General features: G+C 42.7%; 1 non-coding gene across 1 annotated transcript; it reads left to right on the forward strand.

Annotated features, from left to right (window-relative positions):
• Positions 1-41,896: 41,896 nt before the first annotated feature.
• On the forward strand, positions 41,897-42,003 carry LOC112725938 (small nucleolar RNA R71). The gene has a single exon (XR_003165016.1). It is a non-coding gene; the product is annotated as a small nucleolar RNA R71 (small nucleolar RNA).
• Positions 42,004-72,089: the final 30,086 nt, after the last annotated feature.

Raw genomic sequence — 72,089 nt, forward strand, 5'->3', positions numbered from 1 at the left:
CTATCTTTATGCCTCAGCGCAGTGTCCTCGGCCAATCTCACAGAAGCCGCCAGGGCAAGAGAGCTAGCCTTTTCGTTCTCTAGATCCTTCTCCAGTTTAGCTACTTTCACCTCAAGCTCCTCTTTCAAGCCCTTCATCCGGTCGAATTCCTGTTTTGCCTCCTCCATGATGGCTTTGGTGGCATGGAGAGGAAGATTTTGAGCCGTTCGGTACAAGGCAACTCCCATATGTGCCATTTTTACACTACTCCGAGTTATAAAGTCCAAATGACGAAGAAGTGATACATCATCCATCGGGAGGACACCGTATGGACTGATCTGCTGATCTACGAACTCGACCGCGTCAAAATCAGGGGCATCAAGGTTGAAAGGCTCAATGGTTTTTTGTTTCTTGTTGGGAGGAGCATCAGAAGTAGCAGCAGAAGACTGCGGAGGCTCGGCCAGGCGAACCCTAGGAGTGGGAATTACCCTCCTCGGGCCAGGAGAACTCGGCACGGGTGGCTTTACAGGAACTTGGGAAGATCCCTCTCCCGCCACCTTGGCCGAGATATTTTGAGCAGCTGCAGCCTTCTTTGCTTTCTTTAGGCCTTCATGGAATCGTTGTTTTTCGACATCTCTGAAAATACAAAATCGACCACAGCAATGGGTTACACTCACAAAAAGAAGAAGCAAAACTAAAAAGCAAGTATAGAAACAAGTCAGACAGTACCCAAAGCAGTTCGAATAAAAAATGGATCACTCAAAAATCTTTTCGTATCAAGATGGGGTGGTTCCCCCCATAAATCTTCAAGAACAATTACAAAAGCCCGCTCAACCTCGTCAAGCATCTCCCGGGTATAGCGAGACACTCTCACATTCTTTTGTCATTCTAGAGGAAAGGCAGGCTCATCATTTTCATCAAGAAAAAAGGGGCGGGCCCCCTCAACAGCACGGACTCGGAAGAAATAATTCTTAAAATCTTTAAAAGACTTATCATACATGGCAACAACTTTATGCCCCTGGGCCGACCTGAAAGAAACCCAGGAAGCTTTCTTTTTGGAAGACCCTCCGGGCTTGGCAGAAACAAAAAGATAGAGGAAAAGAGTCTGAGAAGGTGTTATGCCTAACTCTTGGCAAAGCAGCTGAAAAATCTTGATAAAACCCCAGGAATTCGGATGAAGCTGGGATGGGGCAATATTACACGACCACAACAAGTTGGTCTCGAATGCAGTAAAAGAAAAGGTAATGTTCAACTGGCTGAAGAAATATTCATAGGCGTAGAAAAAGGGACGCTCCCCCTCGACAGAAGTAGGAAAGCAAACCCTCTCGTTAGAGTCGGGTGCCACAAGCTCATAATCTCTCTCTCGGGCACCACCACCACAAACCCTATGACGTTTCCTCAGCTCTACACAAAATTCAGCATCCACAACAGAGACATACATTAAGACAAGGGAGTCCAGCCAATCGGACATCCCCTCGGAAACTTTAGAAGACATCTCTACAATATTAGGACGAGAAGACATGAGGCCAACTAATCCTACAATAAGAAAAGAAGATTGGATTACTAAAAAACATCTCGGACGAGGGGCAAAACAACTCGACTAATATGATACAGAAGAACAAACAGAAAAGGAAAACCCCAAGACTCAAACCAAAGCCCTGGGGCATCCTTTGGAGGCAATAACAAAGAAAGGATTCAGGAAAAATCTACAGTTTACGTCCATCTCTCAAACAAGGAAAGTCAAATCACAAACTTTTCAGAATGTCAAAACACAAAAAGTCATCAAAGCCACTATCTTTTTACAGTCTATCAGCAAAAAGCATCGACAACATCAAACACGCCAAGCGGAAATCGTCAAAGGCACACTTTTTTTCAGAATCAAACAAAATCATCATCAAAGGCACAAACAGAAACGGTGATAACATGCAAAAGCCTTAAGAACATCAAGCAACAGGAAAGACGAAAAGGTTCATGCAAAAGGGCGAAGAAACTCCCAGAACACATAGCAATCAGGCACAGCAAAAGTAGAAAGATCCAAACTTTCTCCAAACAAAATCAAAACCTTCTCAAAATCAGATATGAAAAAGTGACACGGAAAAGAGAAAGGAAGAAAAACCAACCTGAGCGAAGAAGCCTCGAAGGAGATTGAAGACGGAGAGACGGAATCACCCAGAAAAACTGCCAAATGATGCCGCAACTCAAGAAATACAAAAGGCAAAAACAGAAAAGCGAGAGAGTAAAAGAGAAGTTACAAAGAGAAATGAAGAAGAGAAACCATTTCTGTGAGCAAATTTCAAAATAAAAGCCAAGGGAACGGGGCAATTAAAACCAATTAATGAAGGTATTAAACCCTCGCACGTTCCCAAGAACAGAACGCTACTATAAAAGCACACGCTTTCAGAGGAAAACATTCCACATTCAAAAATTCTACAAAAAGAAAGAAGTCGACAAATGCTCGAGTTCGGCTTCACCAGAGAAGAATCGAAGTCTAAGACTCGACCTCAAAAAGAAAGACCGAGCTCGAGCAGAGGCACTGTTCACACCCTGGGTCGAGCTATCCGACCCGAGATGTTCAGTGACAAAGCGACCGACCTCTTCAGGTCAGGCTATCCGATCTCTTCTCAAAGAGGTCGGCCAAATCGACAGGAAAGCCCAATAAAGGGCCCCAATAGAGGAACACGACCCAAATCCAAAGGCAATCCAAGCCTATAGAGATAAAGGCGGTTCCCTTGAAGATAAGCTGACTTCACCCAAAATAAGATAAGATAAGATAAGATAACTAACTTATCTTATCAGAAAGGTCAGCCCATACTATTATAAATACACTGGAGCACCCAGGTATAACTCATACTCTGATTCTACAATAAACCTGCTTAATACCCGTGCTAACTTAAGCATTGGAGTGTCTTGCAGGTACTCCCCACCCTCCGGTGACCAAGGATCAGAAGTGCAGCCAGTTCAACAAGCCGGACACAACAGCTCCGGCCACCACCAGCCAGCCGGACACGTCATCTCCGACCAGTACAGAAGATCTCATCCGAGATCGGTCTACGGTTTCAGGTAACCCTCGGAACAATAGGGTTTGTAGTAGTGGTAGTGAGGAAAAAAACTATGAACTTGTACTTCCAAATTCTGAGGAGAGGGTCTATTTTTCTACCCAAATTGTTGGAGAGCGCCCCTTTTTCTACGCCTACGACTTCTTTTTTGGCCAAATAAACATCACTCTTCCTTTTACCGATTTTGAGACCAACCTGTTATGGTCCTGTAATGTAGCTCCGTCCCAACTTCACCCCAATTCCTGGGGTTTTATAAAAATCTTTCAATTGTTGTGTCATGAATTCGGTATCCCTGCTTCACAATCCCTCTTCTTTTATCTCTTTGTTTTGACAAAGCCTAGGGTAGTTAAGAAGAAAGCCGCTTGGGTTTCTTTCCGAGCTTCCCAGGGAAAAAAGGTTTTCTCCATGTTTGATGAATCTTTCCGTGACTTCAAGAATTACTTTTTTAGGGTCCGAGCTGTTGAAGGAGCTCGGCACTTTTTTCTGGATGAGAATGATGAACCCGCCTTTCCCTTGGAATGGCAAAAGGATGTAAGGGTATCTAGGTATATGTGGGAAATGTTAGATGAGGCTGAGCAAGCTTTCGTGACTATGTTAGGAGACCGACTTCTTTATGTCGATCTCTTCTAAGTTATAGCCAGACCTCTTTCCAGGGATTTGCTTATAACTTGGGTTATTGCGACCGGTCCGACTTCTCTATGTCGACCAGTCTTTAAGTTATTATTTAGCAACCCATTTTTATTAATACCTCGTCAGGTCCTTTCTATGGATCACTTTCGATAATTTCTTGCATTATTCTGTATTCGTCTTTGCCGATTTTGTAGAAATTGGGTTTAATCCCCGTTTGGTCGTCGTTTTAATGAATTTGGTTTTCATCCTTGTTGGTCTTTATCGTGATCGTGTAGTGAATTTGATTTTCACTTTTTTCCGATCTATAGCTTCGTAATCGAACGATGAATGTTTCAGATTAATGCGTCTTGAGAATTTGTAGAAGATCTAAACAGATTTTATTCAAGTCGAAAAATGCAAATATATACATGTGGGAGCTTTATCCCTATAGGTTAAGCGATTGATAGGTCTTGTCTTGGTGCCTTATTAAAAAACCTTTTCAGGAAAAAGAGTGCACCTTATCCTAAGATCCTTTATTATCCCTAACTATAATACCTTCTTAAGTTGCAGGCGTGCCATGACCTAGGAAGCTCTCGCCCATCGAGTTCGGACAGTCTGTAGTAGCCCTTTCCATGTACTCCTATGACTTGGTAGGGTCTTTTCTAGTTTGTTGCCAGCTTTCCTTCTCCGGGTCGAGTTGTTCTGATATCATTTTGGATTAAGATGAGGTCATTTTCAGCGAATCCTCACGACACCACCCTTTGGTTGTATCTTGAAGCCATTCGTCGTTTTAATGCCTCTTCCCTTATTCGAGCTCTTTCTTGGACTTCTGAGAGTAGGTCGAGTTCTTTCCTTTGAAGTTGGGAGTTGGCTTCTTCATTATAGTGGATCACTCTAGGCAACCCTTCTTCGATATCCACTGGGATCATTGCCTCTATTCCGTATGCTAATCGGAAGGGTGATTCCTTTGTGGTGGAATGCGGCGTTGTTCGATATGCCCACAGGACTTGTAGGAGTTCTTCAGCCCAGGCTCCCTTTGCGTCCTGTAATCTTCGCTTGAGCCCAACCAATATGACTTTGTTGGCAGCTTCGGCTTGTCCATTGTCTTGGGGGTGCTCTACGGAAGTGAACTAGTGTTTTATGTTTAAGTCGGCCACTAACTTTCTGAAGCTTGCATCTGTGAATTGAGTGCCATTGTCTGTAGTGATGAAGTATGGAACCTCGAACCTTGTGACAATATTCCTATATAGAAATTTTCGACTTCTTTGAGCAGTGGCATTAGCTAGGGGTTCTGCTTCGATCCACTTCGTGAAGTAGTCTACCCCTACTATGAGGAATTTAACTTGTCCCGATCCCTGAGGGAGAAGGTCGAGTCCCCATTTTGGGAATGACCAAGGTGAGGTTACGCTGATAAGTTCCTCTGGCGAGGCGATGTGGAAGTTGGCATGTTTCTGACATGGTGGACATGTCTTTACAAACTCCGTGGCTTCTTTTTGTAGAGTTGGCCAATAGAACCCTGCCCGGAGTACTTTTTTGTTGAGTGCTTGCGCTCCGAGATGATTGCCACAGATGCCACTGTGTACTTCTTCTAGAATTTCGTTTGTATTGGAAGTCGGAACACATCTTAGTAATGGTATTGAAATCCCTCTTTTGTATAGGATATCATTTATGATAGTGTAGTATTGTGCCTCCTGCTTTAACCTATTTGCTTCCTTTTCATCTGTAGGGAGTGTTTCTGTTTTGAGGTAGTTAATTATGGGGGTCATCTATCCTTGATCCAGATCTGTTATGGCTAGAACTTTTTCCTCTTCCGAGAATGATGGGTTTTGTAGCATTTGCTGGATGAGGCTTCTATTGTTGCCCCCTGGTTTGGTGCTGGCTAGCTTTGAGAGTGCGTCAGCTCGGGCATTCTGTTTGCGGGGTATGTGGCGGATCTCATATTCTCCGAATTGTCCAAGCTGTTCCCTGGTTTTATCCAAGTATTTTTTCATAGTGGGGTCCTTGGCTTGGTAGCTACCTGTTATTTGTGAAGTGACCACCTGCGAATCGCTGAAGATAATAAGTTTTTGAGCTCCAACCTCTTTAGCCAGCTTCAAACCGGCTAGTAATTCCTCATACTCAGCTTGGTTGTTTGAGGCAGGGAACCCAAATTTGAGAGAAAGCTCGATTTGGGTTCCTTGGTTGCTTTCAATTATCACACCCGCGCCGCTTTCGGTCTTATTTGAGGAGCCGTCCACGTAGAGATTCTATTCTATGGGGTTTTCCGGGGTCTCTGTGAATTCCGCGATAAAGTCGGCTAAGTATTGTGATTTGATGGTTGTCCGAGCTTCGTATTGAAGGTCGAATTCGGACAACTTGACTTCCCATTGTAAGATTCTGCCTGCTAGGTCTGTTTTCTGCAATAACCTTTTTATGGGCTGGTTAGTCCAAACCATAATGGTGTAAGCTTGGAAGTTTGGACGAAGTCGTTGAGATGTTAGTATGAGGGCATAGGCAAATTTCTCTATTTTTTAGTAGTTCAGTTCGGATCCTTGTAGCGCCTTACTGATGAAGTATACGGGTTGTTGCCCACTGTCATCTTCTCGAACCAATGCTGAGGCTGCTGCTCGACTTCCTACCGCGAGGTATAATATGAGTGGTTCTCCTTCCCGTGGCCGAGATAGGATAAGTGGTTGTCCCAGGAACCTTTTGAAATCTTGAAAGGCTTGCTCGCACTCGGTGGTCCATTCAAATTTCTTCCCCTTTTTTAGAATGGCATAGAAGAGGAGGAATCTTATTGCGGATCTGGCTAGAAATCTGGACAAGGCTGCCAACCTCCCGTTGAGTTGTTGTACCTCTTTGACGCAGGTCGGGCTCTTCATGTCAAGTATGGCCCGGTATTTATCCGGATTTGCCTCGATTCCTCCTTGTGTGAGCATAAAACCCAAGAATTTGCCAGCTTCTACTGCGAAGGTGCATTTTGCAGGATTGAGTCGCATGACATGCCTTCTTATAGTGTCGAACACTCGGGCCAAGTCAAACAATAGCGTCTCTTCACTTTGTGTCTTTATTAAAATATCGTCCACATAGACTTCCATGATTTTTCCGATATGATCCGAAAAGACCTTATTCATTTACCTTTGATAAGTAGCTCTTGCGTTTTTAAGATCAGAAGGCAAGACAATGTAGTAATAATTTGCCTTTGGAGTTAAGAATGAAGTTTTCTCTTGGTCGGGTGGATACATTGGGATTTGATTGTATCCCGAATATGTGTCCATAAACGAGAGGTATTTATATCTGGAGGAGGCATCTACCAACGCGTCGATACTTGGGAGTGGATAGGGATCTTTTGGGCAGGCTTTGTTGAGATCGGTGTAGTCGGTGCACATTCGCCACTTCCCATTTGATTTTTCCACCAAGACGACGTTAGCCAACCATAGTGGGTACTTGATGTTCATACCATGCGTTAAATTGTCCGACCTAGGATGTTTAGCGACAAGCCGACCGACCTCTTCAGGTCAGACTATCCGACCTCTTCACAAAGAGCTCGAACAAAACGGCACAGAGGCCCAAGTAGGCCCAAACGAAGGAACATAGCCCAATTTAAAGGCAGCTAAAGCCCAGAAAAGATAAAGGCGGTTCTCCAGAAGATAAATTGACCTCACTCAAAGATATGATAAGATAAGATAAGATAACTAACTTATCTTATCTAAAAAGGTCACTCTACACCATTATAAATACACTGGAGCACCCAGGTATAACTCATACTCTGATTCTACTAAAAACCTGCTTAATACCCATGATAACTTAAGCATCGGAGTCTCTTGCAGGTACCCCCCACCCTCCAGTGACGAAGGATCAGCAGTGCAGCCAGTCTAACAAGTCAGACACGACAGCTCCGGCCGCCACCCACCAGCCGGACACGTCATCTCCGACCAGTACAGAAGATCTCGTCTGAGATCGACCTACAGTTTCAGGTAACCCTCGGAACATTGGCGCCGTTGCCGGGGAACCTGGAAGTCATCCCATCACCATAGCAGATGACCATGACAACGATCACAACTCTGGTTTGGTGGACAGAACACCAAACAAAGACACGGACGCAACCTCCAAAGACACACCTCAAGACGGGGAAGATAAGCAACCCCCAAACACAGAAATTTTGGAAGCTATCCGTAAGCAACAGAATCGCCTTAAACAGCTGGAACAAGAAGCTGAGAGAAACCTCCAGAGAGAAACTAGGCGACGACGAGAGCTAGAGGACAAGCTCCTAAAGCTCAAGGCTAATCTCAAAGCCAAAACCATTCAACCCAGTCACGATGATGACTCCCACAAGGACAAAGATCCCTTCACCAAGGAGATCATGAAAGCTAAAGTCCCAAAGGACTTCAAAGCTCCCGACATGACCCCGTACTATGACACATCGAATCCAAGCCATCATCTCAGCAATACCACCAATGCCTCGGATGCCATTCGATGCAAAGCCTTCCCGACTACCCTAACGAAGACAGCAATAAAGTGGTTCGACAGTTTGCCTCCAAAATCCATCACAAGTTTTGACGACCTTGCTAAAAAAGTTCCTCGCCAGGTTCTCCATCCAGAAGGATAAAGCCGAACACGCTCCAAGCTTGCTAGGGATCAAGCAAGGAGATCGGGAAAGTCTTCGCAACTACATGGAAAGATTCAACAAAGTGTGCCTGGACATACAAAGTCTGCCAACAGAAGCAGATATCGTGGGTCTCATCAATGGCCTACGAGGAGGACCTTTTAGCCACTCAATATCCAAGAAGCATCCAACATCTCTAAACGAGGTACAGGAACGGGGTAGAGAAATACATCAACATAGAGGAGAACTCTCGACTAGGAGAGATCTCAGAAACCGAATTCTCCTAACCCACCACAGGACAAGGATAAAGAGTCCAGGAAGAAAGAAGACCAACCCACTGAGAAACCTATCTCTCGTGGATATTTAACGAGAAATACGCAACATTGAGAAGATCTCACCACCTCGCCCAATCAAAAGCAAAAAGGAGAAAGAGGTCGGACGAGTTAAAGATCCACCTCACAACAAAGACGTCAGACGAGTTGAAGGTCCACCTCACAACAAAGAGGTCGGGCGAGTTGAAGGTCCACCTCGCACCAAAGAGGTCGGACGAGTTGAAGGTCCACCTCACAACAAAGAGGTCGGACGAGTTGAAGATCCACCTCACACCGAAGAGGTCGGACGAATTGAACATCCACATCAGAGCGAAGAGGTCGGACGAGTTGAACATCCACCTCACACCCCTAAGAGACATGTTCATATGATAAATGGAGGATTCGCAGGAGGAGGGATCTCTAAATCATCTCGCAAAAGACACCTCAAAGAGGTATATTAAGGAAGGGAGAGAGGTTTGAAAAGGACAACAGAATGCAAACAAGCCTTCCGAGATTTCAAAAATTCTTGGGGTAACCACCCATTCTCACCAGAACCCGGGAAAGTGAAGAACTCATATTATACCTCGCAGTGGGAAGTCAGGCAATAGCCTCAGCACTAGTCAGAGAAGACGAAAGTGGGCAACAACCCATCTACTTCATCAACAAAGCTCTACAAGGGGCCGAACTAAACTATCAAAAGATAGAAAAAGTTTGCCTACGCCCTCGTACTCACCTCTCAACAACTCTACCCATACTTTCAAGCTCATAGTATCAGAGTTCGGACCAACCAGCCCATAAAAGGCATCCTACAGAAAACAAACTTAGCTGGAAGAATCCTACAGAGGACAGCTCGGATAATTCGGGGGACCCTGGACAAAACCAGAGAACATCTCAGACAATTCGGGGGACCCTGGATAAAAACAGAAAACAACTCGGATAAATCGGGGAAAATGAAGTCCGACACATAGAATGCCCGAGCTGATGCATTTTCAAAACTAGCCAACACCAAACCAGGGGGCAATAACAGAAGCCTCATCCAGGCTACATTACAAGACCACAACAAGTCGATCTCGAAGGCGGTATAAGGGTTTAGCGACCGGGATGTTTAGCGACAAGCCGACCGACCTCTTCAGGTCAGACTAACCGACCTCTTCACAAAGAGCTCGGACAAAACGCCACAGAGGCCCAAGTAGGCCCAAACGAAGGAACACAGCCAATCTAAAGACAGCTAAAGCCTAGAAAAGATAAAGGCGGTTCCCCAGAAGATAAGATGACCTCACTCAAAGATAAGATAAGATAAGATAAGATAACTAACTTATCTTATCTAAAAAGGTCACTCTACACCATTATAAATACACTGGAGCACCCAGGTATAACTCATACTCTGATTCTACTAAAAACCTGCTTATGATAACTTAAGCATCGGAGTCTCTTGCAGGTACCCCCACCCTCCGGTGACGAAGGATCAGCAGTGCAGCCAGTCCAACAAGTCAGACACGACAGCTCCGGCCGCCACCCACCAGCCGGACACGTCATCTCCGACCAGTACAGAAGATCTCGTCCGGGATCGACCTACAGTTTCAGGTAACCCTCGGAACACTTGACTTCCCTTATGAATCCTACCTCTAGTAGAGCTTGTACCTGCTCTTCCACAACGTGGGATCGTTCGGGTCCGAGCTTTCTACGTCTCTGTTGTATTGGCCTAGATCCTGGATAGACTGCTAATTGTGGCACATTACCTCGGGGTCTATGCCTGGCATGTCCGCAGCCTTCCATGCAAAGAGGTCGACATTGTCTTTTAAGAACTGTACGAGTGATTCTTTTATGTCTCCCTTTAGGTTTGTTCCAATATTGGTCATTTTGTCTGGGATGTCTCCGATATGTACTTTCTCTATCTCACCTTCGGGCTGTCGGTGGAGTTCTTCTCGCTTCTGAACTCCCCCGAGTTCGATTGTGTGGAACTCTTCTCCTCTGCCTCTGAGATTTAGACTTTCGTTGTAGCAGCGGCGTGCCGTCTTCTGGTCTTCTTTTATTGTGGCTATCCCTTCTGCGGTTGGGAATTTTATGCATAGATGTGGTGTCGAGACTATTGCGCCGAGCTGATTCAACGTTGTCCGACCTATTAAGGAGTTGTAGGCTGAACTCACGTCGACCACGATGTAGTCTATCTTGAGTGTTTTTGACTGTCCCCCTTTACCGAAGGTTGTGTGTAGTGAGACGTATCCAAGTGGTTGAACTGGGGTGTCTCCTAGTCCGAATAGGCTATTCGGATATCCCATGAGTTCTTTTTCTTCTAGGCCGAGCTTGTCGAAGGTAGTTTTGAATAAGATGTCGGCAGAGCTTCCTTGGTCTATCAGTGTGCGGTGGAGATTTGCGTTTGCCAATATAATGGTGACGACCATGGGATCGTCGTGTCCTGAGATGACACTAGATGCATCTTCTTTGGTGAAAGTAATCACAGGGATGTCCGGTGCTTCCTCCTTCCCCTCGACATGATATGCTTCTTTGAGATATCTTTGGCAAGATGATTTGGAGATTCCTCCTCCTGCAAACCCTCCATGTATCATGTGGACGTGTCTTTTTGGTGTACGAGGTGATCGCTCGGTTCGTCTGACATCTTCGTCCCTTTTCTTTTTCTTTGCTCATCGTCTCGGGTGGCTAGGTATCGATCTAATTTTCCTTCTCTTACTAGTTTTTCCATGATATTTTTTAATTCAAAGCATTCGTTGGTAGAATGTCCGCGGAGTCTATGGTATTCACAATATTCAGACCGATTTCCTCCTCCCTTCTTGCCTTTGAGTGGTTGAGCTGGGGGTATTTTTTCAGTATGGCAGACTTCTCTGTAAACATCCACGAGGGACACTCAAAGGGGGGTGTAATTGTGGTATTTTTTTATTTTTTTCCCATGTTGATCTTCTTTCTTTTTGGATTCTTTATCCTTGTCTCGAGAGGAGTAGGTGAATCCGGACTATGAGGTCTCTCCTAGTCGAGAGTTCTCCTCCATGTTGATGCACTTCTCTGCTCGTTCTTGAACCTCGTTCAGAGATGTGGGGTGTTTCTTTGATATAGATTGGCTAAAAGGTCCCTCTCGCAAGCCATTGATGAGGCCCATGATGGCGGCCTCTGTTGGTAGGCTTTGTATGTCGAGGCATGTTTTGTTAAATCTTTCCATGTAGTTGCGAAGACTTTCTCGTTCTCCTTGCTTGATTCCTAGTAGACTTGGGGCGTGCTTAGCCTTATCTTTTTGGATGGAGAATCTGGCTAGGAACTTCTTGGCTAAGTCATCAAAACTTGAGATGGACCAAGAAGGTAGATTGTCGAACCATCTAATTGCTGTTTTTGTTAAAGTAGTCGGAAAGGCTTTGCAGCGGACAGCATCTGAGGCGTCAGTGAGGTACATTCTACTCCTGAAATTGCTGAGATGGTGGCCGGGATCTGTAGTGCCATTGTACAGAATCATGTCGGGAAGTTTGAAGTCCTTTGGGATTTTAGTCTTCATGATTTTTTTAATGAATGGATCTTGGTCCTTGCGGGAGTCATTTTCGTGACCAAATCAAGTGGTCTTGGTTTTGAGATCGGCCTCGAGTTTTAAGAGCTTGTCTTCTATCTCACGACGTCGTCTAACTTCCCTTCGTAGATCTTTCTCAGCTTCTTGTTGATGCTCCACCTTCTTTTCGAGTTGTTTCAAGAGATCTTGAAGTGCCTCCACTGCTCCCTTATTTGGTGAATCATTATTTTTGTCAGGTTGAAGGGTATCTTTTGGTGTATTGTCCGCGTTCTTATGCAGCCTTCTATCTTCTAGATCTGACTCGTGGTCGTTGTCATGGCCATCCTCCATGGCGGTGGTATGACTTTCAGGTTCCCCGGCAACGGCGCCAATGTTCCGAGGGTTACCTGAAACTGGAGGTCGATCTCGGACGAGATCTTCTGTACTGGTCGGTGCTGACGTGTCCGGCTGGTGAGTGGCGGCCGGAGCTATCGTGTTCGACTTGTTGGACTGGCTGCACTACTGATCCTTCGTCACCAGAGGGTGGGGGTACCTGCAAGGGACTCCAATGCTTAAGTTAGCAAGGGTATTAAGTAGGTTTTTAGTAGAATCAGAGTATGAGTTATACCTGGGTTCTCCAGTGTATTTATAGTAGTGTGGAGTGACCTTTTTATATAAGATAAGTTAGTTATCTTATCTTATCTTATCTTTGGGCGAGGTCAGCTTATCCTCAAGGGAACCACCCTTCTCTCTGTAGGCTTGGGATGCCTTTGGATTTAGGTCGTATTCCTTAAGTTGGGCCCCTTTTTGGGCTTTCCTGTCGATTTGACCGAGGTCTTTGAGAAGAGGTCGGATAGCCTGACCTAAAGAGGTCGATCGCTTTGTTACTAAACATCCCGGATCGGATAGCTCGACCCAGGGTGTGAACAGTGCCCCTGCTTGAGCTCGGTCTTCTTTTTTGAGGTCGAGTCCTTGACCTCGATCCTTCTCTAGTGAAGCCGAACTCGAGCATTTGTCGATTTTTTTCCTTGTAAAATTTTTTTTGAATGTGGAACGTTTTCCTCTGAAAGCGCGCGCTTTTATATCAGCGCTCTATTCTTGGGAACGTGCGAGGGTTTAATACCTTCATTAATTGGTTTTAATTGCCCCGTTTCCCTTGGCTTTTTATTTTGAATTTTGCAATCAGAAATGGTTTCTCTTCTTCATTTTTCTTTGTAACCTCTCCCTTCACTCTCTCGCTTTCTGTTTTTGCCTATATTTTGCCTTTCTTGCGTTGCGGTGTCATTCGACGATTTTCTGGGCGATTCTGTCTTTCCATCTTCAGTCTCCTTCGAAACTTCTTCCTTCGTTCAGGTTGGTTTTTCTTTCTTTGTGCTTCTTTTATTGTTTTTTCCTTCGGTTCTTTGGTAAATTTTTGGTTTTGAATGCATGTTTTGGAAAGCTTGAATCTTTTTACATTGTCGTGCTCGCTTGTCGCTGTGCTGCATGTTTTTCTAGTTTTTTATGAACCTGTTTTACTTTTCCTGGAAGGTTGCTCCTTTTGATGACTTTCGCTCTGTTGATGATTTTACTGATGATCCTTTGTAGAAAGTAACGATTTTTTCTAGTGGCTTGTTTGTTTGGGGTGTTTATTTTCTGAAAAAGGTGGCGTCTTTGATGACTCCTTATTGATACTTTCGTTGCTTGGTAGTTCCGTCTGCGACTGTGAATTTGGGAGGTAGTTATTTTGATGACTTTATTTGATTTGTAGCTCGTGGCTTTCTTCTCAGAGTGTTATCTTCCTGTTAAGATGTGTAGAGATGTAGACTTGTAGGTTTCCCTGAGTCCTTATCATGTCAACTGCCTCCAAAGGATGCCCCTAGATCTTTTTGGTATGGGTCCTGGGGTTTCCTTTTGTTGCTTGTACTGTACTGGATTATGTTGGCCGAGTTATTCTGATTTCGTCCGAGATATTTTTTAGTAATCAAATCTTCTTTTCTTGTTTGTAGGACTAGTTTGGCCATGTCTTCTCGTAAAAATATTGTAGAGATATCTTCTAAAGTTCCTGAGGGGATGTCCGATTGGCTGGACTCCCTTGTCTTAATGTGTGTCTCTATGGTGGATGCTGAGTTTTGTGTAGAGCTGAGAAAACATCATAGGATTTGTGGTAGCGGTGCCCAGGAGAGGGATTATGAGCTTGTAGTGCCCGACTCTGACGAGAGGGTTTGTTTTCCAACCTCGGTTGCGGGGGAGCGTCCCTTCTTCTATGCCTATGAGTATTTTTTCAGCCAGTTGGACATTACTTTTCCCTTTACTGCTTTTGACACCGACTTGTTGTGGTCGTGTAACGTTACCCCATCTCAGCTTCACCCGAATTCCTGGGGTTTTGTCAAGATCTTTCAGCTGCTTTGTCAGGAGTTAGGCGTAACACCTTTTCAGACTCTTTTCCTTTATCTTTTTGTTTCGGCCAAGCCTGGGGCTTCTTCCAAAAAGAAAGATTCTTGGGTTTCTTTTAGGTCTGCTCAGGGACATAAAGTTTTTGCCATGTATTATGAGTCCTTTAAAAATTTTAAGAACTATTTCTTTAAAGCTCGAGCTGTTGAGGGGGCCCGCCCCTTTTTTCTTGATGAGAATGATGAGCCTGCTTTTCCTCTAGAATGGCAAAAGAATGTGTCAGTGTCTCGCCATACATGGGAGATGCTTGACGAGGTTGAGCAGGCTTTTGTAATTGTTCTTGAAGATATATGGAGGGAACCGCCCCATCTTGATACAAAAAGGTTTCTGGGAGACCCGTCCCTGGTTCGAACTGCTTTGAGTACTGTCTGACTTGTTTTTATACTTGTTTTTAGCTTTGCTTCCTCTTTTTGTGATTGTAACCCATTACTGTGATTGATTCTGTTTTCCAGAGATGTCTAAAAATAATGACTCTATGAAGGCCTTCAAAAAGGCAAGGAAGGCTGCTGCTGCTCAAAATATATCAGCCAAGGTGGCAGGAGAGGGATCTTCTCAAGTTCAGGTGAAGCCGCCCGTCCCAAGTTCACCTGGGCTGAGGAAGGTGATCCCTACTCCTCGGGTTCGTCTGGCCGACCCTCCACAGACTTCTATCGCTACCTCTGGTGCTCCTCCCAACAAAAAACAAAAAACAATTGAGCCTTTCAACCTTGATGCTCCTAACATTGATGCGGTGGAGTTTGTCGATCAGCAGATCGGTCCTTATGGAGGTCTTCCAATGGATGATGTGTCTATTCTTCATCACCTGGAGTTCATAACTAGAAGTAGTGTGAAGATGGCTCATATGGGTGCGGCTCTTTTTTAAACTACTCAGGGTATCCCGGTTCATGCTACAAAATCTTTCATGCTGGAGGCTAAGGCAGAGTTTGATAGAATAAAAGGTTTGAAGGAGGAGCTGGAGGTAAAGTTGACGAAGGTGGAGAAATAATTAGAGGGTGAAAAGGCTAGTTCTATGGCTTGGCGGCTTCCGTGAAGTTGGCTGAGGACACGGCATTGAGGCACAAGGACAGCTATGTCACATCCTACCATGAACTAATGCGTCTCAGGGAAGAGTTGGAGTCTGCCCAGGTTGACTATGCTGAGCTCCAGGGTCACCTTGTGGGCAGCGTAAATGCTGCTTATGAGAACATGAAGGAGCAAGTTCGAGTTCTTGCTCCCGAGGTCGACCTTACTCTTTTCAGCCTGGACAATGTCGTGAAGGAGGGCAAGATTGTTCCTGACGACCTTGATGACGACGATGTGGAACCTCTACCTGTGCTAGTTGCCAAAGCCACTATTGTGCCGACTTCTTCTGCTCCTCCTAGCGGGATTAGTCATCCCGTGCCCGAGCCTGACTGTCAGATATTGAATCGAGATGACGGGACGGTGGATGCTGTGCCCTTCCAGACTCGTCCTCCTTCGCCCCATGTTGATGCTGCTTCTAGGAAACCTCTGGATCCTCTTTAGTTATTTGTGTATGGCCCTGTCTGTGGGCTTTTGAACTGTTTATTTTTTATAAATGGTATTTTGCTGACTGTTGACACCCTCTTGGTTGCTTGTTTAGCAACTTTATTTTGAAAAACAAAGCAGTTTCCAAGCTTTTGGGGCTGATTTTGGTGGCCTCTGAAGCTTGCCATTATTATAGCTAGCAGTTTTTATATCACGTCTGTCTGCACTTGTCTTGGCACCTTTCTTTTTTTTTTTTGGGAGTGTTGGAACTTTTTGTTGTATAATGCTGAAGTCGCCAATTTCATTATGTCGGTTTTGTCCGAGCTGTTGTTGATAATCCTCTTTTTTGGACCCCCTTTTAGGTCTCTTTTAGGGATTATTTTTGTAGCTTTATGTTTTGGATCGACTTCTTCGCGTTGGGTTCTTCTAAGTTATTTTGTAATCCTCTTTCTTGGACTTTGTTCAGGTCTCTTTCAGGAATTACTTTTATAACTTTTATGTTTTGGGCCGACTTCGTCATGTCGGGCCCTTCTAAGTTATTTTTGTAATCCTCTTTCTTGGACCTTGTTCAGGTCTCTTTCAGGGATTACTTTTATAACTTTTATGTTTTGGTCCGACTTCGTCATGTCGGGCCCTTCTAAGTTATTTTTGTAATCCTCTTTCATGGACCTTGTTCAGGTCTCTTTCAGGGATTACTTTTATAACTTTTATGTTTTGGGCCGACTACGTCATGTCGAGCCCTTCTAAGTTAAAGTACTCCTCTTTTATAGCGTTCACCAGACCTCTTTCCAAGGTTTACTTATAACTTGGTTTGACTTGGTCCGACTTCTTAACGTCGGCCAGTCTTTAAGTTATTATTTAGCAATCCATTAAGACCTCGTCAGGTCTTTTCTCCGGATCACTTTCGATAACTTCTTGCATTATTCTATTTTCATCTTTGCCGATTTGTAGAAGGTGAGTTCAATCCTTGTTTAGTCGACCTTGAGATGAATTTGATTTTCATCTCTGCTGGTCTTTGTCGTGATCGTGCAGTGAATTCGATTTTCACTTTCTGCCGATCTGTTGCTTTATAATCGGACGATGAATGTTTCAGATTAATGCAGCTTGAGCATTTGTAGAATATCTAAACATATTTTATTTAAAGGAAAATGCAAATATGTACATGTGGAGTTTTTATCCTTTTGAGTCGAATAATTTGTGGATCTCAACTTGGTGGCTCATTAAAAAACCTTTTTAGGAAAAAGAGTACACCCTATGCTGAGATCCCTTACCTTCCTAGCTATAGTACACCCTATGAACTGGGAAGCTCTCGCCTCTCGAGTTCGGACAGTCTGTAGTAGCCCTTCCCAAGTACTTTTATGACTCGGTAGGGTCCTTTCCAGTTTGCTGCCAGCTTTCCTTCTCCGGGTCGAGTTGTTCCGATATCATTTCGGATTAGGATGAGATCATTCTCAGCGAAACCTCTTGGCACCACCTTTTGATTATATCTGGAAGCCATTCGACGTTTTAGTGCTTCTTCCCTAATCTGAGCTCTTTCTTGGATTTCAGGAATTAGGTCGAGCTCTTCCCTTTGAAGTTGGGAGTTGGCTTCTTCATTGTAATGAACCACTCTAGGCGACCCTTCCTCGATCTCTACTGGGATCATTGCCTCTGTTCCGTATGCTAATCGAAAGGGTGATTCCTTTATGGTGGAATGTAGAGTTGTTCGATATGCCCATAGGACTTGTGGGAGTTCTTCGGCCCAAGCTCCCTTTGCGTCTTGTAATCTCCGTTTTAGTCCAGCCAATATGACTTTGTTGGCAGCTTCGGCTTGTCCATTGGCTTGGGGATGTTCGACGGAAGTGAACTGGTGCTTTATGTTTAAGTCGGCTACTAATTTTCTGAAGCTTGCATCTGTGAATTGGGTGCCATTGTCCGTGGTGATGGAGTATGGGACCCCGAACCTTGTAACGATGTTCCTATATAGGAATTTTCGACTTATTTGAGCAGTAGCGTTAGCTAGGGGTTCTGCCTCGATCCACTTTGTGAAATAGTCTACCCCTACTATGAGGAATTTAACTTGTCCCGATCCCTGAGGAAAGGGTCCGAGAAGGTCGAGTCCCCATTTTGCAAATGGCCAAGGTGAGGTTACGCTGATGAGCTCCTCTGGCGGGGCGATGTGAAAGTTGGCATGTTTTCGATATGGTGGACATATCTTTACGAACTCTGTGGCCTCTTTTTGTAGAGTTGGCCAATGAAATCCTGCCCGGAGTACTTTTTTGGTGAGCGCTTGTGCTCCGAGATGATTGCCACAGATGCCACTGTGTATTTCTTCTAGAACTTCTTTCGTGTTGGAAGTCCGTACACATTTTAACAATGGTATTGAAATTCCTCTTTTGTATAGAGTATTGTTTATGATAGTGTAGTATTGTGCCTCCCGTTTTAACCTTTTTGCCTCCTTCTCATCTGTAGGAAGTGTTTCTGTTTTGAGGTAGCTAATTATAGGAGTCATCCATCCTTGATCTAGACCTGTTATGGCTAGGACTTTTTCCTCTTCCGAGATTGACGGGTTCTGTAGTATTTCCTGGATGAGGCTTTTATTGTTGCCTCCTGGTTTGGTGCTGGCTAGTTTTGAGAGTGCGTCAGTTCGGGAATTCTGTTCGCGGGGTGTTCCGTGGGTTACCTGAAACTGTAGGTCGATCTCGGATAAGATCTTCTGTACTGGTCGGAGATGACGTGTCCGGCTGGTTGGTGGCGGCCGGAGCTGTTGTGTCTGACTTGTTGGACTGGCTGCACTGTTGATCCTTCGTCACCGGAGGGTGGGGGATACCTGCAAGAGACTCCGATGCTTAAGTTAGCATGGGTATTAAACAGGTTTTTAGTAGAATCAGAGTATGAGTTATACCTGAGTTCTCCAGTGTATTTATAATGATGAGGAGTGACCTTTTTAGATAAGATAAGTTAGTTATCTTATCTTATCTTATCTTTGTGTGAGGTCAGCTTATCTTCCATGAAACTGCCCTTATCTCTATAGGCGTGGGCTGCCTCCAGATCTGGGTTGTATTCCTTGAGTTGGACCCTTCTTTGGGCTTTCCTGTCGATTTGGCTGAGTTCTTCGTGAAGAAGTCGGTCCGCTTGACCTAAAGAGGTCGGTCGCTTTGCAACTGAACATCCCGGTTTGGACAGCTCGACCCAGGGTATGAACAGTGCCCCTGCTTGAGCTCGGTCTTCTTTGTTTTGGGGGCGAGTCCTTGACTTCGGTCCTTCTCTAATGAAGCCGAACTCAAGCATTTCGTCGATTCCTTTGTAGCAGCTTTTGAATGTAGAACGTTTTCCTCTAAAAGCACGCGCTTAAATATCAGCGCTTTGGGAATGTGTGAGGGTTTAATACTTTCATTAATTAGTATTAATTGCCCCGTTTTCCGTTGGCTCTTTATTTTGATTTTCGGAAGCCTAGAAACGGTTTCTCTTCTTCGCTCTTTTTGTAAATTCTTCGCAATTTCTTCCTTTGTTCTCTCGCTCTCTGTCTTTCGCCCACATTTATGCTTTTCTTGCGTTGCGGCGTCGCTTGGCGATTTTCTGGGCAGCTTTCATTTTTACGTCTCCTTTTGAAGCTTCTTCCTTCTCCAGGTGAGTTCCATCCGTATTTTCTTTTTCTTTCGTTGCTTTGGCTTTGTGATGAAGTTTTGATTTTACTTTAGAGAAAATTTGGATCTTTCTATTTTTGTTGCACCTATTTGTTGTTGAAATGTGTGTTCTATGAGTTTCTTTATCTTCTGCATGATCCTTTTTGCCTTTCCTATTGCTTGATGCTTTTTAGGGTTTTTGCATGTTCTGTTGTTTCTGTCTGATACCAATACCCAGAAAATCTGCATCTTTTCCTCGCTTTGTTTGAAGATTGCTTTTTGTCTGATTCTAAAACCGGTTGCGCCTTTGATGGTTTCTACTTGGCGTGCCTTGATGTTTGGGGATGCATGCTTTTTTGCTGGTAGACCGTGAGGCAAAAGTATTTTGATGACTTTTGTGTTTTGCTTTGATGAAAAATGCCATCTGTTTGCAGTCTTCTTTTCTTGTTTGAGAGGTGCTAGGGTGCGAGCTATAGATTTTTCCTGAAAACCTTGCTTTGTTACTGCCTCCAAAGGATGCCCCGAGACTTTGTTTGAGTCTTGGGGTTTTCCTTTTCTGTTTGTTCGCCTGTATCGTTTTGATTGAGTTGTTTTATCCCTCGTCCGAGATATTTTTAGTAATCCCATCTCTTTTTCTTATTGTAGGATTAGTTGGCCTCATGTCTTCTCGCAATAACATTGTAGAGATGTCTTCCAGAGTTCCCGAGGGGATGTCCGATTGGCTGGACTCCTTTGTCTTGATGTGTATTTCTGTTGTGGATGCTGAATTTTGCATAGAGCTGAGGAAGCGTCATAGGATTTGTGGTAACAGTGCCTGGGAGAGGGATTATGAGCTTGTTGCTCCTGATTCTGATGAGAGGGTTTATTTTCTGACCTCCATCGAGGGGAAGCGTCCCTTCATCTATGCCTACGGATATTTCTTCAGTCAACTGGACATTATTTTTCCTTTTACTGCTTTTGAGACCGACCTGTTGTGGTCGTATAATATTGCCCCATCCCAGCTTAACCCGAATTCCTAGGGTTTTATCAAAATTTTTCAGCTACTTTGCCACGAGTTAGGTGTAACACCTTCTCAGGCTCTCTTCCTTTATCTGTTTGTTTCTGCCAAGCCTGGTGGCTCTTCGAAAAAGAAAGCTTCCTGGGTTTCTTTCAGGTCTGCCCAGGGCCATAAAGTGTTTGCTATGTATGATGAGTCCTTTAAGGATTTCAAGAATTACTTCTTTAAAGTTCGTGCTGTCGAGGGGGACCGCCCCTTTTTTCTTGATGAAAATGATGAGCCTTCTTTCCCTCTAGAGTTGTAGAAGGATGTGAGAGTGTCTCGCTGTTCCTGGGATATGCTTGACGATGTTGAGCGTGCCTTTGTTGTTGTTCTTGAGGATTTATGGGGAGCACCACCCCATCTTGATACAAAAAGGTTTTTGAATGACCCATCCCTGGTCTGGGCTGTTTTGGGTATTTTCCTGACTTGTTTCTATACTTGTTTCTTAGTTTGGCTTCCTCATCTTGTGATTGTAACCCTTTACTATGGCTGATTTTGTATTTGCAGAGATGTCAAAAAACAATGATTCCATGAAGGCCTTCAAAAGGGCAAAGAAGGTGACTGCTGCTCAGAACATCTCGGCCAAGGCAGCCGGGGAGGGATCTTCCCAAGTGCAAGTAAAGCCACCTGTGCCGAGTTCTCCTGGACCGAGAAAGGTGATCCCTACTCCTCGGGTTCGTCTGGCTGACCCACCATCGACTTCTGCCTCTAGTTCTGGTGCTCCTCCCAACAAGAAACAAAAAATAGATGAGCCTTTCAACCTTGATGCTCCTGACTTTAATGCAATTGAATTTGTGGATCAACAAATCGGTCCCTACGGTGCCCTTCCTATGGACGATGTGTCGCTCCTTCGCCATCTGGATTTTATAACTCGAAGTAGTGTTAGAATGGCGTATATGGGGGCTGCCCTATACCGGACTGCTCAAAATCTTCCTCTCCACGCCACCAAAGCCTTTATGGAGGAGGCTAAACAAGAGTTTGATCGGATGAAGGGCCTGAAGGAGGAGCTTGAAGTAAAGGTAGCCAAGTTGGAGAAGGATCTGGAGAACGAGAAGGCGAGTTCACTTTCTCTGGCGGCTTCTGTGAGGCTGGCCGAGGACACGGCACTGAGGCATAAAGACAGCTATGTTACATCCTATCGGGAGGGAATGCGTCTGAAGGCGGAGTTGGAGAACGCCCGAGCTGATTACTCCAAGCTCTAGGGTCATCTTGTTGGCAGCGTAACTGCTGCCTATGAGAACCTGAAAGAGCAAGTTTGGATTATTGCTCCCAAGGCCGACCTTACTCTCTTCAGCCTGGATAATGTTGTTAGGGATGGTAAGATTGTCCCTGATGACGAGGATAATGATGATGTCGATCCCCTCCCTGTGTCTTCTGCCAAGGTGTCAGCTCCTGCTGTTCCTCCTGCCGAGGTCGGCCTTCCCGCTTCTGATCCTGACTGCCAGATCTTAAACCGGGACGATGGTACTGTGGATGCTGTTCCTCTCCAGGCTCACCCTCCTTCTCCTCAGACTGATGCTGCTAAAAAGTCTTCTAATCTTTAGCTGAATTATTTTGGATATTTGTGTAGTTGGCCCGGCTTGTGGGCTTTAAAACTCTTTATTTCGTGGTTGGTTTATTTTGCTGACACTCTTTCTGGTTGCTTGTTTAGCAACCCATTATTTTGAAAAACACAACAAGTAGCTTCTGAGCTTTTGGGTCTGATCCTGAAGCTTTGTTATTTTATGTCATGCTTGCTTGCGCCTGTCTTAGCTTCTTTATATGCTTCGAGAATGTTGAAGCCTTGTTGCTCAGCCTCTTTGAATTGCTTTGTACTTGGAGGTCGTATGATCGACTTCTTTGTCCTTTTCCAAGTAGTTTTGTAGTTGACCGACGTCGGCATGTCGATCTTTTCTCAGTTATTTTGTAATCCTCTTTCTTGGATCTTTGTCAGATCTCTTTCAGGGATTACTTTTTATAACTTGTTTGTTGTAGGAGACCGACTTCGCTATGTCGATCTCTTCTAAGTTATTTTTGTAATCCTCTTTCTTGGATCTTTGTCAGATCTCTTTCAGGGATTACTTTTATAACTTGTTTGTTGTAAGAAACTGACTTCGTTATGTCGATCTCTTCTAAGTTATTTTTGTGATCCTCTTTCTTGGATCTTTGTTAGATCTCTTTCAGGGATTACTTTTATAACTTGTTTGTTGTAGGAGACCGACTTCGTTATGTCGATCTCTTCTAAGTTATTTTTGTAATCCTCTTTCTTGGATTTTTGTCAGATCTCTTTCAGGAATTTCTTTTATAACTTGTTTGTTGTAGGAGACCGACTTCGTTATGTCGATCTCTTCTAAGTTATTTTTGTAATCCTCTTTCTTGGATCTTCGTCAGATCTCTTTCAGGGATTACTTTTATAACTTGTTTGTAGGAGGTCGACTTCTTTGCGTCATCCTCTTTCTAAGTTATTTTTGTAGTCCTCTTTTTTGGACCTTTGTAAGGTCTCTTTCAGGGACTACTTTTATAACCTTTTCATTTTGGGCTGACTTTGTCATGTTGGGGCCTTCTAAGTTAAAGTAACCCTCTTTAATAGGGTTGGCCAGACCTCTTTCCAGGGTTTACTTATAACTTGGGTTGACTTGGTCCGACTTCTTAACGTCGGCTAGTCTTTAAGTTATTATTTAGCAATCCATAAGACCTCGTCAGGTTCTTTTTCCAGATCACTTTCGATAACTTCTTACATTATTCTGTGTTCATCTTTGCTAATTTGTAGAAGGTGGTTGCTATCTTTAGATCGTCTTTTAGGTGAATCGCGTTTTCACCTTTATCGGACGATTGTCTTTATCGTGATCGTGCAGTGAAATTGTTTTTCACTTTTTGCCAATCTATTGCTTTATAATCGGATGATCAATGCTTCAGATTAATGCGTCTTAAAAACTTGTAGAATATCTAAAATATGTTTTATTCAAAGGAAAGTGAAAATATATACATGTGGGAATTTTTCATCCCTTTAAGTCGGATAGTGTCTGAGTCTCAACTTAGTGCCTCATTAAAAAACCTTTTCAGGAAAAAGAGTGCATCCAATAGTGAGATCTTTTACTTTTTCTAGCTGTAGTACCTTCTTAGGTTGCAGGCATGCCATGATCTGGGAAGCTCTCGTCCATCGAGTTCGGACAGTCTGTAGTAGCCCTTCCCAAGTACTTCTACAACTTGGTAGGGTCCTTTCCAGTTTGCTGCCAACTTTCCTTTTCCTGGTCGAGTTGTTCCAATATCATTTCGGATTAGGATGAGATCATTCTCTGCGAAACTTCTCGGCACTACCCTTTGATTATATCTGGAAGCCATTCGACGTTTTAGTGCTTCTTCTCTAATTCGAGCTCTTTCTTGGATTTCAGGTAGTAGGTCGAGCTCTTCCCTCTGAAGTTGGGAGTTTGCTCCCTCATTGTAATGAACCACTCTAGGCGATCCTTCCTCAATCTCTACTGGGATCATTACCTCTATTCCGTATGCTAACCGGAAGGGGGATTCCTTTGTGGTGGAGTGTGGCGTCGTTCGATACGCCCATAGAACTTGTGGAAGCTCTTCTGCCCAAGCTCCCTTTGCGTCTTGTAATCTCCGTTTTAACCCGGCCAATATGACTTTGTTGGCAGCTTCAGCCTGTCCATTGGCTTGCAGATGTTCCACGGAGGTGTACTGGTGCTTTATGTTCAAGTCGGTTACTAATTTTCTGAAGCTTGCATCTGTGAATTGAGTGCCATTGTCTGTGGTGATGGAGTGTAGAACCCCGAACCTTGTGACAATGTTTCTATATAGGAATTTCCGGCTTCTTTGAGCAGTGGCGTTGGCTAGGGGCTCTACCTCGATCTAATTTGTGAAATAGTCTACCCCTACTATGAGGAATTTAACTTGTCCTGATCCCTGGGGGAAGGGTCCGAGAAGATCAAGTCCCCATTTTGCAAACGGCCAAGGCGAAGTTACGCTGATGAGCTCTTCTGGCAGGGCGATGTGAAAGTTGGCATGTTTCTGACATGGTGGACATGTCTTTACAAATTCTGTAGCTTCTTTCTGTAGAGTTGGCCAATAAAATCCTGCCCGGAGTACTTTTTGACGAGAGCTCGTGCTCCGAGATGATTGCCGCAAATGCCGCCGTGTACTTCTTCTAGAACTTCCTTTGTGTTGGAGGTCGGCACGCATTTTAGTAATGGTATTGAGATCCCTCTTTTGTACAGGATGTTGTTTATGATAGTGTAGTACTGTGCCTCCCTTTTTAACCTCTTTACCTCCTTTTCTTCTGTGGGGAGTGTTTCTGCTTTGAGGTAGTTAATTATGGGGGTCATCCATCCTTGGTCCTGATTTGTTATGGCTAGGACTTTTTCCTCTTTTGAGATTGACGGGTTTTGTAGCATTTCCTGGATGAGGCTTCTATTGTTGCCCCCTGGTTTGGTGTTGGCTAGTTTCGAGAGTGCGTCAGCTCGGGCATTTTATTCACGGGGTATGTGGCAGATCTTATATTCCCCGAGTTGTCCGAGCTGTTCCTTGGTTTTATCCAATACTTTTTCATGGTGGAATCTTTGGCTTAGTAGCTCCCTGTTATCTGTGAAGTGACTACTTGTGAATCGCTGTAAATGTTGAGTTTTTGAGCTCCAACCTCTTTAGCCAGCTTCAAACCAGCTAATAACGCTTCATATTCCGCCTGATTGTTTGAGGCCGGGAACCCGAACTTGAGGGAGAGCTCAACTTGGGTTCCTTGGTTGCTTTCTATTATCACACCTGCGCCGCTTCCAGTCTTATTTGAAGAATCATCCATATAGAGATTCCATTCTGTGGGGATTTCCAGGGCATCTGTGAATTCTGCGATGAAGTCGGCCAGATACTGTGATTTGATGGCCGTCCGAGCTTCATATTGGAGGTCAAACTCGGATAACTCGACTGCCCATTGTAAAATTCTACCTGCTAAATTTGTTTTCTACAATATTTCTTTTATGGGCTGGTTAGTTCGAACCTTAATTGTGTGAGCCTGGAAGTACGGGCGAAGTCGTCGAGATGTTAGAATGAGAGTATAGGCAAACTTTTATATTTTTTGGTAGTTCAACTCGGATCCCTGTAGCGCTTTACTAATGAAGTAGATGGGTTGTTGCCCACTTTCGTCTTCTCTGACTAGTGCTGAGGCTATTGCCCGGCTTCTTACTGCGAGATATAATATGAGCGGTTCTCCTTTTTGTGGCCGAGATAGGATAGGTGGCCGTCCTAAGAATTTCTTGAAGTCTTAGAAGACTTGTTCACATTCTGTTGTCCATTCGAACTGCTTTCCCTTCCTTAAAGTAGCATAGAAGGGGAGAGATCTTATCGCTGATCCTGCTAAGAACCTGGATAGGGTGGCCAATCTCCCGTTGAGTTGCTGTACTTCTTTGACACAGGTTGGGCTTTTCATGTTGAGTATGGCTTGACATTTATCCGGATTTGCTTCAATTCCTCTTTGTGTGAGCATGAAACCTAAAAATTTGCCCGCTTCTACTGCAAAGGTGCATTTTGCGGGATTGAGTCGCATGTCATGCTTCCTTATAGTGTCAAACACTTGAGCCAGGTCGGACAATAATGTCTCTTCACTTTGTGTCTTTATCAACATGTCATCCACATAGACTTCCATGATTTTCCCGATGTGATCTGAGAAGACTTTATTCATTAGCCTTTTATAAGTAGCTCCCGCATTCTTAAGACCGAAAGGCATCACAATGTAGCAGTAGTTCACTTTCGGCGTTAAAAATGAGGTCTTTTCTTGATTTGGTGGATACATGGGGATTTGGTTATATCCCGAGTATGCATCCATAAACGAGAGGTATCTATATCCGGAGGAAGCATCTACCAGAGCGTCGATACTTGGGAGTGGGTAAGGATCTTTGGGGCAGGCTTTGTTGAGATCGGTGTAATCGGTGCACATTCGCCACTTCCCATTTGATTTTCTCACCAATACGACGTTGGCTAGCCATAGTGGGTACTTGACTTCTCTTATGAATCCTGCCTCCAGTAATGCTTGTACCTGTTCTTCCACAGCTTGGGATCACTCTGGCCCAAGTTTTCTTCGTCTTTGCTGTACCGGCCGAGATCCTGGATAGACCTCCAACTTGTGGCACATTAGCTTGGTGTCTATGCCTGGCATGTCTGCGGCTTTCCATGCGAAGAGATCGACATTATCTCGTAAGAATTGTACCAGTAATTCTTTTGAGTCTCCTCTCAGGATCGTGCCGATATTAGTACTTTTGTCCGAGGTGTCTCCGATCTGAACCTTCTCTATCTCACCTTCTGGCTGCGGATGGAGTTCTTCTCGTCTCTGAACTCCGCCAAGCTCAATTGTATGAAACTCTTCTCCTCTGCCTCTGAGGTTTATACTTTCGTTATAACAGCGGCATGCCATCTTTTGATCTGCTTTTATTGTGGCTATCCCCTCTGTAGTTGGGAATTTCACACATAGATGTGGAGTCGAGACTATTGCACCGAGTTGATTTAGCGTTGTCCGACCTATTAGAGCATTGTAGGCTGAACTCACGTCGACCACAATGTAGTCTATTTTGAGTGTCCTGGATTGGTTCCCTTTTCCGAAGGTTGTATGTAGTGATACGTATCCCAGTGGTTGTACCGGGGTATCTCCCAGTCCGAACAGACTGTTCGGGTATGCCCTAAGCTCCTTGTCTTCTAGGCCGAGCTTGTCGAAGGCAGTTTTGAATAAGATGTCGGTAGAGCTCTCTTGGTCTATTAATGTGCGGTGGAGGTTGGCGTTTGCCAGTATGATGGTGATGACCATGGGATCGTCGTATCCCGAGATGATACCAGATGCGTCCTCTTTAGTGAATGTGATTGCAGGGATGTCGGGTGCTTCCTCCTTTCCCTCAACATGATATACTTCTTTGAGATATCTTTTGCGAGATGATTTGGAGATTCCTCCCCCTGCGAATCTGCCGTGTATCATGTGGACGTGTCTTTCCGGTGTACGAGGTGATCGCGCGGTTCGTCTGATATCTTCGTTCCTTCGTCTCTTTCTTTGGTCATCATCTCGGGTGGCTAGAAACCGATCTAGTTTTCCTTCCCTCACCAATTTTTCTATGATGTTCTTTAGATCGAAGCACTCGTTGGTGGAGTGCCCTCGCACTCGATGATATTCGTAATATTCATTCCGGTTTCCTCCTCCTCTTTTGCCTTTGAGTGGCCGAGCTGGGGGTATTTTCTCCGTATGGCAGACTTCTTTGTATACGTCGACTAGGGATGCCCTGAGAGGGGTGTAATTGTAGTATTTTTTTATTTTCTCCCCTTGTCGATCTTCTTTCCTTTTGGATTCCTTGTCTTTATCTCGGCAGGGGACCCCAGATTTTGAGGTTTCTCCCAACCGAGCGTTTTCTTCCATGTTGATGTATTTTTCTGCTCGCTCCTGCACTTCGTCTAAGGAGGTAGGGTACTTCTCTGATATGGATTGGCTAAAAGGTCCTTCTTGTAGGCCATTGATGAGTCCCATGATGGCGGCCTCTGTTGGCAAGCTTTGTATGTCCATGCATGTTTTGTTGAATCTTTCCATGTAGTTGCGGAGGCTCTCCCAATCTCCTTGCTTGATCCCCAGTAAACTGAGGGCGTGCTTGGCCTTATCTTTCTGGATGGAGAATCTAGCTAGGAATTTTTTGGCCAGGTCGTCAAAGTTTGAGATGGACTTTGGAGGTAGGTTGTCAAACCATCTGATTGCTGTCTTCGTGAGAGTTGTTGGAAAAGCTTTGCAGCGAACGACATCTGAGGCGTCGGTGAGGTACATTCTGCTTCTAAAATTGCTGAGATGATGGTTGGGATCTATGGTGCCATCATACAAAATCATATCCGGGAGTTTGAAGTCTTTTGGAATTTTGGTTTTCATGATTTCCCTGATGAATGTATCTTGTTCTTTGCGTGAATTTTCCTCAGGAGTGGTCCGAGGAGATTTTGATTTGAGATCGGCTTCTAATTACAGTAGTTTATCTTCCAATTCTCGACGCCGCCGTACCTCTCTTTGTAGATCCTTCCCGACCTCTCGTTGTTGTTGGGTTTCTTTTTCAAGTTACTTTAAGCGGTCTTGAAGTACTTCTATTACCCCCAGATTTGATGAGTTTTTGTCCCCGTTGGATTCCGGAGTATCCTTTCGCGTAGTGTCCGCGTTCTTGTGTGGTGTTCTGTTTTCCAGATCTGAATCGTGGTCGTTGTCATGACCGTCCGCCATGGTGTTGGGATGACTTCCAGGTTCCCCGGCAACGACGCCAATGTTCCGTGGGTTACTTGAAACTGTAGGTCGATCTCGGATGAGATCTTCTGTACTGGCCGGAGATGACGTGTCTGGCTGGTTAGTAGCGGCTAGAGCTGTTGTGTCTGACTTGTTGGACTGGCTGCACTGCTGATCCTTCGTCACCGAAGGGTGGGGGGTACCTGCAGGAGACTCCGATGCTTAAGTTAGCATGGGTATTAAACAGGTTTTTAGTAGAATCAGAGTATGAGTTATACCTGGGTGCTCCAGTGTATTTATAATGATGAGGAGTGACCTTTTTAGATAAGATAAGTTAGTTATCTTATCTTATCTTATCTTTGTGTGAGGTCAGCTTATCTTCCATAAAACCGCCCTTATCTCTATAGGCGTGGGCTGCCTCCGGATCTGGGTCGTATTCCTTGAGTTGGACCCTTCTTTGGGATTTCCTGTCGATTTGGCCGAGTTCTTTGTGAAGAAGTCGGTCCGCTTGACCTAAAGAGGTCGGTCGCTTTGCTACTGAACATCCCGGTTTGGACAACTCGACCCAGGGTATGAACACGGGGTATGTGGCGGATCTCATATTCCTGGAATTGTCCGAGCTGTTCTCTGGTTTTGCCCAGGTACTTTTTCATATTGGGGTCCTTGGCTTGGTGGCTCCCCGTTATTTGTGAAGTGATCACCTGTGAGTCACTGAAGATAATGAGTCTTTGAGCTCCGACCTCTTTAGCCAGCTTTAAACCAGCTCGTAGTGCCTCATATTCTGCCTGGTTGTTTGAGGCAGGGAACCCAAATTTGAGAGAGAGTTCGATTTAGGTTCCTTGATTACTTTTAATTATCAGACCTGCGCCGCTTCCAGTCTTATTCGAAGAACCGTCCACGTAGATATTTCATTCTGTGGGGGTTTTCGGGGTGTCTATAAATTCTGCAATGAAGTCGGCTAAGTATTGTGATTTGATGGCTGTCCGAGCTTCATATTGGAGGTCAAACTCGGATAACTCGACTGCCCATTGTGAAATTCTGTCTGCTAGATCTGTTTTCTACAATATCCCTTTTATGGGCTGGTTGGTCCGAACTTTAATGGTGTGAGCTTGGAAGTACGGGCAAAATCGTCGAGATGTTAGTATGAGAGCATAGGCAAACTTTTCTATTTTTTGGTAGTTCAGCTCGGATCCTTGTAATGCTTTACTGATGAAGTATACGGGTTATTGCCCACTGTCCCCTTCTCGAACTAGTGCTGAGGCTACTGCCCGACTCCCTACCGCGAGGTATAATATGAGTGGTTCTCCTTCTCGTGGCTGAGATAGGATAGGTGGCCGTCCTAGAAATCTTTTGAAATCTTGGAAGGCTTGTTCGCACTCTATTGTCCATTCGAACTTCTTTCCTTTCCTTAGAGTAGCATAGAAGGGAAGAGATCTTATCGCTGATCCCGCTAGGAATCTGGATAAGGCTGCCAGTCTCCCGTTGAGTTGTTGTACCTCTTTGACACAAGTTGGGCTCTTCATGTTGAGTATGGCCTGGCATTTATCCAGATTTGCCTCAATTCCTCTTTGTGTGAGCATAAAACCTAAGAACTTGCCTGCTTCTACTGCAAAGGTGCATTTTGCAGGATTGAGTCGGATGCCATGCTTCCTTATAGTGTCGAACACTTGGACCAGGTCGGACAATAATGTCTCTTCACTTTGTGTCTTTATTAACATGTCGTCCACGTAGACTTCCATGACTTTTCCGATATGATCTGAAAAGACTTTATTCATTAGCCTTTGATAAGTAGCTCCCGCGTTCTTGAGACGAAAAGGCATCACAATGTAGCAGTAATTTACTTTTGGTGTTAAAAACGAGGTTTTTTCTTGATCGGGTGGATACATGGGGATTTGATTGTATCCGGAATATGCATCCATAAACGAGAGGTATTTATATCCGGAGGAAGTATCTACCAGAGCGTCGATATTTGGGAGTGGATAAGGGTCTTTTTGGCAGGCTTTGTTGAGATCTGTATAGTTGGTGCACATTCGCCACTTCCTATTTGATTTTTTCACCAAGACGACATTAGCTAACCATAGTGGGTACTTGACTTCTCTTATGAATCCTGCCTCCAGTAGAGCTTGTACCTGCTCTTCCACGGCTTGGGATCTTTCGGGTCCGAGCTTTCTACGCCTCTGTTGTACTGGCCGAGATCCAGGATAGACTGCTAGCTTATGACACATTAACTCGGGGTCTATGCCTGGCATGTCTGCAGCCTTCCACGCAAAGAGGTCGACGTTGTCTCGTAAGAACGGTACGAGTGATTCTTTTATATCTCCTTTTAGAGTCGTGCCAATATTGGTTGTTTTGTCTGGGATGTCTCCAATCTGGACTTTCTCTATTTCGCCTTCAGGTTGTGGACGGAGTTCTTCTCGCCTCTGAACTCCATCCGAGTTCGATTGTGTGGAATTCTTCTCCTCTGCCTCTGAGGTTTAGACTTTTGTTATAACAGCGGCGCGCCATCTTTTGATCTGCTTTTATCGTAGCTATCCCTTCTGCAGTTGGGAATTTCATGCATAGATGTGGAGTTGAAATTATTGCGCCGAGTTGATTTATTGTTGTCCGACCTATTAGGGCGTTGTAGGCTGAACTCACGTTGACCACGATGTAGTCTATTTTGAGTGTTCTGGATTGGTTTCCTTTTCCGAAGGTTGTGTGTAGCGGGACGTATCCCAGTGGTTGCACTGGAGTGTCTCCCAGTCCGAACAGGCTGTTTGGATATGCTTTGAGTTCTTTATCTTCCAGGCCGAGCTTGTCGAAGGTAGTTTTGAATAAGATGTCGGCGGAGCTCCCTTGGTCTATCAGTGTGCGGTGGAGATTTGCATTTGCCAGTATAATGGTGATGACCATGGGATTGTCGTGTCCTGAGATGATGCCGGATGCATCTTCCTTGGTAAACGTAATTGCGGGGATGTCGGGTGCTTCCTCCTTTCCTCCGACATGATATACTTCTTTGAGATATTTTTTGCGAGATGATTTGGAGATTCCTCCTCCTGCGAACCCTCCGTGTATCATATGGACATGTCTTTCTGGTGTTCGAGGTGATCGCTCGGTTCGTCCAACCTCCTCGTCTCTTCTCCTTTTTCTTTACTCATCGTCCCGGGTGGCCAGATACCGATCTAGTTTTCCTTCTCTCACTAATTTTTCTATGACATTTTTTAAGTCGAAGCATTCGTTGGTGGAGTGCCCACGGACTCGATGGTATTCACAATATTCATTCTGGTTTCCTCCTCCTCTTTTGCCTTTGAGTGGTCGAGCTGGGGGTATTTTTTCTGTGTGGTAGACTTCTTTGTAAACATCCACCAGGGACACCCTAAGAGGGGTGTAATTATGATATTTTTTAATTTTTTTCCCTTGTCGATCTTCCTTCTTTTTGGACTCTTTATCTTTGTCTCGGTAGGTGAATCTGGATTTTGAGGTTTCTCCTAGTCGAGAATTTTCTTCCATGTTGATGTATTTCTCTGCTCGTTCCTGCACTTCGTCCAGAGATGTGGGGTAATTCTTTGATATAGATTGGCTAAAAGGTCCCTCTCTTAGGCCATTGATGAGGCCCATGATGGCGGCCTCTGTTGGTAGGCTTTGTATGTCTAGGCATGTTTTGTTGAATCTTTCCATGCAGTTGCGAAAGCTTTCCCGATGTCCTTGCTTGATTCCTAATAGGCTGGGGGCGTGTTTAGCCTTATTTTTTTGGATGGAGAATCTGGCCAGGAACTTTTTGGCTAAGTCATCAAAGCTTGAGATGGACTTCGGAGGTAGGTTGTCGAACCATCTGATTGCTGTCTTTGTGAGAGTTGTTGGAAAAGCTTTGCAGCAAACTACATCTGAGGCATCGGTGAGGTAGATTCTACTTCTGAAATTGCTGAAGTGATGGTTGGGATCTGTAGTTCCATCGTACAAAGTCATATCCGGAAGTTTGAAGTCCTTGCGGATTTTGGTCTTCATGATTTCCCTAGTGAATGGATCTTGATCCTTGCGAGAGTTATCCTCAGGGGTGGACCGAGTAGCTTTGGCTTTGAGATTGGTTTCGAGTTTTAAAAGTTTATCTTCTAATTCTTGGCGTCGCCTTACCTCTCTTTGTAGATCCTTCCCAACTTCTCGTTGGTGCTGGGTTTCTTTTTCAAGTTGCTTTAAACAATCTTGAAGCGCTTCTATCACTCCCGGATTTGATGAGTTTTTGTCCCCGTTAGATTCTGGGGTATCTTTCAGCGTATTGCCCGCGTTTTTGTGCGGTGTTCTATCCTCTAGATCCGAATCATGGTCATTGTCATGGTCATCCACCATGGTGATGGGATGACTTCCAGGTTCCCCGGCAACAGCACCAATGTTCCTAGGGTTACCTGAAACTGTAGGTCAATCTCAGACGAGATCTTCTATACTGGTCAGAGATGACGTGTCCGGCTGGTGGATGGTGGCTGGAGCGGTTGTGTCCGACTTGTTGGACTGCTACGCTGCTGATCCTTTATCACCGGAGGGTGGTGGTACCTGCAAGGGACTCCGATGCTTAAGTTAGCAAGGGTATTAAGCAGGTTTTTTAGTAGAATCAGAATATGAGTTATACCTGGGTGCTCCAGTGTATTTATAATAGTGTGGAGTGACCTTCTTTAGATAAGATAAGTTAGTTATTTTATCTTTATCTTATCTTATCTTTGAGTGAGGTCAGCTTATCTTCAAGGGAACTGCCCTTCTCTCTGTAGGCATGGGATGCCTTTGGATTTGGGTTGTATTCCTTAAGTTGGGCCCCTTTTTAGGCTTTCCTGTCGATTTGACCGAGCTCTTTGAGAAGAGGTCGGATAGCCTGACCTAAAGAGGTCGGTCGCTTTGTTACTGAACATCCCGAATCGGATAGCTCGACCCAGGGTGTGAACAGCAACCTTCATGGAAACAACCTCCTCCGGTCTCTTATGGTTACAATCCACCCCATAATATACACAATTTTGAACCAGCTCCTCAACATTGTTATCAACCTTACTCACAAGCCCCATACTACCATTCACCTCCATATGATCCTAACCCATATCTGTCATACCAACAACCATATGAACTATACTTAAAGCCACTACTGTTCGAACACCAATACTCCCAAGAACCACCAATTTCGTATAAACCATCTCAACACCTTTACCACGAGGAACCACATTCTAACTATGACACCTTTCCTCCAAACAATGAACCCTCTCTTCCACCACCGCCTTCATTGGATGAAGTTCTTCAACCTTTAATACATGAACAAAGAAAGCTTCTTTCCTTTGTCCAAAGGTGAAAAGAAGACCTCCAAAAGATGGCTACTATAACCGAAGTGGTGAACCTCTTAGTCTCATTGCGCTCATGCAACCAAGAAACTCCCATTGACGAATGTGGAAGACTAGCTGAGAAGTGTAATGAGAAAGAGAACTTGGAGCTTCAAGGTGAAAAAGAGGAGTTGAAGCACGAACTGCAACAAGAAGAGGTAGTTGAGATCATTGGTATTGAAGAAGTGGTTGGAGAATTGAGGGGAATTGATCAAGAAGTGAATTTTATCATTAATGATTTTTTGTCCACACTTACTGTTCATACCCTGGGTCGAGCTATCTGACCCGGGATGTTTAGCGACATGGCGACCGACTTCTTCAGGTCCGACTATCCGATCTCTTCTTAAAAAGATCGGCCAAATCAACAGGAAAGCCCAGTAAAGGGCCCAAATAGAGGAACACAACCCAAATCCAAAGGCAATCCAAGCCTATAGAGATAAAGGCGGTTCCCTTGCAGATAAGCTGACTTCACCCAAAATAAGATAAGATAAGATAAGATAACTAACTTATCTTATCAGAAAGGTCAGCCCACACTACTATAAATACACTGGAGCACCCAGGTATAACTCATACTCTGATTCTACAATAAACCTACTTAATACCCGTGCTAACTTAAGCATCGGAGTCTCTTGTAGGTACCCCCCACCCTCCGGTGACCAAGGATCAGCAGTGCAGCCAGTCCAACAAATTGGACACAATAGCTCCGGCCGCCACTAGCCAGCCGGACACGTCATCTCCGACCAGTACAGAAGATCTCATCTGAGATTGACCTACAGTTTCAGGTAACCCTCAGAACATTGGCGCCGTTGCCGGGGAACCTGGAAGTCATCCCATCACCATGGCGGATGAACAGGATAACGACCACAACTCAGATTTAGAGGACAAAATGCCGCACAAAAACACGGGTGCCACACCAAAGGACACTCCGAAATCTAACGGAGACAAAAACTCATCACATCCGGGAGTAATAGAAGCACTTCAAGATCGCCTAAAGCAACTCGAAAAAGAAATCCAGTACAAGCAAGAAGTAGGCAAGGATCTACAAAAAGAGGTAAGGCGACGTTGAGGGTTAGAAGATAAACTTCTACAACTTGAAGCCGATCTCAAAGCAAAGACTACCTGGACCAACCCTGAGGACAACTCTCGCAAAGATCAAGATCCATTCACTAGGAAAATCATGAAGACTAAAATCACTAAAGACTTCAAACTTCTGGATATGACTTTGTATGATGGCACTACAGATCTGGTATGCGAAATTGCTACTCAGGTTGTGAATTGTTGTTCGAAATTGATTCCCTAGTAATGGCACCAAAAATGGATGCACAGGACTATGATCTAAACATATCTTCACAACTACGCATAACTAACCAGCAATGCACTGGGTCGTCCAAGTAATACCTTACGTGAGTAAGGGTCGAATCCCACGGAGATTGTCAGTATGAAGCAAGCTATGGTCACCTTGTAAATCTCAGTCAGGTGGATATCAAATGGTTATGGAGTTTTCGAAATTAATTAATAAAATAGGGATAGAAATACTTATGTAATTCATTGGTGAGAATTTCAGATAAGCGAATGGAGATGCTTTCGTTCCTCTGAACCTCTGCTTTCCTGCTATCTTCATCCAGTCAGTCTTACTCCTTTCCATGGCTGGCTTTATATGATACATCACCATTGTCAATGGCTACTTTCGGTCTTCTCTCGAAAAAATGATCCAAATGCCTTGTCACGGCACGGCTAATCGTCTGGAGGCATCACCCTTGTCAATGGCTTCATGTTATCCTCTCAGTGAAAATGGTCAACGCACCCTGTCACGGCACGACTATTCATCTGTCGGTTCTCGATCATGCTGGAATAGGATTTACTATCCTTTTGTGTCTGTCACTACGCCCGGCAATCGCGAGTTTGGAGCTCGTCACAGTCATTCAGTCATTGAATCCTACTCGGAATACCACAGACAAGGTTTAGACCTTCCGGATTCTCTTGAATGCCGCCATCATTCTAGCTTACGCATTCATAGGGAATGATGATGATTGTCACGCTCATCACATTCAGATTGAAGTACGAATGAATATCTTAGAAGCGAAACAAGATGAATTGAATAGAAAACAGTAGTACTTTGCATTAATCTTTGAGGAACAGCAGAGCTCCACACCTTAATCTATGGAGTGCAGAAACTCTACCGTTGAAAATACATAAGTGAAAGGTCCAGGCATGGCCGAGAGGCCAGCCCTTCAAACGTGATCTAAGATAGCATACAACTGATCAAAGATGTCTAATACAATAGTAAAAGGTCCTATTTATAATAAACTAGCTACTAGGGTTTACAGAAGTAAGTAATTGATGCATAAATCCACTTCCGGGGCCCACTTGGTGTGTGCTTGGGCTGAGCTTGAGTGTTGCACGTGTAGAGGTCCTTCTTGGAGTTGAACGCCAATTTTTGTGCCAGTTTGGGCGTTCAACTCTGGTTTTGGCTCCTTTTCTGGCGCTGGACGCCAGATTTGGGCAGAAAGCTGGTGTTGAACGCCAGTTTATGTCGTCTATTCTTGGCCAAAGTATAGACTATTATATATTTCTGGAAAGCCCTGGATGTCTACTTTCCAACGCAATTGGAAGCGCGCCATTTCGAGTTTTGTAGCTCCAGAAAATCCACTTTGAATGCAGGGAGGTCAGAATCCAACAGCATCAGCAGTCCTTCTTCAACCTCTGAATCTGATTTCTGCTCAAGTCCCTCAATTTCAGCCAGAAAATACCTAAAATCACAGAAAAACACACAAACTCATAGTAAAGTCCGAAATGTGAATTTAACATAAAAACTAATGAAAACATCCCTAAAAGTAACTTGATCCTACTAAAAACATACTAAAAACAATGCCAAAAAGCGTATAAATTATCCGCTCATCACAACACCAAACTTAAATTGTTGCTTGTCCCCAAGCAACTGAAAATCAAATAGGATAAAAAGAAGAGAATATACTATAAATTCCAAACTATCAATGAAACATAGCTCCAATCAAATGAGCGGGACTTATAGCTTTTTGCCTCTTGAATAGTTTTGGCATCTCACTCTATCCATTGAGGTTCAGAATGATTGGCATCTATAGGAACTCAGAGTTCAGATAGTGTTATTGACTCTCCTAGTTCAGTATGATGATTCTTGAACACAGCTATTTTATGAGTCTTGGCCGTGGCCCTAAGCACTTTGTTTTCCAATATTACCACCGGATACATAAATGCCACAGACACATAATTGGGTGAACCTTTTCAGATTGTGACTCAGCTTTGCTAAAGTCCCCAATTAGAGGTGTCCAGGGTTCTTAAGCACACTCTTTTTTTTTTGCTTTGGATCTTGACTTTAATCGCTCAGTCTCAAGTTTTCACTTGACACCTACACGCCACAAGCACATGGTTAGGGACAGCTTGGTTTAGCCGCTTAGACCAGGATTTTATTCCTTTAGGCCCTCCTATCCACTGATGCTCAAAGCCTTGGGATCCTTTTTATTTGCCCTTGCCTTTTGGTTTTAAGGGTTATTGGCTTTTTCTGCTTGCTTTTTCTTTTTCTTAATATTTTTTTTTTCTTTTTTTTTTTCGCCTATTTTTTTTTTTTCTGCAAGCCTTTTTTTTTTTTTTGCTGCTTTTTCTTGCTTCAAGAATCATTTTTATGATTTTTCAGATTATCAAATAACATGTCTCCTAGTCATCATTCTTTCAAGAGCCAACATATTTAACATTCTTAAACAACAACTTCAAAAGACATATGCACTGTTCAAGCATACATTCAGAAAACAAGAAGCATTGTCACCACATCAATATAATTAAACTAAGTTCAAGGATAAATTCGAAACTCATGTACTTCTTGTTCTTTTGAATTAAAACAGTTTTTATTTAAGAGAGGTGATGGATTCATAGGACATTCATAACTTTAAGACAAAGTTACTAACTACTAATGATCATGTAATGAAGACACAAACATAGATAGGCACATAACATAAAAAACAAAAAACAGAAGAATTAAGAACAAGGAATGAATCCACCTTAGTGATGGTGGTGTTTCCTTCTTGAGGAACCAATGATGTACTTGAGCTCTTCTATGTCTCTTCCTTGTCTTTGTTGGTCCTCCCTCATTGCTTTTTGATCTTCTCTTATTTCATGAAGCATGATGGAGTGCTCTTGATGTTCCACCCTTAGTTGTCCCATATTGGAACTCAATTCTCCTGGGGAGATGTTGATTTGCTCCCAATAATTTTGTGGAGGAAAGTGCATTTGAGGCATCTCCGGGATCTCATGGTAATGAGCTTCTTGCGCCTCTTGAGCTCCATGAATGGGCTCTCTTGCTTGCTCCATCTTCTTCTTAGTGATGGGCTTGTCCTCTTTAATGAGGATATCTCCCTCTATGTCAATCCCAGCCGAATTGCATAGGTGGCAAATGAGGTGAGGAAAGGCTAACCTTGCCATAGTGGAGGACTTGTCAGCCACCTTGTAGAGTTCTTGAGGTATAATCTCATGAACTTCCACCTCTTCTCCAATCATGATGCTATGGATCATGATGGCCTGGTCTATAGTAACTTCAGACCGGTTGCTAGTGGGAATGATTGAGCATTGAATGAACTCCAACCATCCTCTAGCTACAAGCTTGAGGTCCAATCTTCTTAGTTGAACCGGCTTGCCTTTGGAGTCAATCTTCCATTGAGCTCCTTCTACATATATGTCCATAAGGACTTGGTCCAACCTATGATCAAAGTTGACTCTCCTTGTGTAGGGGCGTGCGTTCTCTTCCATGTTTGGCAAGTTGAACGCCAACCTCACATTTTCCGGACTAAAATCCAAGTATTTCCCCCGAACCATTGTAACATAGTTCTTTGGATCCGGGTTCTTACTTTGATCATGGTTCTTGGTGATCCATGCATTAGCATAGAACTCTTGAACCATTAGGATGCCGACTTGTTGGATGGGATTTGTTAAAACTTCCCAACCTCTTCTTTGAGTTTCATGTCGGATCTCCGGATACTCATTTCTTTTGAGTTTGAAAGGGACCTCAGGGATCACCTTATTCTTGGCCACAACATCATAGAAGTGGTCTTGATGGGCTTTGGAGATGAATCTTTCCATCTCCCATGACTCGGATGTGGAAGCTTTTATCTTCCCTTTCCCCTTTCTAGAGGATTCTCCGGTCTTAGGTGCCATCAATGGTAATGGAAAAACAAAAAGCTTATGCTTTTACCACACCAAACTTAGAATTTTGCTCGCCCTCGAGCAATAAAAGAAAGAATAGAAGATGAAGAAGAAGAAATGTAGGAGAGGGAGGGTGGGAAGTGTTTCGGCCAAGAAGGGTGTAGAGGGGTGTGTTGTGTGAATTTGATGAAGAATGGAGGGCTTTATATAGGGAAGGGAGGGGGGAAAGATTTCGGCCATATTGGTGGGTTTGGGTGGGAAATTGGTTTTGAATTTTGAAGGTAGGTGGAGTTTATGAGGTAGGTTTATGGGGGAGAGTGGATGGATGTGAGTGGTGAAGAGGTGATGGGGAAGAGAGATTGAGGTGATTGATGAAGGGTTTTTGGGGAAGAGTGTTTATGGGGTTGTGTGAAAGAGAGTGGTGAGAAGAAGTGAGTGGAGGTAGGTGGGGATCCTGTGGGGTCCACAGATCCTGAGATGATCCTGTGGGGTCCACAGATCCTGAGGTGTCAAGGATTTGCATCCCTGCACCAATTAGGCATGTAAAATGCCTTTGCACACAACTCTGGGCGTTCAGCGCCAGGTTGGTGCCCATTTTGGGCGTTCAACGCCCATTTGTTGCCATTTCTGGCGTTGAACGCCAGAACCATGCTTGTTCTGAGTGTTCAGCGCCAGAATGCTGCCCATTTTAGGTATTCAGCGCCAGAACCATGCTCTGTTCTGGCGTTGAACGCCAGGCAGATGCTTCCTCCAGGGTGTGATTTTTCTTCTGCTGTTTTTTTTTTTATTCTGTTTTCAATTTTTATATTTATTTTGTGACTCCTCATGATCATGAACCTATAAAGACATATAACTAAGAAAAATATAGTTAGATAAATAAAAATTGGGTTGCCTCCCAACAAGCGCTTCTTTAATGTCAATAGCTTGACAGTGGGCTCTCATGGAGCCTCACAGATGTTCAGAGCATTGTTGAGACTCTCCAACACCAAACTTAGAGTTTGGATATGGGAGTTCAACACCAAACTTAGAGTTTGACTGTGGGGGCTTTGTTTGACTCTGCTTTGAGAGAAGCTTCTTCTGCTTCCTCTCCATGGATGCAGAGAGAGATCCTTGAGTTGTAAACACAAGGTTGTCCTCATTCAATTGAAGGATCAATTCTCCTCTGTCCACATCAATCATAGCTCTTGCTGTGGCTAGGAAAGGTCTTCCTAGGATGATGGATTCATCCTCTTCCTTTCCAGTATCCAAGACTATGAAATCAGCAGGGATGTAAAGGCCTTCAACCTTTACTAATACGTCCTCTACTTGTCCATAAGCCTGTTTTCTTGAATTATCTGCCATCTCTAATGAGATTTTAGCAGCTTGCACCCCATAGATTCCCAGTTTCTCTATTACAGAGAGGGGCATGAGGTTTATTCCTGAACCAAGGTCACACAGAGCCTTAAAGATCATGGTGCCTATGGTACAAGGTATTGTGAACTTTCCAGGATCCTGTCTCTTCTGAGGCAATGTCAGTTGATCCAGATCACTTAGTTCATTGATGAACAAGGGAGGTTCAACTTCCCAAGTATCAATGCCAAATAATTTGGCATTCAGCTTCATGATTGCACCAAGAAACTTGGCTGTTTGCTCTTCAGTAACATCCTCATTCTCTTCAGAAGAGGAATACTCATCAGAGCTCATGAAGGGCATAAGGAGGTTCAATGGAATCTCTATGGTCTCTAGATGAGCCTCAGAGTCCTTTGGTTCCTCAGAGGGAAGCTCCTTATTGGTCACTGGACGTCCCAGGAGGTCTTCCTCCTTGGGATTTACGTCCTCCTCTCCTTCTTTGGGTTCTGCCATGGTGCTTATGTCAATGGCCTTGCATTCTCCTTTTGGATTTTCTTCTGTATTGCTTAGGAGAGTACTAGGAGGGATTTCAGTGATCCTCTTACTCAGCTGGCCCACTTGTGCTTCCAAATTTCTAATGGAAGACTTAGTTTCATTCATGAAACTCACAGTGGCCTTAGATAGATCAGAGACTAAATTTGCTAAGCTAGATGGATTCTGCTCAGAATTCTCTGTCTGTTGCTGAGTGGATGATGGAAAAGGGTTGCTATTGCTAAACCTGTTTCTTCCACCATTATTAAAGCCTTGTTGAGGCTTTTGATCCTTCCATGAGAAATTTGGGTGATTTCTCCATGATGAGTTATAGGTGTTTCCATAAGGTTCACCTAAGTAATTCACCTCTGCTATTGCAGGGTTTTCAGGATCATAAGCTTCTTCTGCATAAGAAGCCTCTTGAGTACTGTTGGATGCAGCTTGCATTCCATTCAGACTCTGAGAAATCATATTGACTTGCTGAGTCAATATTTTGTTCTGAGCCAATATGGCATTCAGAGTATCAACTTCAAGAACTCCCTTCTTCATAGGCGTCCCATTACTCACAGGATTCCTCTCAGAAGTGTACATGAACTGGTTATTAGCAACCATGTCAATGAGTTCTTGAGCTTCTGCAGGCGTTTTCTTTAGGTGAATGGATCCACCTGCAGAAGTATCCAATGACATTTTAGCTAAGTCAGACAGACCATCATAGAAGATATCCAGGATGGTCCATTCTGAAAGCATGTCAGTAGGACACTTTTTGGTCAGTCCTTTGTATCTCTCCCAAGCTTCATAGAGGGATTCACCATCTTTTTGTTTGAAGGTTTGAACATCCACTCTAATCTTACTAAGCTTTTGAGGAGGAAAGAACTTGGCTAAGAAAGCCTTGACCAGCTTATCCCATGAGTTCAGGCTATCCTTAGGTTGAGAATCCAACCAGAGTCTAGCTCTGTCTCTTACAGCAAAAGGGAAAAGCATGAGCCTGTAGACTTTAGCATTTACTCCATTAGTCTTAACAGTATCACAGATCTGCAAGAATTCAGTTAAGAACTGAAAAGGATCTTCAGATGGAAGTCCATGGAACTTGCAATTCTGCTGCATCAGAGAAACTAGCTGAGGTTTCAGCTCAAAATTGTTTGCTCCAATGGCAGGAATGGAGATGCTTCTTCCATGTAAATTGGAATTTGGTGCAGTAAAGTCACCAAGCATCTTCCTTACATTATTATTATTTTCGGCTGCCATATCATTTTCCTGTTTGATAATTTCTGACAGGTGCTTGCTGGTTTGTTGTAATTCAGCTTCTCTTAGTTTCTTCTTCAGAGTCCTTTCAGGTTCTGGATCTGCTTCAACAAGAATATTCTTGTCCTTGCTCCTGCTCATATGACAAAGAATAGGGCACAGAAAAATAATAATAATAGAGATCCTCTTTTTTTTTTTTTGAGTAAGGGAGAGATGTTAGTAGATGAATAAACAAATAGAAGGAGATGAGAGAGAAGAAAATTTTCGAAAATAATTTTTGAAAAGGAGTTAGTGATTTTCGAAAATGGTTTTTTGAAAAATGTTAGTAATTTTCGAAAAATTTTTTTTTTTAAATTCAAAGATTAAAATAATTAGTTAATTAAAAAGAAATTTTGAAAAAGGGGGAAGATATTTTCGAAAATTAGAGAGAGAGAGTTAGTTAGGTGGTTTTGAAAAAGATAAGAAACAAACAAAAAGTTAGTTAGTTAGTTGAAACAAATTTTGAAAAGATAAGAAGTTAGGAAGTTAGAAAAGATATTTTGAAATCAAATTTTTGAAAAAGATAGGATGAGAAGACATTTTTGAAAAGATATGATAAAAATTAGTTTTGAAAAAGATTTGATTTTTAAAATCACAATTAATGACTTGATTCACAAGAAATCACAAGATATGATTCTAGAACTTAAAGTTTGAATCTTTCTTAACAAGCAAGTAACAAACTTGAAATTTTTGAATCAAAACATTAATTGCTATTGTTATTTTCGAAAATTTGGTATAAAAATAAGAAAAATATTTTTGAAAAATATTTTTGGAATTTTCGAAAATAACTAAGAAATTTGAAAAAGATTTGATTTTTGAAAAAAAAAAGGATTTTGAAAAAGATAAGATTTTTAAAATAAAAATTTGATTTGACTCATAAAAACAACTAGATTTTTAAAAATGTTTGAAAAAGTCAAATCTAATTTTCGAATTTATGAGAGAGAAAAAAAAAAGAAAAATGATGCAATGCATGAAATTTTTAGATCAAAACAATGAATGCATGCAAGAATGCTATGAATGTCAAGATGAACACCAAGAACACTATGAAGATCATGATGAATATCAAGAACATATTTTTGAAAAAATTTTTATGCAAAGAAAACATGTAAGACACCAAACTTAGAAATCTTTCATGTTTAGACTCTAAGAAACGAAAAATGCACATGTAAAACAAGAAAAGACACAAAACATGAAAACATCAAGATCAAACAAGAAGACTTACCAAGAACAACTTGAAGATCATGAAGAACACTATGAATGCATGATTAATTTCAAAAAAATGCAAGATGCACATGCAATTGACACCAAACTTATAACATGACTCAAGACTCAAACAGGAAACAGAAAAATATTTTTGATTTTTGTGATTTTCTAATTTTTTTTGGATTTTTTTCGAAAGTTAATTGAAAAAGGAAAATAAGGATTCCAAAATTTTTAATATGAATTCCAGGAATCTTGCATTCTTAGTCTAAAGCTTCAGTCCAGGAATTAGACATGACTCACTAGCCAGCCAAGCTTTCAATGAAAGCTCCGGTCCAAAACACTAGACATGCCAATGGCCAGCCAAGCTTCAGCAAGATATCAGAATATACTGCTCATTACTTATCAAATATGTAACTTGCCTCTATGCTGATGGTTTGGAAGCCTCAGTCCAAAATAATTTAGACATGGCTTTTCAGCCAGCCAGGCTTCACATGCTTCATGAAACACTAAAATTCATTCTTAAAAATTTTGAATAAAAATATATTTTTGAAAACATTTTTTTTTCGAAAACAGGTGAGAAAATTTTGAAATATTTTTGAAAAAATTTTTGAAAAGAAAACAAAAAAAAATTACCTAATCTGAGCAACACGATGAACCGTCAGTTGTCCATACTCGAACAATCCCCGGCAACGGCGCCAAAAACTTGGTATGCGAAATTGCTACTCAGGTTGTGAATTGTTGTTCAAAATTGATTCCCTGGTAATGGCACCAAAAACGGATGCACAGGACCATGGTCTAAACATATCTTCACAACTTCGCATAACTAACCAGCAAGTGCACTAGGTCGTCCAAGTAATACCTTACGTGAGTAAGGGTCGAATCCCACGGAGATTGTCGGTATGAAGCAAGCTATGGTCACCTTGTAAATCTCAGTCAAGTGGATATCAAATGGTTATGGAGTTTTCGAAATTAATTAATAAAATAGGGATAGAAATACTTATGTAATTCATTGGTGAGAATTTCAGATAAGCGAATGGAGATGCTTTCGTTCCTCTGAACCTCTGCTTTCCTGCTATCTTCATCCAGTCAGTCTTACTCCTTTCCATGGCTGGCTTTATGTGATACATCACCATTGTCAATGGCTACTTTCGGTCTTCTCACGGGAAAATGATCCAAATGCCCTGTCACGGCACGGTTAATCGTCTGGAGGCATCACCCTTGTCAATGGCTTCATCTTATCCTCTCAGTGAAAATGGTCAACGCACCCTGTCACGGCACGGCTATTCATCTGTCGATTCTCGATCATGCTGGAATAGGATTTACTATCCTTTTGCGTCTGTCACTACGCCTGGCAATCGCGAGTTTGGAGCTCGTCACAGTCATTCAGTCATTGAATCCTACTCGAAATACCACAGACAAGGTTTAGACCTTCCGGATTCTCTTGAATGCCGCCATCATTCTAGCTTACGCCACGAAGATTCCGATTAAGAGATCTAAGAGATACTCATTCAACGGAAGTGGTTGTCAGGCACGCGTTCATAGGGAATGATGATGATTGTCACGTTCATCACATTCAGATTGAAATACGAATGAATATCTTAGAAGCGAAACAAGATGAATTGAATAGAAAACAGTAGTACTTTGCATTAATCTTTGAGGAACAGTAGAGCTCCACACCTTAATCTATAGAGTGCAGAAACTCTACCATTGAAAATACATAAGTGAAAGGTCCAGGCATGGCCGAGAGGCCAGCCCTTCAAACGTGATCTAAGATAGCATACAACTGATCAAAGATGTCTAATACAATAGTAAAAGGTCCTATTTATAATAAACTAGCTACTAGGGTTTACAGAAGTAAGTAATTGATGCATAAATTCACTTCCGGGGCCCACTTGGTGTGTGCTTGGGCTGAGCTTGAGTGTTGCACGTGTAGAGGTCCTTCTTAGAGTTGAACGCCAGTTTTTGTGCCAGTTTGGGCGTTCAACTCTGGTTTTGGCTCCTTTTCTGGCGCTGGACGCCAGATTTGGGCAGAAAGCTGGCATTAAACGCCAGTTTACGTCGTCTATTCTTGGCCAAAGTATGGACTATTATATATTGCTAGAAAGCCCTAGATGTCTACTTTCCAACGCAATTAGAAGCGCGCCATTTCGAGTTCTGTAGCTCCAGAAAATCTACTTTGAGTGCATGGAGGTCAGAATCCAACAGCATCAGCAGTCCTTCTTCAACCTCTGAATCTAATTTCTGCTCAAGTCCCTCAATTTCAGCCAGAAAATACCTGAAATCACAGAAAAACACACAAACTCATAGTAAAGTCCAGAAATGTGAATTTAACATAAAAACTAATGAAAACATCCCTAAAAGTAACTAGATCCTACTAAAAACATACTAAAAATAATGCCAAAAAGCGTATAAATTATCCGCTCATCAAGATCCCAACCATCACCTCAGCAACTTCAGAAGCAGAATGTACCTCACCGACGCCTCAGACGCCATTCGCTGCAAAGCTTTTCCAATGACTCTCACGAAGACAGCAATCAGATGGTTCGACAACCTACCTCCAAAGTCCATTTCCAACTTTGATGACCTGGCCAAAAAATTCCTGGCTAGATTCTCCATCCAGAAAGACAAGGCTAAGCACGCCCCCAGTCTACTAGGTATCAAGTAAAGAGATCGGGAAAGTCTTCGCAACTACATGGAAAGATTCAACAAAACGTGCCTAGACATACAAAGCTTACAAACAGAGGCAGCCGTCATGGGCCTCATCAACGGCCTACGAGAAGGACCTTTCAGCCAATCTATATCAAAGAAATATCCCACATTCCTAGATGAGGTACAAGAGTGGGCAGAGAAGTACATCAACATGGAAGAAAATTCCCGACTGAGAGAAGCCTCGAAATCCGGTTTTACCTACTGAGATAAAGATAAAGAATCCAAGAAGAAGAAAGATCAAACGGGCAAAAAAATAAAAAAGTATCATAATTACACCCCTCTTCGGGTGTCCCTTGTAGATATTTACAAAGAAGTCTATAACACATAAAAGATACCCCCAGCTCGACCACTCAAAGGCAAAAGAGGAGGAGGAAATCGGAACGAATACTGCGAATATCATCGGGTCCGAGGACATTCCACCAACGTTGTGCTTCGACTTAAAAAACATCATAGAAAAGTTAGTAAGGGAAGGAAAACTAAATCGGTATCTAGCCACCCGAGATGATGAACAAAGAAAAAGACGAAGAGATGAAGATGTCGGACAAGCTGAGCGATCACCTCGTACGCCAGAAAGACATGTCCATATGATACACGGAGGATTTGCAGGAGGTGGAATCTCCAAATCATCCCGCAAAAGATACCTCAAAGAAGTATATCATGTCGAAGGGAAGGAGGAAGCACCTGACATCCCTGCAATCACGTTCACCAAAAAAGACGCATCCGGTATCATCTCAGGACATGACGATCCCATGGTCATTACCATCATACTAGCAAACGCCAATCTCCACCGCACATTAATAGACCAAGGGAGTTCTGCCGACATCTTATTCAAAACTGCCTTCGACAAACTCGGCTTAGAAGAAAAGGAGCTTAGAGCATACCCGAACAGCCTGTTCGGACTGGGAGATATCCCAGTACAACCACTAGGATACATGTCGCTACATACAACCTTCGAAAAAGGGAACCAATCTAGAACACTCAAGATAGACTACATTGTGGTCGACGTGAGTTCAGCTTACAATGCCCTAATAGGTCAGACAACACTAAATCAACTCAACGCAATAGTCTCGACTCCACATCTATACATGAAATTCCCAACTACAGAAGGGATAGCTACGATAAAAGCAGATCAAAAGATGGCACGTCGCTGTTATAACGAAAGTCTAAACCTCAGAGGTAGAGGATAAGAGTTCCATACAATTGAGCTTGGAGGAGTTCAGAGACGTGAAGAACTCCGTCCACAACCTGAGGGAGAAATAGTGAAAGTTCAGATCGGGGATACCTCGGACAAAACAACTAATATTGGCACGATCCTGAAGGGAGACACAAAAGAATTACTAGTATAGTTCTTACGAGATAATGTCGATCTCTTCGCATGGAAAGCTACAGACATGCCAGGCATAGACCCAAAGCTAATGAGTCACAAGTTGGCAGTCCATCCAGGATCTCGGCCGGTACAACAGAGACGAAGAAAACTTGGGCCAGAATGATCCCAAGCTGTGGAAGAACAGGTACAAGCACTACTGGAGGCAGGATTCATAAGAGAAGTCAAGTACCCACTATGGCTAGCTAACGTCGTCTTGGTGAAAAAATCAAATGGGAAGTGGCGAATGTGCACCGACTACACTGACCTCAACAAAGCCTGCCCAAAAGATCCTTACTCACTCCCAAGTATCGACGCTCTGGTAGATGCTTCATCCGGATATAGATACCTCTCGTTTATGGATGCATATTCCGGATACAACCAAATTCCCATGTATCCACCAGATCAAGAAAAGACCTCGTTTTTTACGCCAAAAGCAAATTACTGCTATATTGTAATGCCTTTCGGTCTCAAGAATGTGGGAGCTACGTATCAAAGGCTAATGAATAAAGTATTTTCAGATCATATCGGAAAGATCATGGAAGTCTACGTGGACGACATGTTAATAAAGACACAAAATGAAGAGACATTATTGTCCGACCTGGCCTAAGTGTTCGACACTATAAGGAAGCATGACATGCGCCTCAATCCCACAAAATGCACTTTTACAATAGAAGCAGGCAAATTCTTAGGTTTCATGCTCACACAAAGAGAAATTGAAGCAAACCCAGACAAATGCCAGGCTATACTCAACATGAAGAGCCCGACTTGTGTGAGAGAGGTACAACAACTCAACGGGAGATTGGCAGCCTTATCAAGGTTCTTAGCAGGCTCAGCGATAAGATCTCTCCCCTTCTATGCCACTTTAAGGAAAGGAAAGAAGTTCGAATGGACAACGGAATGCGAGCAAGCCTTCCAGGATTTCAAAAACTTCCTGGGATGACCACCTATCCTAACTCGACCACGAAAGGAAGGACCACTCGTATTATACCTTGCAGTAGGAAGTCAGGCAGTAGCCTCAGCACTGGTTCGAGAGGACGACAAAGGGCAACAGCCTGTATATTTCATCAGTAAAGCGCTACAGGGATCCGAGCTGAACTACCAAAAAATAGAAAAGTTTGCCTATGCTCTCATACTGACATCTCGACGACTATGCCCGTACTTTCAGGCTCACACCATTAAGGTCCGGACCGACCAGCCCATAAAAGGGATACTGCAGAAAACAGATCTAGCAGGCAGAATTCTATAATGGGCAGTTGAGTTATCCGAGTTCAATCTGCAATATGAAGCTCGGACAGCCATCAAATCATAATACTTGGCCGACTTCATTGCAGAATTCACAGATACCCTGGAAACCCCCACAGAATGGAATCTCTACGTGGACGGGTCTTCAAATAAAACTGGAAGCGGCGTAGGTGTGATAATAGAAAGCAACCAAGGAACCCAAGTTGAGCTTTCCCTCAAATTTGGGTTCCCGGCTTCAAACAATTAGGCAGAATATGAAGCGTTACTAGCTGGTTTGAAGCTGGCTAAGGAGGTTGGAGCTCAAAAACTCAACATCTTCAGTGACTCACAAGTAGTCACCTCACAGATAACAGGGAGTTACCAAGCCAAAGATCCCACTATGAAAAAATATTTGGAAATAACCAAGGAACAGCTCGGACAACTCGGGAAATATAATATTTGCCACATACTCCGCGAACAAAATGCCCGAGCTGATGCACTCTCAAAGCTAGCCAGCACCAAACCAGGGGGCAACAATAGAAGCCTCATCCAGAAAATGCTACAGAACCCGTCAATCTCGGAAGCAGAAAAAGTCCTAGCTATAACAAGTCAGGATTAAGGATGGATGACCCCCATAATTAATTACCTCAAAAAAGAAACACTCCTTACAAACGAGAAGGAAGCAAAGAGTTTAAAATGGGAGGCTCAGTACTACACCATCATAAACAACACCCTATAGAAAAGAGGGATTTCAATACCATTGTTGAAATGTGTGCCGACCTCTAACACAAGGGAAGTTTTAGAGGAAGTACACAGTGGTATTTGTGGCAATCATCTCGGGACACAAGCTCTCACCAAAAAGGTACTTTGGGCGGGATTTTACTGGCTAACTCTACAAAAGGAAGCTACAGAATTTGTAAAGACATGTTCCCCATGCCAGAAACATGCCAAATTTCACATCGCCCTGCCAGAAGAGCTCATCAGCGTAACTTCACCTTGGCCATTTGCAAAATGGGGACTCGATCTTCTCGGACCCTTTCCTCAGGGATCAGGACAAGTTAAATTCCTCATAGTCGGAGTAGACTATTTCACAAAGTGGATTGAGGTAGAGCCCCTAGCCAACGCCACTACTGAAAGAAGCCGGAAATTCCTATATAGGAACATTGTCACGAGATTCGGGGTTCCATACTCCATCACCACAGACAATGGTATTCAATTCACAGATGCAGGCTTCAGGAGATTAGTAGCCGACTTGAACATAAAGCACCAGTTCACCTCCGTCGAACATCCTCAAGCCAATGGGCAAGCCGAAGCTGCCAACAAAGTTATATTGGCTGGGTTGAAACGGAGACTGCAAGATGCGAAGGGAGCTTGGGCTGAAGAACTTCCACAAGTCCTATGGGCATATCGAACAACGCCACATTCCACCACAAACGAATCACCATTTTGACTAGCATACGGAGTGGAGGCAATGATCCCAGTAGAGGTCGAGGAAGGGTCACCTAGAGTAGTTCACTACAATGAAGAAGCCAATTCTCAACTTCAAAGCGAAGAGCTCGACCTACTTTTGGAAATCCAAGAAAGTGTCCGGATCAGGGAAGAAGCGCTAAAGCGACGAATGGCTTCAAGATGTAATCAAAAGGTAGTGCCAAGAGGTTTCGTTGAGAAAGATCTCATCCTAATCCGAAATGATATCAGAACAACTCGACCCGGAGAAGGAAAGCTGGCAACAAACTGGAAAGGACCCTACCGAGTCATAGAAGTACTTGGAAAGGGCTACTACAGACTGTCCAAACTCGATGGATGAGAGCTTCCCAGATCATGGCACGCCTGCAACCTAAGAAGGTACTATAGCTAGAGAGGGTAAAAGATCTCATCATAGGATGCACTCTTTTTCCTGAAAAGGTTTTTTAATGAGGCACCAAGTTGAGATCCAGAAATTATCCGACTTAAAGGGATGAAAAACTCCCGCATGTATATATTTTCATTTGCTTTTGAATAAAATATATTTTAGATATTCTACAAAATTCTCAAGACATATTAATCTGAAGCATTCATCGTCCGATTATAAAGCAACAGATCGGCAGAAAGTGAAAAATAGATTCACTGCACGATCACGATAAAAGACCAATAAAGATGAAAACGCGATTCATCTAAAGGTCGACCAAAGAAAGACAGAAACCACCTTCTATAATTCGGCAAAGATGAACACAGAATAATGCAAGAAGTTATCGAAAGTGATCCGAAAAAAGAACCTGACGAGGTCTTATGGATTGCTAAATAATAACTTAAAGACTGGCCGACGTTGAGAAGTCAGACCAAGTCAACCCAAGTTATCAGCAAATCCCTGGAAAGAGGTCTGGCCAACCCTATAAAAGAGGAATTGCTATAACTTAGAAGAGATCGACATAAAGAAGTCGGTCTCCTACGAAAAACAAGTTATAAAAGTAATCCCTGAAAGAGACCTGATAAGGGTCCAAGAAAGAGGATTACAAAAATAACTTATAAAGAGGACGACGTAAAGAAGTCGACTGGTGCACAAAATTGTGATCATCAACAATGGCACCAAAGGACTTGGAGTTCTTAAACATGAATCACACTTTGTCACAATTCCGCACAACTAACCAGCAAGTGCACTGGGTCGTCCAAGTAATACACCTTACGTGAGTAAGGGTCGATCCCACGGAGACTATAGGCTTGAAGCAAGCTATGGTCACCTTGTAAATCTCAGTCAGGCGAATTCAGATGGTGATGGAGAATTGATAATTAAAAGATAAATAAAACATAAAATAAAGATAGAGATACTTATGTAATTCTTTGGTTGGAATTTCAGATAAGCGTATGAAGATGCTTTGTTCCTCCTGATCCTCTGCTTTCCTATTGCCTTCTTCCAATCATTCATACTCCTTTCCATGGCAAGCTTTATGTTGGGCATCACCGTTGTCAATGGCTACTTCCCGTCCTCTCAGTGAAAATGTTCTACGCACGCTGTCACCGCACGGCTAATCATCTGTCGGTTCTCGATCATGATGGAATAGGATCCATTGATCCTTTTGCATCTGTCACACGCCCAACAATCGCGAGTTTGAAACTCGTCAAAGTCATCCCTTCCCAGATCCTACTCGGAATACCACAGACAGGGTTTAGACTTTCCGGATCTCAAGAATGACCGCCAATAATTCTAGCCTATACCACGAAGGTTCTAATCTTAGATTAGAAACCCAAGAGATACACATTCAAGCTTGTTTGCATGTAGAACGGAAGTGGTTGTCAGTCACGCGTTCATAGGTGAGAATGGTGATGAGTGTCACATAATCATCACATTCATCATGTTCTTGGGTGCGAATGAATATCTTGGGGAAGAAATAGACTTGAGTTGAATAGAAAAACAATAGTACTTTGTATTAATTCATGAAGGACAGTAGAGCTCCACACCTTAATCTATGGTGTGTAGAAACTCCACCGTTAAAAATACAAAAGTGATAATGGTGTAAGCATGGCCAAATGGCCAGCCTCCAAGGTCTAGGGACTAAACGTCCAAAGATTGAAAATACAATATCAAAAGGTCCTATTTATAGAGAACTAGTAGCCTAGGGTTACAGAAACGAGTAATTAATGCATAAATCTTCTTCCGGGCCCACTTGGTGTGTGCTTGGGCTAAGCATTGAAGCTTCCATGTGTAGAGACTTTTCTTGGAGTTAAACGCCAGCTTTTGTGCCAGTTTGGGCGTTTAACTCCAGCTTTTGTGCCAGTTTTGGAGTTAAACGCCAGAATTCTTGAGCTGACTTGGAACGCATGTTTGGGCCATCAAATCTCAGAAAAAGTATAGACTATTATATATTGCTGAAAAGCCCAGGATGTCTACTTTCCAACGAAATTAAGAGCGCGCCAATTGGGCTTCTGTAGCTCCAGAAAATCTACTTTGAGTGCAGGGAGGTCAGGATCCAATAGCATCTGCAGTCCTTTTTCAGCCTCTGAATCAGATTTTTGCTCAGGTCCCTCAATTTCAGCCAGAAAATATCTGAAATCACAGAAAAATACACAAACTCATAGTAAAGTCCAGAAGAGTGATTTTTATTTAAAAACTAATAAAAACAAAATAAAAACTAACTAAAATATGCTAAAAACATACTAAAAACAATGCCAAAAAGCGTATAAATTATCCGCTCATCACAACACCAAACTTAAATTGTTGCTTGTCCCCAAGCAACTAAAAATCAAATAGGATAAAAAGAAGAGAATATACAATGAGTTTCAAAAACATCTATGAAGATCAGTATTAATTAGATGAGCGGGGCTATTAGCTTTTTGCTTCTGAACAGTTTTGGCATCTCACTTTATCCTTTGAAGTTCATAATGATTGGCTTCTATAGGAACTCAGAATCTAGATAGTGTTATTGATTCTCCTAGTTAAGTATGTTGATTCTTGAACACAGCTACTTTATGAGTCTTGGCCGTGACCCTAAGCATTTTGTTTTCCAGTATTACCACCGGATACATAAATGCCACAGACACATAACTGGGTGAACCTTTTCTGATTGTGACTCAGCTTTGCTAGAGTCCCCAATTAGAGGTGTCCAGAACTCTTAAGCACACTCTTTTTGCTTTTGGACCACGACTTTAACCGCCCAGTCTCAAGTTTTTACTTGACACCTTCACGCCACAAGCACATGGTTAGGGACAGCTTGGTTTAGCCGCTTAGGCCAGGATTTTATTCCTATGGGCCCTCCTATCCACTGATGCTCAAAGCCTTGGATCCTTTTTATCACCATTGCCTTTTGGTTTAAAGGGGTATTGGCTTTTTCTGCTTGCTTTTCTTTTTTCTTTCTTTTTTTCTTTTCTCTCTCTTTTTTTTTGCATATATTCTTTTTTCTGCAAGCTTTTCACTGCTTTTTCTTGCTTCAAGAATCAATTTTATGATTTTTCAGATCATCAGATAGCATTTCTCCTTTTCCCTCATTCTTTCAAGAGCCAACAATTTTAACATTCATAAACAATCAAATTCAAAAATATGCACTGTTCAAGCATTCATTCAGAAAAATAATAGTATTGCCACCACATCAAAATAATTAAACTGTTTTAAAATTTGAAATTCATGCACTTCTTTTTCTTTTTCAATTAAAAACATTTTTCATTTTAAGAGAGGTGATGGATTCATTTTCATAGCTTTAAGGCATAGACACTTAGACACTAATGATCATGTGATAAAGACACAAACATAAATAAACATAAAGCACAATTTTCGAAAAATAGAAAATAAAGAACAAGGAAATTAAAGAATGGGTCCACCTTAGTGATGGCGGCTTGTTCTTCCTCTTGAAGATCTTATGGAGTGCTTGAGCTCCTCAATGTCTCTTCCTTGCCTTTGTTGCTCCTCTCTCATGGTTCTTTGGTCTTCTCTAATTTTTTAGAGGAGGATGGAATGCTCTTGGTGCTCCACCCTTAGTTGTCCCATGTTGGAACTTAATTCTCCTAGAGAGGTGTTGATTTACTCCCAATAGTTTTGTGGAGAAAAATGCATCCCTTGAGGCATTTCAGGGATTTTATGATGAGGAGTTTCCTCATGCTCTTGTCCATGAGTGGGATCTCTTGTTTGCTCCATCCTTTTCTTAGTGATGGGCTTGTCCTCGTCAATGAGGATGTCTTCCTCTATGTCAATTCCAACTGAGTTGCAGAGGTGACAAATGAAGTGAGTAAAGGCTAACCTTGCCACAGTAGAGGACTTATCCGCCACCTTGTAGAGTTCTTGGGATATAACCTCATGAACTTCTACTTCCTCTCTAATCATGATGCTATGAATCATGATAGCCCCGTCTATAGTAACTTCAGATCGGTTGCTAGTAGGAATGATTGAGCGTTGGATGAACTCCAACCATCCCTAGCCACAAGCTTGAGGTCATGCCTTCTTAGTTGAACCGGCTTCCCTCTTGAATCTCTCTTCTATTGAGCGCCCTCTTCACAGATGTCCATGAGGACTTGGTCCAACCTTTGATCAAAGTTGACCCTTCTAGTGTATGGGTGTGCATCTCCTTGCATCATAGGCAAATTGAATGCCAACCTTACATTTTCCGGACTAAAGTCTAAGTATTTCCCTCGGACCATTATAAGCCAATTCTTGGGGTCCGGGTTCACACTTTGATTATGGTTCTTGGTGATCCATGCATTGGCATAGAACTCTTGAACCATTAAGATTCTGACTTGTTGAATGGGGTTGGTGAGAACTTCCCAACCTCTTCTTCGGATCTTATGTCGGATCTCCGGATATTCGCCCTTTTTGAGCTTAAAAGAGACCTCGGGGATCACCTTCTTCTTGGCCACAACTTCATAGAAGTGGTCTTGATGCACCCTTGAGAGGAATCTCTCCATCTCCCATGACTTGGAGGTGGAAGCTTTTGCCTTCCCTTTCCTCTTTCTAGAGGTTTCTCTGGCCTTTGGTGCCATTAATGGTTATGGAAAAACAAAAAAGATTTAGCTTTTACCACACCAAACTTAGAAGGTTGCTCATCCTCGAGCAAAAGAAGAAAGAAGAGAGTAGAAGAAGAAGAAATAGAGGAGATGGAGGGGGCTTTCGTGTTTCGGCCAAGGGGGATAGGTAGTGTGTATGTTGTGTCAAAATGAAGGAGTGAAGATGTGTTTATATAAGAGTGGAGAGGGGGGTATGGTTCGGCCATTATGGGTGGGTTTTGGTGGAAAAGTGGTTTGAATTTGAATGGTGAGGTAGATGGGGTTTATGAAGGATGGATGTGAGTGGTGAAGAGAATGGTGGGATTTGATAGGTGAAGGGTTTTTGGGAAAGAGGTATTGAGGTGATTAGTGAATGGGTGAAGAAGAGAGAGAGAGGTGGGGTAGGTGGGGATCCTGTGGGGTCCACAGATCCTGAGGTGTCAAGGATTTCTCATCCCTGCACCATGTGGCGTACAAAACGCCCTTTGCTGCCAATCCTGGCGTTAAACGCCAGACTGCTGCCCCTTTCTAGCGTTTAACGCCAGCTTCTTGCCCATTCCTGGCGTTAAACGCCAGTCTGGTGCCCATATCTGGCGTTAAACGCCCAGAATGGTGCCAGACTGGGCGTTTAACGCCCATTCTGCTACCCTTATTGGCGTTTAAATGCCAGTAAGTTTCTCCTCTAGGGTGTTCTGTTTTTCATTCTATTTTTCCTTCTGTTTTTGCTTTTTCAATTATTTTTGTGACTTCACATGATCATCAACCTACAGAAAATATAAAATAACAAAAAAAATAGAAATTTAACATAGATAATTAAAGATTGGGTTGCCTCCCAACAAGCGCTTCTTTAATGTCAATAGCTTGACAGTGGGCTCTCATGGAGCCTCACAGATGTTTAGAGCAATGTTGGAACCTCCCAACACCAAACTTAGAGTTTGAATGTGGGGGTTCAACACCAAACTTAAAGCTTGGTTGTGGCCTCCCAACACCAAACTTAGAGTTTGACTGTGGGGGCTCTGTTTGACTCTGTATTGAGAGAAGCTCTTCATGCTTCCTCTCCATGGTTACAAATGGGTATCCTTGAGCTTTAAACACAAGGGAGTCTTCATTCACTTGAATGATCAATTCTCCTTTGTCAACATCAATCACAGCTTTTGCTGTGGCTAGGAAGGGTCTACCAAGGATGATAGATTCATCCATACACTTCCCAGTCTCTAGGATTATGAAGTCAACAGGGATGTAATGGTCTTCAACCTTTACCAAGACATCCTCTATAAGTCTATAAGCCTGTTTCTTTGAATTATCTGCCATCTCTAGTGAGATTCTAACAGCTTGTACCTCAATGATCCCTAGTTTCTCCATTACAGAGAGAGGCATAAGGTTTATACTTGACCCTAGGTCACACAGAGCCTTTTCAAAGGTCATGGTGCCTATGGTACAAGGTATTGAGAACTTTCCAGGATCTTGTCTCTTCAGAGGTAATCTCTGCCTAGTCAAGTCATCCAGTTCTTTGATGAGCAATGGAGGTTCATCCTCCCAAGTCTCATTACCAAACAACCTGGCATTTAGCTTCATGATTGCTCTAAGGTACTTAGCAACTTGCTCTTCAGTAACATCTTCATCCTCTTCAGAGGAAGAATACTCATCAGAGCTCATGAATGGCAAAAGTAAATTCAATGGAATCTCTATGGTCTCAGTGTGAACCTCAGATTCCCATGGTTCCTCATTAGGGAACTCCATGGAGGCCAGTGGACGTCCATTGAGGTATTCCTCAGTGGAGATCACTGCCTCTTCCTCCTCTCCAGGTTTGGCTGTGTGGGTTGTGGTTATGGCCTTGCACTCTCTTTTTGGATTCTCTTCTGTATTGTTTGGGAGAGTACTAGGAGGGAGTTCAGTAATTTTCTTAATCAGATGACCCACTTGTGCCTCCAAATTTCTAATGGAGGACCTTGTTTCAGTCATGAAACTTTGAGTGGTTTTGATTAGATCAGAGACAATGGTTGCTAAGTCAGAGTGGCTCTGCTTAGAATTCTCTATCTGTTGCTGAGAAGATAATGGAAAAGGCTTGCTATTGCTAAACCTGTTTCTTCCACCTTTATTGTTGTTGAAACCTTGTTGAGGTCTCTGTTGATCCTTCCATGAGAGATTTGGATGATTTCTCCATGAAGGATTATAGGTGTTTCCATAGGGTTCTCCCATGTAATTCACCCCTTCCATTGCTGGGTTCTCAGGATCATAAGCTTCTTCTTTAGAGAAAACTTCCTTAGTACTGCCTGTTGCTGCTTGCATTCCAGACAGACTCTGAGAAATCATTTTGACTTGCTGAGTCAATATTTTATTCTGAGCCAGTATGGCATTCAGAGTATCAATCTCAAGAACTCTTTTCTTCTGAGTCGTCCCACTATTCACAGGATTCCTTTAAGAAGTGTACATGAATTGGTTATTTGCAACCATTTCAATAAGTTCCTGAGCTTCTGCAGGCATCTTCTTTAGATGAAGAGATCCTCCAGCAGAGCTATCCAATGACATCTTGGATAGTTCAGACAGACCATCATAGAAGATACCTATGATGCTCCATTCAGAAAGCATGTCAGAAGGACACCTTCTGATCAATTGCTTGTATCTTTCCCAAGCTTCATAGAGGGATTCACCTTCCTTCTATCTGAAGGTTTGGACTTTCACTCTAAGCTTACACAATTTTTGAGGTGGAAAGAACTTTGCTAAGAAGGCATTGGCTAGCTTTTCCCAAGAGTTCAGGCTTTCTTTAGGTTGTGAGTCCAACCATGTCCTAGCCCTGTCTCTTACAGCAAAAGAAAAGAGCATAAGTCTGTAGACTTCAGGGTCAACCCCATTGGTCTTGACAGTGTCACAGATTTGTAAGAGTTCAGCTAAGAACTGATGAGGATCTTCCAATGGAAGTCCATGAAACTTGCAATTCTGTTGCATTAGAGAAACTAATTGAGGCTTAAGCTCAAAGTTGTTTGCTCCAATGGCAGGGATTGAGATGCTTCTCCCATAGAAGTCGAGAGTAGGTGTAGTAAAGTCACCAAGCACCTTCCTTGCATTGTTGGCATTGTTGTTTTCAGCTACCATGGTTTCTTCTTCCTTGAAAAGCTCTGTTAGGCCCTCTAGAGAGAATTGTGCTTTAGCTTCTCTTAGCTTTCTCTTCAAGGTCCTTTCAGGTTCAGGATCAGCTTGAACAAGTATGCCTTTATCTTTGCTCCTGCTCATATGAAAGAGAAGAGAACAAGAAAGTAGGGAATCCTCTATGTCACAGTATAGAGATTCCTTGAGGTGTCAGAGGAAAAGAAGAATTGAAGGAGGAAGTAGAGAGAGGAGAATTCGAACTTATCAAGAGGGATAGAGTTCGAATTGCACCTTGAGGAGGAGTGTTAGTCCCTTAAATAGAAGGATGTGAGAAGAGGGGAAGAATTTTCGAAAATTAATTAAAAGATTTTGAAATAATTAAAAGAAATTTTTGAAAATTTGATTGATGATTTTTGAAAACTAAGATTGGGAAAGAAATAAAGTGATTTTTGAAAAAGATTTTGAAATTAGAAATTAAAAAGATATGATTGAAAATAAATTTTGAAAAAGATGTGATTGAAAAGATATGATTGAGAAGATATGATTGAAAATCAATTTTTAAAAAAAAGAAAGTTTTAAAATTAAAGTTGATTACTTGACTAACAAGAAATTAAAAGATATGATTCTAAAATTTAAAATTTGATCCTTTCTTAATAGGCAAGTAACAACTTGAAAATTTTGAAGTAAATCATTAATTATAGCAAGGATTTTCAAAAATTATAATAATAAAAAAATGGAAAGAAATTGATTTTGAAAGGATATGATTGAAAAGATATGATTTGAAAAATATTTGATTTTGAAAAATTATGAAAATTTGAAAAAGATTTGAATTAAAAACAAAATCTTCCCTCTAGTGTCATCCTGGCGTTAAACGCCCAAAATGGTATCCATTCTGGAGTTTAACGCCCAAAATGCTACCCTTTTGGGCGTTAAACGCCCAGCCAGGGTCCAGGTACCCTGGCTGGCGTTTAAACACCAGTTTTCCTTCTTCACTGGGCGTTTTGAACGCCCAGCTTTTTCTGTTTGATTCCTCTGCTGAATGTTCTGAATCTTCAATTCTCTGTATTATTGACTTGAAAATAATACAATAAAAAAATATTTTTCGAAAAGACATAGTTTTGAAAATATTTTTGAATTTTTAATGATGAGAAACAATAAAAAATGCAACTAAGATCAAATAAACAATGCATGCAAGACACCAAACTTAAAAATTGACACTAAGATACATAAAATATTTTTTATTTTTATGATTTTATAAATTTTTTTGTGATTTTTCGAAAATCATATGGAAAAGAGAATAAAGAGATTCAAAACTTTTAATAAGAATTTCAGGAATCATGCAATGTTAGTCTAAAGCTTTAGTCTAAAAAGATTAGACGTGGCTAGCTAAGCTTCAGCAGGACATTACATTCAGCAGCTAAATTGATGAGAATCAATAAGCTTTTGTGATGATAAGAACATCACCTTGAAACTCTAGAATTCATTCTTAAAAATAAAAAGAAAAGTACCTAATCTAAGCAACAAGATGAACCGTCAGTTGTCCAAACTCGAATTATCCCCGGCAACGGCGCCAAAAACTTGGTGCACGAAATTGTGATCATCAACAATGGCACCAAAGGACTTGGAGCTCTTAAACATGAATCACACTTTGTCACAATTCCGCACAACTAACCAGCAAGTGAACTGGGTCGTCCAAGTAATAAACCTTACGTGAGTAAGGGTCGATCCCACGGAGACTGTCGGCTTGAAGCAAGCTGTGGTCACCTTGTAAATCTCAGTCAGGCGAATTCAGATGGTGATGGAGAATTGATAATTAAAAGATAAATAAAACATAAAATAAAGATAGAGATACTTATGTAATTCTTTGGTTGGAATTTCAGATAAGCGTATGAAGATGCTTTGTTCCTCCGGAACCTCTGCTTTCCTATTACCTTCTTCCAATCATTCATACTCCTTTCCATGGCAAGCTTTATGTTGGGCATCATCGTTGTCAATGGCTACTTCCCATCTTCTCAGTAAAAATGTTCTACGCACGCTGTCACCGCACGGCTAATCATCTGTCGGTTCTCGATCATGTTGAAATAGGATAGTACTTTGTATTAATTCATGAAGGACAGTAGAGCTCCACACCTTAATCTATGGTGTGTAGAAACTCCACCGTTGAAAATACAAAAGTGATAATGGTGTAAGCATGGCCGAATGGCCAGCCTCCAAGGTCTAGGGACTAAACGTCCAAAGATTGAAAATACAATATCAAAAGGTCCTATTTATAGAGAACTAGTAGCCTAGGGTTACAGAAATGAGTAATTAATGCATAAATCTTCTTCCGGCCTTACTTGGTGTGTGTTTGGGCTGAGCATTGAAGCTTCCATGTGTAGAGACTTTTCTTGGAGTTAAACACCAGCTTTTGTGCCAGTTTGGGCGTTTAACTCCAGCTTTTATGCCAGTTTTGGAGTTAAACGCCAGAATTCTTGAGCTGACTTGGAACGCCTGTTTGGGCCATCAAATCTCAGACAAAGTATAGACTATTATATATTGCTGGAAAGCCCAAGATGTCTACTTTCCAAAGCAACTGAGATCGTACCAATTGGGCTTCTGTAGATCCAGAAAATCCACTTTGAGTGCAGGGAGGTCAGGATCCAACAGTATCTGCAGTCCTTTTTCAGCCTCTGAATCAGATTTTTGCTCAGGTCCCTCAATTTCAGCCAAAAAATACCTGAAATCAAAGAAAAAAACACAAACTCATAGTAAAGTCTAGAAGAGTGATTTTTATTTAAAAATTAATAAAAAAATAATAAAAACTAAGTAAAATATACTAAAAACATACTAAAAACAATGCCAAAAAGCGTATAAATTATCCGCTCATCATCGACCTCCTACAAAAAGTTATAGAAGTAATCCTTGAAAGAGACCTAATAAGGGTCCAAGAAAGAGAATTACAAAAATAACTTAGAAAGAGGACGACGTAAAGAAGTCGACCTCCTACGAAAAGTTATAGAAGTAATCCCTGAAAGAGACCTGATAAGGGTCTAAGAAAGAGGATTAAAAAAATAACTTAGAAAGAGAACAACGTAAAGAAGTCGACCTCCTACGAAAAGTTATAGAAGTAATCCCTGAAAGAGACCTGATAAGGGTCCAAGAAAGAGGATTACAAAAATAACTTAGATAGAGGATGACGTAAAGAAGTCGACCTCCTACGAAAAGTTATAAAAGTAGTCCCTAAAAGAGACCTAACAAAGGTCCAAGAAAGAGGATTACGAAATAACTTAGAAGAGATCGACACGATGAAGCCGGTCCACTACAAAAATAACTTGGAAAAAGGACGACGCAAAGAAATCTGTTATGGATAAAATACAAGCAAAAGCAAGCAAATACGAATTGGATCCACGCATCTACGACCTCCAAGTACAAAGCAGTTCAAAGAGGCCGAGTAGCAAGGCTCCAGTATTCTAAAACCCGGAAAGGTGCCAAGACAAGTGCAAACAAGCATGCTATAGAATACAATATTATAAAGCTTTAGGGTCAAGCCCAAAAGCTTGAAAGCCACTTGTTTTTTAAAACAAAAGTTGCTAAACAAGCAACCAAAAGGAGTACCAGCAGTCAGCAAAATATTCAACTATACAAAATAAAGAGTTTTAAAGCCCACAAGCTGGGCCAACTACACAAATATCCAAAGAAAACTCAGCTAAAAGACTTTTTAGCAGCATCAGTCTGGGGTGAAGGAGGGCGAGCCTGGAGAGGCACAACATCCACGGTACCATCATCCCGGTTCAAGATCTGACAGTCCGGATCAGAAACAGAATGACCAACCTCAACCGGAGAAATCGTAGAAGCGGGCACTTTGGCAGAAAGCACAGGGGGAGGATCAACATCATCATCATCTTGGTCGTCAGGGACAATCTTACCATCCCTCACAATATTGTCCAAGCTAAAGAGAGTAAGGTCAACCTCAGGAGCAAGAAGTTGAACTTGCTCTTTTAGATTATCATAGGCAGCATTCACGCTGCCGACGAGGTGACCTTGAAGCTCAGAATAGTCTACTCGGGCAGACTCCAGCTCCTCCATCAGACGCACCACCTCCCGATAAGATGTAACGTAACTGTCCTTATGCCTCAATGCCGTGTCCTCAGCCAACCGCACAGAAGCCGCCAGAGCAAGGGAACTCGCCTTTTCGTTCTCCAGATCCTTCTCTAACTTGGCTACCTTTACCTCAAGCTCTTCCTTCAGGCCCTTCATCCGGTCGAACTCCTATTTAGCCTCCTCCATAAATTCTTTGGTGGCATGGAGAGGAAGATTCTGAGCAGTTCGGTACAGGGCAGCCCCCATATATGCCATTTTAACACTTTTTCGGGTCATAAAATCCAGATGGCGAAGGATTGATACATCATCCATGGCGAGGGCGCCGTAGGGACCGATTTGCTGATCTACGAACTCGATTGCATTAAAATCATGAGCGTCAAGGTTGAAAGGCTCAATTGTTTTTTGTTTCTTGTTGGGAGGAGCACCAGAAGTAGTGGCAGAAGTCTGTGGAGGATCAGTCAGACGAACTCGAGGAGTGGGGATCACCTTCCTCGTCCCAGGAGAACTCGGCACAGGCGGCTTCACTGGAACTTGAGAAGATCCCTCTCCGGCCACCTTGGCCGAGATGTTTTGAGCAGCAGCAGCCTTCTTCGCCTTCTTGTAGGCCTTCCTAGAATCATTGTTTTTCGACATCTCTGAAAAATACAGAATCAACCATAAGGATAAGTTACAACATAGAAGAAACAAGTATAAGAAACAAGTCAGACAGTACCCAAAGCAGTTCAAACCAAAGATGAATCACTCAAAAATCTTTTTGTATCCAGATGGTGTGGTTCCCCCCACAAATCTTCAAGAACAACTACAAAAGCCCGCTCAACCTCATTAAGCATCTCCCATGTATAATGAGGCACTCTCACATTCTTTTGCCACTCTAGAGAAAAAGTAGGCTCGTCATTCTCATCAAGAAAAAAGGGGCAGACCCCCTCAACAACACAGACTCGGAAGAAATAATTCTTAAAATCTTTAAAAGACTCATCATACATGGCAAAAACTTTATGCCCCTGAGCCGATCTGAAAGAAACCCAGGAAGCTTTCTTTTTGGAAGAACCTCCGGGCTTGGCCGAGACAAAAAGATAAAGGAAAAGATTTTGAGAAGGTGCTATGCCTAACTCTTGGCAAAGCAGTTGAAATATCTTGATAAAACCCCAGGAATTCGGATGAAGCTGGGATGAAGCAATGTTACATGACCACAACAAGTCAGTCTCGAAAGCAGTAAAAGGAAAAATAACGTCCAACTGGCTGAAGAAATATTCATAGGCATAGAAGAAGGGACGCTCCCCCTCGACGGAAGTAGGAAAACAAGCCCTCTCATCAGAGTCAGGAGCTACAAGCTCATAATCCCTCTCCCGAGCACGGTTACCACAAATCCTATGACGTTTCCTCAGCTCTACACAAAATTCAGCGTCCACGACAGAGACACACATTAGGACAAGGGAGTCCAGCCAATCGGACATCCCCTCGGGAACTTTGGAAGACATCTCTACAACGTTATTGCGAGAAGACATGAGGCCAACTAATCCTATAAAAAGAAAAGAAGATTGGATCACTAAAAAACATCTTGGAGGAAGGGCAAAGAAACTCGACTAATATGATACAGACAGAAAAGGAAAACCCCAAGACTCAAACCAAAGTCCTGGGGCATCCTTTGGAGGCAGTGGCAAAGCAAGATTTCAGGAAAAATCTACAGCTTACGTCCCGACATTTCCTAAACAAGAAAAGAAGATTTCAAGTAGACAAACGTTTTGAAAAAGGGAAGTAAAAACACAAAAGTCATCTAAGCCACTATATTTCTACAGTCTATCAATAAAAGCATTGTCGACATCAAAAATGCCAAGCAGAAAATCATCAAAGACATAACCTTTTTCAGAATCAAATAAAAACCATCATCGAAAGCACAAGCAGAAACGGTGATAACATGCAAAAGCCCTAAAAGCATCAAGCAACAGGAAAAGCGAAAAAGTTCATACGAAAGATGAAGAAACTCCCAGAACACACAATACAACAGCAATTAGGCGCAACAAAAATAGAAAGATTCAAACTTTCTCCAAGCAAAATCAAAACTTCACCACAAAACCAAAGCCAACGCAACAAAAGAGAAAAGTAATTGCAAAACGGAACTAACCTGGAGAAATGAGAAGTTCCAGAAGAAGTAGAAAGGAAGGAATCGCTGGACCGCTGGAAGTCACCGCAACGCAAGAAAAGACAGAGATAGAGAGAACGAAGGAGTTACAAAGAAAAAGGAAGAAGAGAAACCGTTTTTCTGAGGAAGCAAAATTCAAAATAAAGCCAAGAGAAACGGGGCAATTAATACCAATTAATGAAGGTGTTAAACCCTCGCACGTTCCCTAGAACGAAGTGCTAATACAAAAGCGCGCGTTTTTAGAGGAAAAACGTACTACATTTAAAAAAGCTCTACAAAGAAAAGGAATCGACAAAAGTGCTTGAGTTCGGCTTCGCTATAAAAAGTTCGAATTCAAAAAACTCGACCTCAAAGCAGAAGACCGAGCTCAAGCAGGGGCACTGTTCATACCCTGGGTCGAGCTGTCCGACCCGGGATGTTTAGCGACATGGCGACCGACCTCTTCAGGTCTGACTATCCGATCTCTTCTTAAAGAGATCGGCCAAATCAACAGGAAAGCCCAGTAAAGGGCCCAAATAGAGGAACACGACCCAAATCCAAAGGCAATCCAAGCCTATAGAGATAAAGACGGTTCCTTTGAAGATAAGCTGACTTCACCCAAAATAAGATAAGATAAGATAAGATAACTTACTTATCTTATCAAAAAGGTCAGCCCACACTACTATAAATACACTGAAGCACCCAGGTATAACTCATACTCTGATTCTACAATAAACCTGCTTAATACCCGTGCTAACTTAAGCATCGGAGTCTCTTGCAAGTACCCCCCACTCTCCGGTGACCAAGAATCAGCAGTGCAGCCAGTCCAACAAGTCAGACACAACAGCTCCAGCCACCACCAGCCAGCCGGACACGTCATCTCCGACCAGTACAGAAGATCTCATCCGAGATCGACCTACAGTTTCAGGTAACCCTCAGAACACTTACCAATCCCCTTGATGATCTTGTTAGGCTTTCCCCCATTGAATTTGGATTTCATGTAGATCTTATGCAACCTCCGAGGTATGATTTGAGTGATGGAGAAGAGTTAGAAGAAGTTGGTGAAGAAGAATGTGAACTTGAGGAAGCTTGGCAAGAGGTAGAGCTTGAAAAATCTTGTCAAGTGGTGGAAGTCCTTCAAAGAGGACGAACAGGAGTTGAAATTGCTTTGTCAAGACCATTGGAGACATCTCCTCCTAAGTTACCATCACCCATTACATTTGAGTGGGTAAAATTCTTGTCCTTAAGCTTTATTATCCCGCTTGAATATGATTTGCTTGAGTCGGATGGTCAACTTAGGAATATTTGTGGGTAGAAGAGCAAAATAGAGATGGTTAGTAGTTAGAAGTACCATTCTAGGTTCATCATGGCTAAATCATCAAAGTCTAAATCCAATGGTTGGAGGGTTGCTAAATTTAATGGGTCTAGGAGGATGTTTGGGTGCTTATATGAGAATTTTGAAGCGATGAAACCCGAATAGAAGCATGAAGATCAACTAGAAGACGGGTGTAAAAACAAGGTATGCGATTCCGGATTACAAGATGATGATCAATTTTGGGAGCTCTTGACTTGTGGAACTTCATCATAGTTTGGTGCACTTGGTTGGAAATTCTGACAATCAATGGAAGTCCAAGAATTGGTGGAAGTTCAAGGAAAAATTCAAGCACAAGCCTCCTTAATTAGTGCTCTCCAAAATGTCCAACTTAAAAACAATAAACAAAAGTGCTAGGTGGGAGACACCCCACCATGGTAACATCTTTTCACTTTTCTCTTTTGAATATATTGGTAAATAAGTTTAAATTCAATGTTTTTTTAGTTTTGTTAAGTTTGTTTGGTAGTTAGCATGTTTAAATAAGGATTGGTGATGTTTTGGTAAATGTTCATACACCGGTCCGAGCTATAGGGCCGAGTTAGCTGAAGACAAAGGGACCGACCTCACAAAAGGTTGGCCCACCGTTGACCTTTTCGGAAAGAGCTCGGACAAACGCCTCATAGTTCCAAGAAGGCCCAGAGTGAAGGAACCACCGCCCACTATAGGGCGGTCGGACAAAAGATAAAGATCTCTTCCCCAAAAGATAAGATAAGATAACCAACTTATCTTAAAGGAAGATCCTCAAGGCACTACTATAAATACACTGAAGCACCCACGTATAACTCATACTCTAATTCTACTAAAAACCTGCTAAAAGCCCGCGCTAACTTAAGCATCGGAGTCTCTTGCAGGTACCACCCCTCCGGTGATCGAGGACCTGCAGCATCTCAAGTCTCCAATAAGTCGGGCACAACAGCCTTGGCCAGACTAGAAGATCTCATCCGAAATCCACCTCCCTATTTTAGGTAACCCTCGGAACATTGGCGCCGTTGCTGGGGAACCTGGAAGTCATCCCATCACTATGGCGAGCAACCCTGCCAACAACCTCAACTTGGGATTAGAAGAAGGAACGCTACATAAGAACACGAATGCCACACCAAACTCCCCAAAGGACACACACCAATCCAAGGGAGACAAGCAGACTCAGAGCACAAAAATTTTAGATGCCATTTGTGAACTACAAGATCGCCTCAAACAGCTCGAACAAGAAGCCGAACGTCAGCGCGAAGCCGAACGAGATCTCCAGAGAGAAACAAGACGACGTCGAGAGCTGGAAGACAAACTTTTGAAGCTCGAAGCCAACCTTAAACTGCTCGGTCCAACTGCAAAGATAGCCCCCACAAGGACCAAGACCCGTTCACAAAAGAAATCATGAAGGCTAAAGTCCCGAAGGACTTCAAAGCCCCTGACATGACCCCATACGATGGTACGTCTGACCCAAGTCATCACCTCAGCAACTTCAGAGGCCGGATGTACCTCACAGATGCCTCAGACGCAACCCGTTGCAAAGCCTTCCCGACCACCTTGACCAAAATGGCGATAAAGTGGTTCGACATCCTGCCACCAAGGTCGATCACAAGCTTTGATGACCTTGCCAAGAAGTTCTTAGCCAAGTTCTCCATCCAGAAAGACAAAACCAAGCATGCTCCAAGCCTGCTTGGGATTAAACAAGGAGATCGGGAAAGCCTCCGCAGTTATATGGAGAGATTCAATAAAGCATGCCTTGACATACAGAATCTCCCTACAGAAGCAGCAATTATGGGACTCATCAACGGTCTGCGGGAAGGACCCTTTAGCCACTCCATATCCAAGAAACACCTAACATCTCTGAATGAGGTACAAGAACGGGCGAAAAAGTACATCAATATAGAGGAGAACTCCCGATTAGGAGAAGCCTCAAAGACCAAATTCTCTTACCCACCTCGGGACAAGGATAAAGTGTCCAGAAAAAAAGAGGACCAACCTACTGAGAAACCCAGAAAGTACCACAACTACACCTCTTTCCGGGTGTCCCTTGTGGATGTCTACCGAGAGATATGCATCACTGAGAAGATCCTACCCCCTCGCCCGATTAAACACAAGAAAGGAGGAAGTCGGACAGAGTATTGTAAATACCACCAAATCTACGGGCATCCTACCAACAAGTGCTACGACCTGAAGAATGTCATAGAAAATTTGGCACGAGAAGGGTGACTAGATCGATTCTTAGCCAATAGAACAGATGAACCAAAACAGAGAAGAAGGGATGAAGAGAGCGAACGAGCTGAACGTCCCCCTCACACCCCTGAGAGACATATTCACGTGATAAACAGAGGATTCGTAGGAGGAGGGATCCCTAAGTCATCCCACAAAAGACACCTCAAAGAGGTGTACCATGTCGTAGGAGGGGACAGGCATTATCCCGGGGCATGATGACCCCGTGGTCGTCACCATCATACTCGCTAATGCCAATCTTCACCGAACACTGGTAGACCAAGGAAGCTCTGTGGATATCCTGTTCAAATCTGCCTTCGACAAGCTCGGCCTACAAGAAAAAGAGCTCAGAGTATATCCTAATAGCCTATTCGGGCTCGGAGACACCCTAATCCAACCACTTGGGTACATCCCACTGCACACAACCTTCGGAAAAGGAACACGGACTAGAAAGCTAAGTATAGATTACATCGTAGTCGATGTGAGCTTAGCATACAATTCCCTCATAGGTCGGACAACGCTAAATCAGCTCGCTGCGATGGTCTCCACTCCGCACCTATGCATGAAGTTCCCAACGACAGAAGGGATCACCACCGTAAAGGGAGACCAAAAACTCGCGCGACACTGTTACAACGAAAGTCTAAACCTCAAGGGTGACGCCAGAGGAAAAGAAGCCAACACTATTGAACTCGGAGGAACCCGAGCTCGCGAAGAACTTCGGCCCCAACCAGAAGGCGAGACCAAAGAAGTTTAGATCGGAGATACCCAAGACAAAATAACAAACATAGAGGCGAACCTAAAAGGAGACTTAAAGGAGCTGCTGACAAAGTTCTTAAGGGCGAATTCTGACCTATTCGCCTGGAAGGCCGCGGACCTGCCTAGTATTGAATCCGAACTAATGTGCCATAAATTGGCAGTATATCCTGGATCTCGGACAGTACAACAGAAACGCAGGAAGCTCGGCCCAGAGAGATCGCAAGCTGTGGAGGAACAGGTACAGGCCTTATTAGAAGCAAGGTTCATAAGGGAGGTCAAGTACCCATTATGGCTAGCCAATGTCGTACTGGTCAAAAAGTCAAATGGGAAGTGACGGATGTGCACTGATTACACCGACCTCAACAAAGCCTGCCAAAAGATCCCTATCCACTCCCGTATATAGACACCATAGTCGACGTCTCATCGGGATACAAGTACCTTTCTTTCATGGACACCTACTCAGGGTACAATCAAATACCGATGTATCAACCCGACCAAGAGAAAATCTCATTCCTAACCCCAAGGGCAAACTACTGCTACGTAGTTATGCCATTCGGACTCAAAAACGCAGGGGCTGCATACCAGAGGTAGACAAAATTTTCGCCAACCACATCAGAAAACTAATGGAGGTCTACGTCGAGGACATGTTGATAAAGACACAAAAAGAAGAAGCGCTACTACTCGACCTCGCCGAAGTGTTTGACACTATAAGAAAGCACGGGATGAGGCTAAATCCCGCAAAGTGCACTTTTGCGGTAGAGGCTGGCAAATTCTTAGGCTTCATGCTCACCCAGAGAGGGATTGAAGCAAACCCAGATAAATGTCAGGCCATACTCAGCATGAAAAGCCCGACCTATGTCAAGGAGGTACAACAGCTCAACGGAAGACTGGCGACTCTGTCTAGATTCCTAGCTGGATCGGCCTTAAGATCTCTTCCTTTCTACGCAATATTAAAGAAAGGAAAGAGGTTTGAATGGACCCCAGAATGTGAAGAAGCCTTCCAAGACTTCAAGACATTTCTGGGACAGCCATCCATCCTAACTCAACCCCAGCAAGGAGAGGAATCAATCCTTTACCTCGCCGTGGGAAACCGGGCGATAGCCTCAGCCCTAGTCAGGGAGGATGGAAACAGACAACAGCCCATCTACTTTATAAGTAAGGCTTTACAAGGGGCTAAACTAAACTACCAAAAGATAGAGAAGTTTGTCTACGCCCTCATACTCACCTCCCGATGACTCCGACCATACTTCAAGCACACACCATTAGAATACGGACCAACCAACCCATAAAAGGTATCCTACAAAAAATTGACTTAGCTGGAAGAATCCTACAATGGGCAGTGGAGTCGTCCAAATTTGACCTTAAATACGAAGCTCAGACAGCTATCAAGTCGCAATACCTGGCCGACTTCGTGATGCGTGAGCATCTTTCCTATCTTTTTCTAGTGGATTTGCATTTCATTTGTTGAGTTTAATCAAGAATTAATTATCTTTTAGCCACTATGGATGTTACTTTGAGTCGTGTGCAATTCTGTTTATTTTAGGTAGCATTTGGCTGGATTTGATGGAGTTTCCGCAGAAAAAGAGAAGAAGACGAATGATGCTATCAACCCTGACCTCTCTGCACTCAAACCTGAATAACTCAAGCTACAGAGGTCCAATGAAAGTCATTCTAGTGCCGTTGGAAAGCTAACTTCTAGAGCTTTCCAAAGATATATAATAGTGCATACTTCTTCTCCAACCACGCTGCCAAGGCTGCGCCTAACTTGAGATTTCTCAAGTTAGGCGCAAAACATTAATAAGCATGCATAAGGATTAGGCCTCCATCAAGTTAGGCGCAGCCATCAAGCCCAACACGCCTTCCTCACTTCATTCACACCAAGTAAGGCACAGCCCATCACCAAGTTAGGCATGGATCCTGCAAAGCAAGTGGTCCCCACCCATCAACGGAAGACTTATTAATTAATTCGAATTTAAATTCAAATCCTAATTTTTAGGAAAAGATATTATTTTTAGTTTTAGAAAATAGATTTTAAATTTATTAGGATTAGATATAAATAGGGAGATTCCAGCTCAACATTATTCCATTCAGAGACTTCCAATTCTATACAAATTTACATTCCATATTCCAGAGTTTTCCTCTCTGAACCATGAGCAACTAAACCTCCATTGTTAAGGTTAGGAGCTCTGTCTATTTGTCTGGATTGATTTTATTGCTTTTCCTATTTTAATTTATGCATGGATTTATAATTTAAGAATTATTTTTGCTCTTTATCTTATCAATTTGGGTGGAACGGAAGTATGACCCTCTTTTTATTTGAGTTCTTGTATAACTTGGAAAAGCTCTTTACTTGAACAACAGCTTGAAAACATATTCTCCTAAATTTTAATTATCTTGATTTAACGGGATACGTGACATATAATCCTTTTATTTTTGGGTAATTAGAATTTTTGTGGCATATGAACTGGAATTTGATCATGCAGCTTCTAATTGGAAATAATTGACCAAGGAATTGGTAGTTAATGAATTTTAGAGGAGACTAGAAAGGTCTAAGGAATTAGGGTCTAGTCACATATAGTTTGCCATAAATTAAATCCTACATGATTAAAATAGTTAGTAAGAAAGTTAATCCGAAAAAATAGATAACTCCGAAACCTTAACTATCTTCTCCATATTTTCTTCCCAAAGTATTTACTTGCCTTTCTTCAATATTCTTTATATTGTTTAATGTCTTTTATATTGTCCAAACATTACTTTCTGTTTGCCTGACTAAGCCTATCACTCAATTATTGTTGCTTGATCCATCAATCCTTGTGGGATCGACCCTCACTCACCTGAGGTATTACTTGGTACGACCCGGTGCACTTGCCGGTTAGTTTGTGGTTAGAAAATCCGCACCAAATTTTTGGCGCCGTTGCCGGGGATTGATTGTGATTAACAACTATTCGTTGTTTGATTGCTTAGATTAGATAATTTTCTTTTAATTAGTTTTGTTTTAGTATTATTAATTTTTTATTTTATTTTCCATTTTTTTCCTTTAACGTCCCTTCCTTTTTTTTCGTTTGTTAATCCCCTGTCCCCGTTTCTTTATTTTTTACTTCCTT

Source organism: Arachis hypogaea, chromosome 11 (assembly GCF_003086295.3).
Source record: "Arachis hypogaea cultivar Tifrunner chromosome 11, arahy.Tifrunner.gnm2.J5K5, whole genome shotgun sequence".
NCBI lineage: Eukaryota > Viridiplantae > Streptophyta > Magnoliopsida > Fabales > Fabaceae > Arachis > Arachis hypogaea.